The sequence below is a fragment of the Pongo pygmaeus genome, chromosome 2 (assembly GCF_028885625.2).
Source record: "Pongo pygmaeus isolate AG05252 chromosome 2, NHGRI_mPonPyg2-v2.0_pri, whole genome shotgun sequence".
Classification (NCBI taxonomy): Eukaryota; Metazoa; Chordata; class Mammalia; order Primates; family Hominidae; genus Pongo; species Pongo pygmaeus.
The window spans coordinates 155,311,887-155,383,975 of record NC_085930.1 but is presented as its reverse complement, the minus strand read 5'-3'; the positions used below and the strand labels follow the sequence as shown (position 1 = coordinate 155,383,975).

Genomic DNA, 72,089 nt, shown 5'->3' with positions numbered 1-72,089 from the left:
ACCTTAGAGGTATCACTGGTTCAGTTCTAGACCGCTGCAATAAAGCAAGTCACACAAATAATTTTGGTTTCTCAATGCATATAAAAGTCATGTTTACACTATAGTCTATAAAGTGTGTAACAGCATTATGTCTAGAAAACAATGTACATAACTTAACTTAAAAATATTTTATTGCTAAATAATACCAACAATCATCTGAGCATTTGGCCGGTCAAAACCTTTTTGCTGGTGGAGGTTCTTGCCTTGACGTTGATGGCTGCTAACTGGTCAGGGTGCTATTTGCTGAAAGTTGGGGTGGCTGTAGTAATTTCTTAAAATAATGCAACAATAAATTTTGCCACATCAATTGACTCTTCCTTGTTCAAAAGTTATCTGTAGCATGCAATATTGTTTGATAGCATTTTACCCATGGTAGAATTTTCAAAAGTGAAGTCAATCTTCTCAATCCCAGCTGCTTTATCAACCAACTTTTATGTAACATTCTAAATGTTTATGTCTTTTCAACAATGTTCACAGCATCTTCACCAGGAGTAAATTGCATCTCAAGAAACCTCTTCCTTTGCTTATCCATAAAAAGCAACTCCTCATTCATCAGATTTTATTGTGAGATTGGAGCAATTCAGTCCCATCTTCAGGCTTCACTTCTAATTCTAGTTCTCTTATTATTTCCACCACAAGAGAATTGGTAATCACTTCCTCCACCAAAGTGTTGAACCCCTCAAAGTTATCCATGAGAGTTCTTTATTTCAACTGCTAATGTTGATATTTTGACCTTCTCCCATAAATCATGCTCTCAATGGCATCTATTATAGAATGGTGAACCTTTTCCAAAAGGCTTTCAATTTACTTTGCCCAGATCAGAAGCTAAGAATTGACTTCTCCTCTTTAGGTATGAAAGTTCTATCTAGTATCTTCTTCCAGTCAAAAGCTGTTTCATATACACTGAAAATCTACTTTTTGACGTAGCCACCTTCATCTATTATTTTAGCTACATCTTTGGGAAAACTTGCTGCAGCTTCTACAGCAGCACTTGTTGCTTCACCTTGCACTCTTATGTTATGGAGATGGCTATTTTCATTAAACTATGGAGATGGCTATTTTCATTAAACATCATCAACCAACTTCTGCTAGCTTCAAACTTTTTATTTACACCTTCCTTATCTCTCACCCTTCATAGGATTAAAGAGTTAGGACCTCGTACTGGATTAGGCTTGGATTTAAAGAAATAATGTGGCTGATTTGATCTATTCAGACCACTAAAACTTTCTCCATGTCAGCAATAATGCTGTTTCACTTAATTTTCTTCAAGAATTTTCCTTGGCATTCACAACTTGGCTAACCGGTGCTAGCGTTCGACCTATCATGGCTTTTGACATGCCTTGTTCAGTATACTTAATCATCTCTGACTTTGATTGAACGTGAGAGACATGTGACTCTTACTTTCACTTGAACACTCAGAGACCATTATAGAGTTATTAATTGGCCTGTTTTCAGCTTGTGTCCCCTAGAATAGGAAGGCCTGAGGATGAGGAGAGAGATGAGAGAACACTCAATCAATCGGTGGAGCAGTCAGAATACACACATTTATTGTTTGCCATTTTATAAGTTGATGGTTCGTGTGTTTCAACAAAAACAATTACAATAGTCGCACCAAAGATCACTGATCACATATTGTCAAAAAAGATACCATAGTAATGAAGATGTTTGCAATGCTGCAATGTTGCCAAAATTTCCAAAAAGGGATACGAAGTGAACACATGCTATTAGAAAAATGGCACTGATGAGCTTGCTCCAGATGCAGGGTTACAAACCTTTAATTTATGAAAAACAAAAAACAAAAACAAACAAACAAACAAAAACCACTGTATCTACAAACAACAGTAAAACAAGGTATTCTTGTGTTGCAAATGGTGACAGAAAGCCAGGATCTAAAATCATTAAGAAGTAAAAAGCAATGTCAGATACCAGCAACAGAATGAACTTTGTTGTATTCTTACTTTTTTACTAAACACTTTTGTCAATATCTACTTGGTAATTGTATGCACATCTACTTCATTATTTCTAATATTTGTGTGCTATTCTACAGTGGGCCTCCATCACATTTTACTTTTATCAATTTTTTTTTTTGTTATGAACACCTGAGTTGCCTACAACTTCTCATTATCTCTAGCTGTCATGAGTGTCCTCTATGAGCCCATGGAAGAATTTCACTGAGGTATGTACCCTCTGTATACACACAAATACTGCCAGATTACACTCCAAAGTGGCAACACCAATCTACAAACCACACCAGTTAAGAATTGGAATATTCCAGGAACTAAGAATCTAATTATAGGTCCCTACCGTGTTCATATATCATTCTCTCCCCACTAAGGTAACTAAATATCAGTCTGATATTTGTATTAGTCATATGCTTGTTTTACTTTTTAAAGTATAGTTTTAGTATACAGGCATGCCATTGGTTTAGGTCATTTCAAATTATATAAAAATTTAATCATACTTATAAGCAGTTTTCTGTGAATTGCTTTTTACATTTGACACCATGACTATAATATCCATGTTATATGCACGTAGCCACAGGTCGTTTATTTTCACTGATGAATAGCATTTCATTATATAGGTATGCAACTATCTCATGTTTGGTAAATGGACATTTTGGTTGTTTTCTATTTGAGGTAATGATGACCAATACTTCTACAAATAATTTTATGTAGTGTTCATGGTAAAACTATGCAAGTTTTTAAGCCTATACACCTAGAAGTGGAATTGCTATGACATAGAGTATGTATCTCTTCAAATATACTAAATATTGCCAAACTATTGTAGAAATACACTCAGTTGCCAGGAGTATATAAGAGCTGATATTGCTTTATGTTCTTCTAACACTTTGTATTGTCAGTCCTCTTAATTTTTGCCTCTCCAGTAAGTATTTAATGGTATCTTATTTAATTTATCTCTACTACTGAATTGGTCAGTGTACAGACAAATTTGTATAGTATTTCATATGCATAGAAATTATAATATATATATTCCATATATAATTATGAGCACATTTTTGACCCAAAATAGATATACAATAATTAAAGTAATTATTTTGGGGAAAAAGAACTGGTGGCAGGGGCAGAGATAATATTTTTAATTTTTATTTCTCATTTTACAGTATACTTAAAGTTAGTTTTTATATCAATGTGTTACTTTTATTTTTAAAATATAAATTAAAAATTGAAGTTAAAAATTATTTTCAAACACTTATATTTAAACAAACTCATAAGGTTACTAAACAACATGTAATCTGTCACGAGCCAAGTCTTTTGCTGCTGGATCAATACCCCAGGATTTTCATGTTCAATACAGTAGCCAATAGTCACATGTGGCTACTGAACACTTCAAATGTGCCGATGGCCACATGATGAAATAAAAGTATTTTTTAAATAGTTGGTTAAATAAAATATATCATTTAAATTAATTTAACCTATTTCTTTTTATTTTCAATGTGATTTCTAGAAAATATTAAATTGCCTACATTGCTCACAGTATATTTCTACTGACAGCAATGCACTGGAATCTATTTAGTAAATTGAGAAAGGCATGACGAAGGCTGTTAAAAAAAAAAACTGTACAAAAATGTACTTCACTTGAAACAAAACAGAATTTGAACAGTGTTCACAGAAAGTGAAATAGGAATTTATGAATTATTTTATAAATAAGATAGGCAACAGTAGTTTAGTTGAGTATTTAATATATTTTAAATTGATTTACATGCATCTTTTTACATGCATCTTTTTAAGAATTTGCTTAATTTGTACAATAAACTCACTGTAGTTTCATGTCTACATTTATTATTGATGCCATTCATTCAGCCTGGAGTGCTAGTGTTTTATTACTCTACTTGGCACAATACCCATACTATTCAGAATCGAGGTAAGATATCTCGTCCCGTAAGAAGTCTCGAAAGCCCTAACACCAGAGAGAGTGTTATCCTCTTCTTTATATTATACATACTTTAATTATAGGACTTTTTACATGTTCTGCTTTGCATCATAATTTGTTTGTATAGCTGCTTCTCACTGGACTACTCATTGCATTTTTTATTTGATCTTCTTAGCCTCAAAACATGGTACAGTACATGGTACTTCCAAAAGACTCAATAAATATTTTTGAATTGACATTTGATGGATACCTCTTAAGAGCTATGGGTCAAAGTGCCTGGTCAAAAATTTCATATAAATCGTGTGTATAAGTAAGGTAAGTAGGAATATGAATCTGAGGTAAACTAAAAATCTCAAAGCCTAAATTTTTGCCATGTCCATTTGCTCATTATTTAATTCTGTGAAGAATATCTTAATAACATGTTTTCCAAAATTTCTAGCAGTCTATATTTCTAGTCATACCAAAAATGCAGTAGTGCATACATATAAAATATATATATATAAAATCATGATTGTAATTTGAAGTTAGGAGCAAGACCATAGTTTTTATCTATTTTTCAAAGTTCAAGGTCAGGGCATGGTGACTCATGCTGTAATCCCAGCACATTGGGAGGCTAAGGCTGGAGGATTACTTGAGCCCAAGAGTTTGAGACCAGCCTGAGAAATATAGTGAAACCCCATCTCAAAAAAAAAAAAATTAGCTGGGAGTGGTGGTGTGCACTCACAGTTCCAGCTACTCAGAAGGCTGAGGTGGGAGAGTCACTCGAGAAAGTTGAGGTTGCAGTGAGTTTTGATCATACCACTGCACTCAAGCCTAGGTGACAGAGTGAGACCCTGTATATCTAGAAAATCCCATCGTCTCAGCCCAAAATCCCCTTAAGCTGATAAGCAACTTCAGCAAAGTCTTAGGATACAAAATCAATGTACAAAAATCACAAACATTCTTATACACCAATAACAGACAAACAGAGAGCCAAATCATGAGTGAACTCCCATTCACAATTGCTTCAAAGAGAATAAAATACTTAGGAATACAACTTACAAGGGACGTGAAGGACCTCTTCAAAGAGAACTACAAACCACTACTCAAGGAAATAAAAGAGGATACAAACAAATGGAAGAACATTCCATGCTCATGGGTAGGAAGAATCAATATTGTGAAAATGGCCATACTGCCCAAGGTAATTTATAGATTCAGTGCCATCCTCATCAAGCTACCAATGACTTTCTTCACAGAATTGGAAAAAACTACTTTAAAGTTCATATGGAACCAAAAAAGAGCCCACATCGCCAAGTCAATCCTAAGCCAAAAGAACAAAGCTGGAGGCATCATGCTACCTGACTTCAAACTATACTACAAGGCTACAGTAACCAAAACAGCATGGTACTGGTACCAAAACAGAGATATAGATCAATGGAACAGAACAGAGCCCCCAGAAATAACACTGCATATCTACAACTATCTGATCTTTGACAAACCTGAGAAAAACAAGCAATGGGGAAAGGATTCCCTATTTAATAAATGGTGCTGGGAAAACTGGCTAGCCATATGTAGAAAGCTGAAACTGGATCCCTTCCTTACACCTTATACAAAAATTAATTCAAGATGGATTAAAGACTTAAATGTTAGACCTAAAACCATAAATACCCTAGAAAAAAACCTAGGCATTACCATTCAGGACATAGGCATGGGCAAGGACTTCATGTCTAAAACACCAAAAGCAATGGCAACAAAAGCCAAAATAGACAAATGGGATCTAATTAAACTACAGAGTTCTGCACAGCAAAAGAAACTACCATCAGAGTGAACAGGCAACCTACAAAATGGGAGAAAATTTTCGCAACCTACTCATCTGACAAAGGGCTAATATCCAGAATCTACAATGAACTCAAACAAATTTACAAGAAAAAAACAACCCCATCAAAAAGTGGGTGAAGGACATGAACAGACACTTCTCAAAAGAAGACATTTATGCAGCCAAAAAACACATGAAAAAATGCTCACCATCACTGGCCATCAGAGAAATGCAAATCAAAACCACAATGAGATATCATCTCACACCAGTTAGAATGGCAATCATTAAAAAGTCAGGAAACAACAGGTGCTGGAGAGGATGTGGAGAAATAGGAACACTTTTACACTGTTGGTGGGACTGTAAACTAGTTCAACCCTTGTGGAAGTCAGTGTGGCGATTCCTCAGGGATCTAGAACTAGAAATACCATTTGACCCAGCCATCCCATTACTGGGTATACACCCAAAGGACTATAAATCATGCTGCTATAAAGACACATGCACACGTATGTTTATTGCGGCACTATTCACAACAGCAAAGACTTGGAACCAACCCAAATGTCCAACAATGATAGACTGGATTAAGAAAATGTGGCATATATACACTATGGAATACTATGCAGCCATAAAAAATGATGAGTTCATGTCCTTTGTAGGGACATGGATGAAATTGGAAATCATCATTCTCAGTAAACTATTGTAAGAACAAAAAACCAAACACCACATCTTCTCACTCATAGGTGGGAATTGAACAATGAGAACTCATGGACACAGGAAGGGGAACATCACATTCTGGGGACTGTTGTGGGATGCGGGGAGGGGGGAGAGACAGCTTTAGGAGATATACCTAATGCTAAATGACGAGTTAATGGGTGCAGCGCACCAGCATGGCACATGTATACATATGTAACTAACCTGCACATTGTGCACATGTACCCTAAAACTTAAAGTATAATAATAATAAAATTTTTTAAAAAGTGAAATATTCACCTAAAAAAAAAGAGACCCTGTCTCAAAAAATATATATAAATATATGTATATAAAAAATATATATACACACACATATATACACACACACACACACACACATATATATACATATAGTTGTATCAGAATTGTTAAGGAGGAAGACTCAAGCCAGATGCTTAGAGTGACATCTGTTCCATCATTCTTTCAATGAGCATTTCAGGAAAGCAGATAATGGGCCAGGACCTGCATTAGCAGCTTCTCTCCATTAGGCAATAACAAGGAAAAAAAAAATTCACAAATAGCACAAACAGACCTTTTTCCACCAAACTTTAACCTTTCATTCAGGGAGGCAAGGTTCTACATGGCATATAGGACATATCCCACACTTCTAGCCACTGCTTAGCAAAGCATGCTTTCAAATGCAGGAACATTTTCTCAGTGATTTAGCCTATAAATAGCACCAGAAGTAAACACTAAACATACACTATTAAGCATAAATTAACTCTAATGTGTTTTGCCTATATATTTAATGTATATTTAACATAATAATTATCTCAATTTCTTGAAAACTTTGCTCTTGGGGGATCCAACCTCAGAGAAGCTTATTTTCATTGCTGGAAATGCAAAGAAAATGTGCTGCAGAAACAATTTACACACCCTTGCTGGCACTGAATTGCAGCTGCACTGGCTGTGCATGATATGGCTGCTGTCAATGAAGGCAGTTGTATGCAGAGCACTGCTGGGCTGTCGGCTGCAACTACCATAGGGCACGTTGCAGTATTTTGGTGATATCTGAAGATGCAGACAGATGTTGGGAAGACAAAGTGACCACATTGAGCAAAGCACAAGAACGAAGGCCAAGGTAAATATCATTTAAATAGTGGTAGAAATAAAGAGATTTTAAAAATAGTAAAGCAATTCTTGGTGGAAAGAATTGGGGTCTCTGAAAATTGTTAATGTCTTCTTAATTCTTCCCTCCATCTACTTAGTATAGCTCCAAATTCTTCTTTTCTCCCCTTCCTCCCTCCCTTCATCTCTCTCTCTCAGACACATACATAAACATATACTCTGAACAATATCTAGATAAATAGTCTTTGCTATTTCATAGCTCTGTAGAGAGCCATTTTCTGCTTGCAACTTCCATCTCGTTTTCTTGTAATATAGCCTAGAATGTTTACATGCAAGAACCTCTCAGAATATTTGCTGTTGTTTTTAGACTCTTTAGAGGAAAGTACCATTATGAACTATTAAAAGTTCATATTGTGCATAACAAATCATGCAAATGCCAGAAGATGAAGACACTAGTCTTGCTCAAAGAAAATGTATAAGGCTGAACATTTAAAAAGAACTTCTATAGATGAAACTTTTGCTTCTGCCTTGGGCTTTACAATCTACTGATAATGAAATACCATTTGTCCCATGTTGTGTCTGTGCACAGGACTCCAAATTAGTTTTTTTCCATGTCATCTTGGTACATGGAGACCTAGATATATCTGCTCCAGAATTATCTTTTTCTTAGTTTCGGACAGATTCTACCATGTATCCAGGATTCTTTTTCTTTCATTCTAAAGAATGGATATTGGATCAATATAATTTTAGGTAGGCAGAAAAAGAGGGGATTAAAAAATTGTCTGTTATTAGAAGCTAAGAAGTGTGATCCAGTTTATTATCCTCATTATGTAAGAAAGAACACCTTAATAGTTATTACTTTCCTGTTTTAAAGTAACAGATTAAGAAAAAATCTGACACGTATGTGTGAAGTAATGAATTTCTCATTTGAATGATACATTACTCATTCTAATTTCATTTGCTTTTAAGAGAGGATGAGTTATATCATTTTATTTTCTGGAGGTAGTAATTAACTTAAAATTTTAAAAAATTGCAATATCGCATCCTTGTATTATGATACTCCACTAAACTACATATTCCCCAGAGTGGAGTTCACATCATTAAACATCGGTATGCTCCACAATGTCATGTACATAGTAAAAAGTTAGTAAATGTTTGCTGAATGAATAAATGAATGAGGCATTCCATAAAATGCAGGTTTAAATCAGATACTAAAAAATGCAAATTGATAGGAGGTTTACAAAAGGTGAATAGCTGGCTAATAGAAAAACACATTCCCAGAAAAGAAACATCCAATGTGCATTAAGAAACTGGGTGTTTCATATTTAAGATGGTAATTTTAAATCACATGACTCTGGAAAAACTATTTATAATATTTATTCGCATATTTGTTTTATTTCTATTATTTTTTATTTACACATACACTGTCTTTCTCCACAATGAATTTTTTACTATGGAAAATTATAAATCCATGGACAATAAGACTTAAGCATAGAAATGCATGTCTTAGGTGCTGCATGGTTGAATTCTTATGTGGATTCATATTTTAGCAGATCATACCAGTAGCATCACTGAATGAAAGGAGCTATTTATCACTAACGTATAAACCATTTACACACCATTCCCCACCTCTACAGTCACTTTTATAACAAATTATTCACAAAATGTGCTATTATTCTTATATGATGCAATATAAGAAAAGATGTTTTTTAAAGTGTTTATGTTACCCAGATTATAATGTAATCAAGACCTCTGAATGCTGCCTTCTCGTGAGTGAAAGACCCCTAGTTAATCCTCTACTACACTGACCAACCCAGTATTGGAAAGGATATGTGGCAGTAGGAACTCTTATCCACTAATGCTTGGAATGTATATTGGCACAAGTACTTTAAGATCAATTCAGTGCTAGCTGGTAAAAATGAAGATCTTCCTACCCCATAAACCAGAAATTTCATTTCTGAATATATACCTTCAAAAGACTGCTACAAATGTGCATAAGGAGAATTGCTTTACATAATGGAAACAATTTAAATGTCCATTAAAAGGGCAATGGCCAAAAATTATGTTCATTATATTTATAAGATGAAATAACATGCAGTGATTTAAAATATATGTAATTTTATGTATTATCATGAATTTTTAAAAAATATAATCTTAAGAGAATAAAATTTGTTTTAGAATTATACCTAAAATAATATTTATATAACTCAAAAAACAAATAATTATCTCTCACTCCATATATTTGCAATATATGTATGTATGTATATGTTTGTATATGTATATGTATGTATATAATTTTTAAGATACATACATTTTATAGTAAAGCCAGAGGAAGAATAACCATAAGTCCAGTAAAGTATTTCTAAAGCCAGTTCATCCCAGTCCTTGGTTTTGCCCCAGAACTGTAAGATTATGTCTTACTCCATTTTCCATTCTAGAGAATATTAGTCTTTGCTTTGATTTATAACAGGCAACATTTCTATTCTGTCACTATATAGGTTTAATTGACATTTCTCTCACCTTGTACTGACAGAAAGCATTTTGATGCATCTTTCAGACACTAAAATGTAAGTCAAATACTAGCCACTAAATAAAGAGTAAAGTTATGAACATCACTGTAATATTGAATGGACAGCTCTTTAGAAACAGCTGTGATATGTCCTGAAAATAGTCTATGGGCAGAAGGTAATTGTGCAGCGATTATGGTGCAGTTTGTTTCCATTTCCTTTTGGCTGGAACTGAAGCAAAGGGGGGATATATGAGGCTCCTCTTGTTTCAGGAGGGACAGGACCAGAAAGGCTGATCATCCTAAGTAAAGGAGCAAGCCCATGCAGCAGAGCAGCAGACCAGTGGCTCAGGAGAGAGCGATGACCAATAGGGAGTTTCCTGGGAAGAGGCAAAGCCCATTCACCCTATGGTTTCTGATATTCATGTTCAAGTTTCCTGTTTCTTACAGCAATGCCCTGGATGTGATCTCAAGCCTTGAGTACTGTCTGTTAGACATGCCCACGTTGGGTTGGAATCAAGTGAGGGGGCCAGAAAAACTGCAGGCTGGTGGCAAAATGAAACTGATGCTTCTTGAAAAGGTCAAGGGCTTCATGGCATAGAGCGGAGAGGACGGTGTGACCATCTTGAGTAATAAATGGTTGTCCTGGTTCTTCTGGGAAGGCAGCAGGTGTTAGGAGAAGAGCACTGAGTACTATGAAGGTGAAGTGGAATGGCAGCAGCAATAACAACAGGAGAGAGGCCAGCTTGTGGAGCAGCATCTCCCCGTTGCGTGAACACACAGTGTTAGGACACTTGAAACATGTGAGAGTCCTATTAAACAGAGTTTGTGAGCCTGTCCTTGAGAAAAGCTGAGAAAAAGAAAAGAATGAAGGAAAGGGAGATCTCAGGTTGGCAAACACTGAGCCTTTAAAGAGAAAAAAACAATATTGGTATTGTCTTTGGCAAGACAGGGAGAGTGCATAGGGGAAGAAAGAGGCATTCACTATACCTCACCAGTAGCATTACCAGGTTCGATGATCTGAAAAGCCTTCACTGCAGATTAAATATTAAAAGATCCCATCAGCCAGTCATATGCCCATGTCATCATATGCCCAAGTCATATATGGTTGTCCTTGGAGAGTTCACAAATATGTTTAATTCACTAAGATTTTTATTTTTATTCCAAAATTTGTGCTGTGTAGGGCAGTCAAAATTAACTGGTGAATTATTACCACATTTCAAAACATCTTGTTTGACAGCAGCATGATTTATATTCCTTTGGGTATATACCCAGTAATGGGATGGCTGGGTCAAATGGTATTTCTAGTTCTAGATCCCAAGGAATCGCCACACAATTGTCTTCCACAATGGTTGAACTAGTTTACAGTCCCACCAACAGTGTAAAAGTGTTTCTATTTCTCCACATCCTCTCCAGCACCTGTTGTTTCCTGACTTTTTTAATGATTGCCATTCTAACTGGTGTGAGATGATATCTCATTGTGGTTTTGATTTGCATTTCTCTGATGACCAGTGATGATGAGCATTTTTTCATGTGTCTGTTGCCTGCATAAATGTCTTCTTTTGAGAAGTGTCTGTTCATATCCTTCACCCACTTGTTGATGGGGTTGTTTTTTTCTTGTAAATTTGTTTGAGTTCTTTGTAGATTCTGGATATTAGCCCTTTGTCAGATGAGTAGATTGCAAAAATTTTCTCCCATTCTGTAGGTTGTCTGTTCACTCTGATGGTAGTTCCTTTTGCTGAGCAAAGACACGTGCACACGTATGTTTATTGCAGCACTACTCACAATAGCAAAGAGTTGGAACCAAGCCAAATGTCCAAAAATGGTAGACTGGATTAAGAAAATGTGGCACATATACACCATGGAATACTATGCAGCCATAAAAAATGATGAGTTCATGTCCTTTGTAGGGACATGGATGAAGTTGGAAACCATCATTCTCAGCAAAGTATTGCAAGGACAAAAAACCAAACACCGCATGTTCTCACTCATAGGTGGGAATTGAACAATGAGAACACTTGGACACAGGCAGGGGAACATCACACACCGGAGCCTGTTGTGGGGTGAGGGGAGGGGGGAGGGATAGCATTAGGAGATATACCTAATGTAAATGGCGAGTTAATGGGTGCAGCGCACCAACATGGCACGTGTATGCATATGTAACAAACCTGCATGTTGTGCACATGTACCCTAGAACTTAGAGTATAATAAAAAATATATATATATATAAATCTTTGATAGTGTTAATAACTTAATTTTTTGCATTAAAATTTTTCTAAATGTTCATGACAAACATGAGAAAAAACTTAGGAAACATACAGTTTAATTTAAAAATACTAATCATATTCACACATCTTTTCTGCAAAACGACAACTTAAATAATGGTAGCTTTTTTCAACTCCAAACACTAAGAAAACTACAACAACAAAACCACTCCTCTTTGTCAAATAAGGAAAACTCAAACTTTTGGCAGTCTGCAAACTGTGAGGTTGACTTTATAATTTTTCATCACCAGGTATACCTCCTGAAGCCTCTTAACTATTTTTAGAAATAGACAGTGTTGCTGATAATGCAATATATCCTGCATGTTCAACCTTTGTGAATCATACCATCTAAGGCAATTGACTTGGTGAGAAAAATCTCCATGGTCACCTGGGCAGCTGCACTTAGAAATACAAGCTGTCCAGTCAAGGTTACAGCACTTGTTTTCTTTCCTTAGAATTCAATGCAGTTAAATATCATCTGTAAATTTGGATTAGCTTTGCAAGGCTATTGAAGGTTTGTGTATTCCAATGCCTCTGATTAATCAAATTCAATTAAAAATGAAAATAAAGATTTATTTATATAATAGTAGGGAATATATCCTCTTCTTATTTGTTTTAAGTTGAAGAGATGGAGATAAATCCAATAGAAAAATAAGAATAATAATGTTCAAACATTTTCAACATGTAAAGAATTGTACTTAGAACTGTCAAAAATTTATACGATAGGATGTTTTATCACAGAATCTGGAAACGAGACTTCTAGAAATTAAGAAATACAGGATATTTTTGATATAAGACTGAATGCAAATGTGTATATTCTAAGAAATACAAAAACAACTTGGTTAAAAAAAAAAAGACACTTAAAATGAGTGTTGTGTGCTTTCCTTTCTGGTTTTTATTATTTTTAAATTGTTCTTTCAGCCACCAAAGGTATATGATGGTTTCTGAACAGTGTTTACTTTTGTGACAGTTTCATCTCACTCTGTTGTCCAAACTGATAAAGTCCAGAAGTCTAGAAACAGCAAGGGACTCCCTTCCTCTGTTATATGTAAGCTGACAAGAGGTAGACAAACACGTTCTGAAGTTTTGTGCATGCTGCGTTTTCTCTCCTTGCTGCAACAAGAAAAGCCTTTGTTTTCCAACCTGGCAACATTTGAAGAAGTGACTCAGACATCTTCATGGCCTCTAAAGGTAAGAGTAAATATAACCAACTAATAATTTTTTCTTACATTAAGACTTAAAATATACAATTGTGGATGTGTTACAACTAGTTAGATTGGTACTTTAAAAGCTGTCATTTGTCACTTTTGAACATTGAGATTTTAAAAATATTAACTCCCAGGAGCATGTTGAGTTAAATGTAAAAACACTTTATCTGACAGACTGTAAAAGTTCAGATGTAAACGATGTATTAGTTATCATGAATACAAATATAGTGAATTAATAAGAAAAGCTGCATAGCAAAGTTTAGAATGGGAATCTTCAATGTTAAACACAAGGATAGGGTGATATTTTAAGTTTAAAAGGAGTTGAAGGAAACTTTTCACACATAAGTTAGAAAGTGTTAAAGTGCAATTTAATAATTTTTTTAAATTAAAATTTTAAAAATTTATGTGGGTATATGGTAGATATATATACTTATGGGATACATGAGATGGCTTCATACGAGCAGGAAATGTGAATTAAGGACATAAAAGGGAATAGGATATCCATCCCATCAAGCATTAGGCTTTGAGTTACAGACAATCCAGTTACACTCTCTAAGTTTTAATTTCCCATTTGTTATTCAAATTATGTGATATAGCCATTTATTATAAAGAATCTGACATACGTTATTATTGATTCTTAAATGTGATGGGCTAGAAATAAGTATTTCTGAATTATAAAGCAAAAATATCTTGAAATTTCCTTATAGTAAATGAAAGAAAACAAACAGAAAATATCTACTTTAAGCACACAGATCACTTAGCAGACTTTTGGGGAGCAGGACTGATGAGTTTTTTCTCAAATTCCTAAAATTGCAAAAATATCATTACGTTATCTTACTTTAAAGAAGTTCTAAAAAGGCAAGAGATGTAGTTGTTTTTAAAGTAAGTTGCAATCTCACTAAAAACACTTGTGAAACTGTATAAGAAATAAAATTATAATATGCTTTCATTTCATTGTCAGAATGAACCATTAAAGCCTAGGCTATAATGAAAAGTTTTAGCATGAAGAATTATGATTAGTATAATTGGTGAAAACCTTTTAAATTAATTACAAATAGGATAATAGGGCCCATCAATTTGTAATATCCTAAATTAGTGATCCATTCAAACAAATGTGTATGCTTACTTGCTTCCTTTATCAAAACACACTTTTGGACACTATTTAATATGAAACAAATGAGATAATCTTTCCATTTTTTATCAATCTTTAATGTAGACCAGTCCCTCAGTCCCTCAGAATCACTGAGAAAGCTCACACAAATTGTAAAATATAGATGTGAAATAGCAAAATCATGAATTTAATATATGTGTCCTTTTTTTCTATCTGAAGACAAATAAACAAAAAACCTTCACAAATATTTCCTTTCTTTTAAGACTGACACTACCATTTAGTCCAAAATACTTCATCACTTTATAAAATAAGAGTTACAGCAATACTGTAGCCTGTAAGGTAAAGAGTTGCAGAGTGTATAAAATATTTATAAGCTAGTTATACATTTTTAAAAGAGTAGATAGAAATTCAAAGCCAGTACGAAATTCAAAGGAGTTCCTTCTTCATCTGGTTGTCTGAGTCTTTGATGAAACTTGTGACTGGAAAGTAATATTATGTCAAAATATGATTAATCTACCAGGAAGCAGTGATGTTCCATAATGATAAAGACCCAAGTCTAAACTTAGAAGCAAAACTTGAGGTGGAAAACTGACCCTCCTTCTGCAACTGGCTCAAAATATTAAACACATGGAAGGATAAAACACCTATTAGACACTTCATACTACCTAGGAGAATATAAGTGATAACAAAGCTTTCTTGTGAATTACATATCTTGTTTAAGAGGGCAAGTCAAATTATCACCATTATCTAAGTAAAACATTTTTGTGGATAGTTTTCTTCAACCGTATATAAAGACATTATTTATAACATCATGTTTTCTTGCCCAGTAACTATATTGGCAATTAGCATTTTCCCAGGGAATGCAGACTAATTGTACATTTCACACGTTTCATAGGCAGATCAACCAGCACTACTAAACCAAAAGACAGTCTAAATACTGGGTGCCATTAGAACTGAAGAGACATTTGTGTGATCTGGAGCACACTGGCTTAGTAGAAATTAACACAATTTAAGAGCAAGTTGCTCTCAAACAGGGAGATCTGTACTGAGCAAGAGCTGTCTCCAAAGGTTGCTTCAATGTGAACTAAAATCCCAGAAGAAGCAGCAAGTGATCTCAGAATAGTGATGTCTCTCAACAGTCTCAGGCAGACTCACTCATACTCTACTCCTAAATAAAGACTTTGGACATAATATCCTCTGAGCCCAAAGTGCATTAATGCCTCTGGAATGGCTGTGAAGTCTAAGGCCCTCCAGGCCTGGGTGGGAATGTACAGCTACTTGCCAAATGCTCCATAACCTACTGCATTTTGTTAGGGCAAACATAATTTACAAGATAAAATTGGGGTAATCTGTGAATCCCTTTAACAATTAAGTTTACAATGAGAGAGAATCTAAAAATCTAATACCAGCTATTGTTAGAAATTAATCCCTACACATGGTTTTTAATTGAGAGATAATACGTGCAGTGAAGTACATAAAGAGCACAAAACCTAGGCTCCATGATTTTTAAAATAAGGACACACTCATGACCACCACCAAGATCAAGATATAGACATTTCTTGATTCTATAAAGTTCTCTTTCTAGCCAATAGCCATGCATCCTCCCTTTCCCAAGATGGACCACTATTCTGGATTTTATCATGTGAACTAGTTTTTCCTAGATCATAATTTTGCCTCTATGTTTTTCTGAAAGTGATAATGGTACATTTTGCACTAATGCTCAAGGGCAGGGGAGGTCTAAAGCCTATATCCTTTGTATCTGCCCCAGATGTATGAGAAGTTCAGGATGGGGGTCCTAGTGGAAACCAAATTGCTATAGTATTATCAGTAGGAAGCTGTATTTTAGTGGGCCCATTTGACAAGTTATTCCATTTGGTCCTAACCATAAAGCATGTCTACATTCTAAATATCACAGACCAGTACAAATTTAATGGCCCTACACTAATAATAATAAACTCAGTTTATTCTCACAACCTTAAGGTTAAATAAATGAATGAATTTACTTCATGAATAAATAAATGAATGAATGAATGCAGAATATGCTTGAGTTTTCTTAATGATGAGAAATTTACTATCACCAAAGGAAACCCAATTCATTTCTAGAATTTATTTTTCACAGATTTAAAAGATAAAGATATTTCTTCCCCCCCCCGCCCCACACACAAACATTCATGAATTTGAGAGTCATTGCTGAAGTGAGACCATTGTAATTTGCTGCTAATTATATGGATTCTGATTCAATTTTGATATATGAGTAATGAGAATACTTATTCAAATCTTTGTGTAGCTGTTATAAATTTCCTACTTGTTGTCAATGCAGAAGCAATTTCCTTGTCCTTCTCTTTTATATGTCTTTAGGACAATCTGATTTACTTGTCTTCATAATGGCCCTTCTCATATTTGAAAATATCTGTCACAAACCTTGCTTCACATCTATACCCAATCTGAAACAGCATAATGTGGAAAAACTAACTGAATGCACTTGTGAAAGCTCTAACACTTCGTTGATTACTAAACATGAGAAGTAAAAATACTGATATTCTTTGAAAAAAAAATGATATCTAATGAGGGAGCTATCCAAATGGTAGTTACGTGAGAAGAAAAAAATAGTAGAAAGGCTATCATTTATATTTTTAAACAAAAAGACTTTTGCATATACCACCTTATTAGGGGTTATACATAAAATTACACAGAGCAATGCAAAGTAAATAACAAACCCCCAAATTTCAAAATAAAAGATGATTAAAATTGTAACATATTTACCTGGCAATAATGTAGGAAACAGGTGTCTTCTCTAAAAATGTTAGTCAAACTTTATAGAATTATTTGATTATGAAATCTTTTACATTTTGTAATATTGGGTGAGCTACAAAAGGATGCATAGCTTCAAACTATTATTGGTTATATAAATATAGACATATAAATATAAATATATAAAAATAAGTATATATATAAATATATAGACATATATTACTGCATATATATTCAAGTAACATCAATTTATATGTATATACCTATATATTTATATAATGTATAATTTATATATGTTTAAAGTAATCAATAATCACTCTCCACATTTTGCTACGTATATGTATATAATATATAATTTACGTATGCATATAATATATATGCAGTAAGTATATGTATTCAAGTAATTATATACATACACATACATATACACATATGCATATTTTTTTCTAAAGTCATTTATTTTGGCTAAATTCAACCTTTTCTCACAACTACTACCAGCAGTCTTCTGCATTTCTTTTTTTCTAACTTAAGGGACAAGTAATAATGGCAGTGAGTAGTGAAAAGAAGGAAAAGGGCATTAAAATGAGAGGCAAGAGATAAATTATCCATCAATCAAGAAGTAACAAATATTTTAAGAAGGACTAGATAAAATGGCCTAAATTTAAATATGGGTTGGGATTTCCATTCTCTTGCAGATGCCCAGAACCAAAGAAGAGGTCTGCCTGGTTTTCTTCCTGGAGCTCCAGACCCAGACCAAGGCCTTCCTGCCTCTTCCAATCCAGGGAACCAAGCATGGCAGCCGAGTCTCCCTCTGCCAAGCAGTTTCCTGCCAACAGTCAGTCTCCCTCCTGGTCTAGAATATTTAAGTCAGGTATTTTTATCTTTCTATTACCACAGATATGTTCTACCCTTAAAATTAATACAAACTTTATTTCTGGCTTTTCAATCAAAGTTGAAAGACTTTAACCAATAATTTACTGAAGTGAAAAAAGCATTATAAATCATAAAATTATAAAATATCAGTTTTATTTATTTCTACTATTTTTAAAAGTGTATCTTATTACTACTTTTATCTTCCTTATTTATTTGACAGAATGATGAGACTAAATATTTTTGATGGAGCTGTTTAGCATATTTATCCACTTGTTCATTGTTCAAGGTGTCAGTAAATTTTTCCTCAAGAAATTGTCTAATATGCCAGGCACGGTGGCTCATGCCTGTAATCCCAGCATTTTGGGAGCCCATGGCATGTGGATAAGCCAGGAGTTCCAGACCAGGCTGCCCAACATGATAAAACCCTATCTCTATAAAAATTATCAGGGCATGGTGACATTTGCCTGTGGTCCCAGCTACTTGGGATGCTGAGGTGGGAGGATCACCTGAGCCCAGGAAGGTCAAGGCTACAGTGAGCTGTGATCTCACCATTGCACTCCAGACTGGGTGACACAGTGAGACTTGCCTTGGAAAAAAAAACAAACAAACAAAAGAAAAGAAAAGAAAAATTTTCTAACGTATCTAGTCATCTACAGCTATTTAATTAAAGAATATTTGTCGAGTGCTTGCTATACTCGAGACATATAAAAAGCATGAAACCTAGCCCCTCTTACCCAAAAGTTCTGCAACCTAATTGGCAAGACAAAAAAAAAAAAAAGTTAATGCAAAGTGCAAGCCTGTGTACAAATGACTGATAAACACACTATTGTAATTTGTGCAGGTGTATAGAGGAGAGAGAGGTTGTTAAGGATCAAAGTACTAGAGAGACTTCAACAATGAGCTGAGAGTTCAATGTCTTCAACTGAATCTCAAAAGGAGGACACAAATCCAAGAGAAAGCAGTTATAAAGTGAACATTGTCTGCTGATACCACTGCATCTCCAGGCCAATTTGCTTAAAAGAGCATATTGCTATTGGGTATAGTCACTGTTCTAGTCATTGTAGAGTAGGCAGGATTCAAGCCTTATAATAAATCAATCAAAATATCACTATCTGAATTTTGTGGCATATAAAGAGCTATTGCTATTCATGTATGTATATTATTGTTGCTTTTGTATTTTATCCTAAAAAAGATTAGAAGTACAATTACACTAATATTGAGATGTCAGCACATCTGCTGCAATTTTCAGCTTGTTTGGCATTCTTTCAAACCATAAAGTCTATCTCCTTTATCAAAATCAAATCTCTTTGTTAATTCCCTTAAGGTACAAGAGATTTCTGTTATGCCTGATAGGGTTTAAGCTGCACGCAGCATATGTTCCTGGGAAAATGTTTATAATTGCAGATGCCTTCTCCAGAAACCCACTGGCAGACAAATGTACTTTAGAGACTGGAGAGCTCAGGGAGATATGTAAAAGAGCTGGAAACGCAAACCTACCATCTTCCATCTGCAGAAAGGATCAGCTGTAATAGCTGACTAGAGTTGATTAACTGCTGCAAGCTGTTTGGGAATGTTGTCAGACAAGGTTTTGCCAAGTATAAAAGTGATATACCAGTGCCAGAGGGCTGAGGTTTGATGATCACATATGGTCATCACATATTCTTCTTCCATTCATGAATGATGACACACCCGGAGCCAGATGCTTGACATGAATACATTTTTGTTATGTTCAATAAGTAGAGATATGAGCCCATTGGCTTTGGTTCTAAAATTGAATAAATTTTCCAAAAATATACCTTTGTTAATCGTTCCAAGAAAAGAAAAATATGCCACCAATTGTTGAATATTCTATTCTAAAGGGAAGGATAATTTCCTCACTTTATACTAAAAGAACATTTATTTTCTTTACTTCAAAGCTGTGCACATATAAAAGGATGAATGAGCACTTCAAAAGTGTTATGCCATGAGACTGGAAGAGACACAATATAAAACGAATATTTAGACGCTAACTTTTCTCTAAAAGCCACAAAAATCAAACAAAATAATGAACATTTGGAAATGGTACCTTAATCAATGAATAAACAGGAAATATACAATAAATATCGTTCTAAATTAAAAAATTTAAATAAAATATTTTAACTTCATCTATTCTCTTTTAATCAAGTCCATCCAATTACTATTGAGAATCTTGTTTCCATGAACAATTTCAAAATATACATATATGAGTGTTTAGCTATATAATGTACATTAAATCTAAGAATAAAATCAATAGATTCTTTCCAGATTAGATTTACATGTTCATACAGTCAATAACATTTTACAGTATAGTGTCAAAGAATAATTATTATAATTTAGTCCTCTATACATAAGAGTAATGAGTTAAAGTCTACAAAACATGTAAATATCCAATTTATTTTGAAATACATATCAAATGGAATTATTGATACCTGTCAATTTGATTTTTTTAAAAATTAATTATTAAGCCATACATCTAATCCTCTCATTGCATTTTCATTTCTACAGCTTTCATACTTAAGGAGTTAAGTTTTACTTGCCGTGACAACTAAATGTATAATTCAATCTGTTTAAAGTTTCCAAAATTCCTAGTCTATCAATCAATAGAAAAAGAATGGAAAATGCCCCTTTGGGCCATGGTTTATAAGTGGCTATGTGCTATTTAAAGAAAACTGCAAGAACAACCTAAAACAAACAACTCCCTCAAATCCAGGAGATTTTTTCACAGAAAGAGCAAATCAAATGTTATTACAGACGATGGGGAGGGTATAAGAGTAAAGAAAATAGGAAAGGTACTCAGGTTTCATATCATCACTTAAAATTTATTTCCCTTAAATTTAGCGTAGTGATGTCAGTAAAGAAACAATAGAATGCATGTCAGAATTGATGTCCATTTACAAGTTCTGTGATGGTGGGCAAATTACTTAATCTCTGTGGGCTTGTTTCCTCACATTTAAAATTAATGATATTTATCTCTCTGAGTTTTTGTGAGGATTAAATCAGACACTGTCTAAACATCTAGCACAGTGACTACCTTATGGTAGTTATTCAATTTAAAAAAACTATTATTGTTGGATATTACAGAGGTACTACTTTTTCATTGTCAGGTGGATTTCAATTAATAGTTTCTAAATTTCAACACTAGAACTTGATTCATGACAACAGTATTCAAAGTACCTAAACTCCCACTTTATTCTTGACCACACAGATCTCCATTTCTAAGTTACTTTTGCATAGATCAACTACTAAATAATAATGTATATTCTTGTTGAGGCTTACCACTCCATTTTCCTCAGAAGATAACAGAACTAATGCAGTACACTACTGAAGACTCGGTCTAGTATTTTTTTCTAATAAAAGCTTTCTCATTATTGTTAATTTAGGTTTTAGAATATCTTAGATCATAGATTATTTTTGGAAAAATATTTTTTTGAATCTTAAAAAAGAGGCCACACATATTATTTCATCAATAATAAGATTTAAATAGAGAAAATGATATTAGTTTACCTTCACCTTAGAACATACAAGGAGAATGAGGGAAATCATGTGGCTTCAAATGTTCTGAGATTGTGATGTCCACTCAATACCAAATTTTAGTAATGACGGGTTAGTTTAATAGTTACTGGTGAGTTTATTAATGCGAAGGGAGAATATGGTGAAGAAAATTTTAAGGTGAAAGGAAAAATGAAGCATTAGAAAATACAATGATCAGCAGCATATTCAGTGTTTATGCTTTTGCATTACTGAATCTTCAAGTACTGAATATCAGATTGAAAATAAACACAAATAGGCCAGGCACAGTGGCTCGTACCTGTAATGCCAGCACTTTGGGAGGCTGAGATGGGTGGATCACTTGAGGCCAGGAATTTGAGACCAGCCTGGCCAACACTGCAAAACCCTGTGTCTCTACTAAAAACATGAAAATTAGCCAAGGATGGTGGCGTGCACCTGTAATCCCAACTGCTCAGGTGGCTAAGGCACGAGAATTGCTTGAACCTAGGAGGTGGAGGTTGCAGTGAGCCAAGATGGTGCCACTGCACTCCAGCCTGGGCCACAAGGCTGAACTCTGCCTTAAAAAATAAAAATAAAATAAACACAAATAAATTTCTTTATAAGAACATAACTTTCCTATTTCGTTTAAAAAGCAATTTGCATTGCAGATTTTTTAGTTTAATCATTTCTCAATTATCTGTGGATACTTTATCTCTGTAAATTAACTTTATTTTTAATTACATAAGTCAAATTTTCTAATGTATTTAGTGCCATAACATTTATTTGACTTAAATTGGTGTTTTGTTGGCATCCACAGGAACTCATTTTTATTCTTAGTCCAAAGGAAAGTGTGAATGAGAGAAAAATGTATACAATAACCTTTCAGGTTTAACAAATATATTCCATCACTGAAAGATATGAGTTGCAGTTTGACAGAGTGATAGCAGACGTAGGCAAGGGTTAAGAGGAGAGGCCAGGCATTCAAATCATTATTGTGTTGTTTCATGTCTTCTAAAAAAATTGAGTTATAAAACATCTTAAACATTATAATTCAGAGATTGTTTAAAAATCTTCACAAACTCTTGTTTTCAAGATCTACTCTAATTTTCTCATTATTGCGGAGTTAACACAGAGTTAGCTCTGTCTCAGCCTCCTTTTTCTTTCTTTTTCTTTTTTTTAATTGAGACAGAGTCTCCCTCTGGTGACTAGGCTGGAGTGTACTGTGCAACGCAACCTCGACCTCCCATGATCAAGCGATCCTCCCACCTCCGCCTCTCTCCCACGTAGCTGGGACTAGAGGTGCACGCCACCACAGCCAGCTAATTTTTGTATTTTTTGTAAAGACGGGGGTTTGCCATTTTGCCCAGACTGGTCTTGAACTCCTGGGCTCAAGTAATCTGCCTACCTTGACCTCCAGAAGTACTGGATTTATAGGCATGAGCCACTGCGCCCAGCCCCGTTGCTATTCTTATTCTTGCTCAGTGCTGCCTTGGAATTTTCAGGGTTCTTCTAATTTTTTACTTAAATAAAAAAAAAAAAATTACTTTCTTTTGCATTATAAAATGTGAGATATTTTCAACTGTTTTCCTAATAGAAAGCATGAAAATCACTAATTTTATGTAATATAGTAAATAGGGTAATAATAGTATCTCCAAAGGTTTTCGATGTGATGTTAATACTTTTTATTTCCTTTATGTCATCCTTTACAGTTAGACCTGATAATTATACACCAGCAGGTGGAGCTGCTTGGAAGTAAGTGCATTATATATATTATGTATTTATTAAAACTATTGAAAATATTTTAGTTTTCGGAAGTTTCTTTGCATCTAAATATGTTATAAATTAGAAAGTTAAATGTGTAGAATAGAATTAGATCAAAAAGAGTAGTAGGTCTTTTTTCAATTAAAAGCTGAAAGTAAAATTATTAGTCTTATTTAGAGAAAATAGAAGCATAAAACTCTGAATCTTTGGTGATACTGCCGTTCAAATTCTGACATTACATATACTTTAAAATAGTAAAAAGTATTTGATCATTTCCATGGATGCTAATCATTTAAGTTTCTTAATAATTTCAAAAATGGAAGTCAAGGTTTTGACTAAATAACAAAAAGTTATCAAAACAAAATGTTACTGCTTTATCGTCTTATCAGTGATTTACCAAATAGGCAAATTATTTAAGAATCTACAAATTTACAAGCATGACTAACTGGATTCAAATTACTTGAGTATTTTCTGGGTTTAGTGCTCTATATTATGCCTAAATATATATAAAAATTGAAATAGCAGGATAGCATACACCTTTAGGTATATTACCAGACAAATATTTTAGACAAAATCACTATTATCACCATGAGTTGTCCCAATAGTTCTATAACAATAATATAATTATTTTTTGAGTTATAAATTATTCTTTAAAGCATTTGTCCTTTAGTGAAAGGTACACTATATGTTCTCAAGCAGGTCATGTATCTGGAATAAACATTAATTAATTATATAGCTTTATTCTCACCATTTACTTTTATTTCCATGGCTAAGTCCTAAAAATTTAGAGCATAGAAATAAATTTGTGTGAAGAAGATACCCCATATTTAATAATTGATCAGACACTGTATTCTTTTAATAACATCTCCCCTTTATTTAAAGTTATCAATGCTAAGGAAAAAAATGTTTTTTTAATTCTTTTTTTTTTGCTCCATTAGTGATACTTGGTACTGAGACCTCCAACAAATATGAGATTAAAAACAGCTTGGGACAAAGAATTTACTTTGCAGTGGAGGAAAGCATCTGCTTCAATCGCACTTTCTGTTCCACTCTGCGATCTTGCACCCTGAGGATCACAGATTACTCAGGTCAAGAGGTCATTACAGTGAACAGGCCCTTGAGATGTAACAGCTGCTGGTGCCCTTGCTACCTACAAGAGGTTAGTTACTGGCTCTGGTTGTCTTTTTGGATTTTTAAGATTAGCATTTGTTTCTTTAAAAGGAATTCATCTGGAGCAATGAGGCAATTAATCTGTCAGTTGTTTTAATTATTAATAGTATGTTGCTCCTTTAGGATCAGATCAGCTTGAGGATTTGGTAATTCACTAAACTTTTTTCCTTCCCAACCAAAAACTATGGTGGCTTTCATGATGTAAACTGTTGAGGACAGCTCATGCATCATGTAAATGAGATAGACCTCCGGAATCTCTATAGTAGTCATGTAATTGTAATGTCTACAGGTTCCACCATTGGGCGTATACACCCTTTGTCTTCTCCAACTGGATCAAAGTCCAGGAAGTGCTAAGTGATATTAAACTCCTCTAAGGTGTCCTCTTGGATAGGTATTATTATTTAGTATGGAATCTCACAATGCATTTACCCATTTATGACAAAGCCCAAGTTTTGGCAAGACAATGTTATTGTTCTACAGGGAATAATTCAATTATTTTATTTTAATATATAATAGATTTACGTTATTATTTAGTACACCTATAATAATAACTTTCATTGACTTATGCAGTAAAATTGACACAGAACTTTTTCTTACTTTACTGGCTTTGATACCATGATATTCTACTCATGAGCAAGAATAGAATCATGAAATCTCTAGGAGCTAGAAATAATTACTCTACATTTGGCAGTCAAGGAAGGAGAGTGGAGGTGGCTACCTATGACTATACATTCAAGAAATCAGGAAATATTATAGATGGGACTTGAGCCAGGTGTCCTAATTTAAGCCCCACCTTCTCTGTTAGAAACTGTGGATAAGTACTGGCCTTAAGATGATGGGAAAATATTAATATGAAAGATGGTTATTTAGGGAAGTTTCTAATAACATATATCAAAGCTAATTCTCCAACTATTTTTAGGTAAGCATCTGGCTAAGTGATAAGATGATTGAAGTGCTCGTGCATGGAGCCCAAGGATTTCCATCCGTCTACTGAGGATATTTAATATTAATATGCTCCAAGAGAGTGTAGTCATTATGATCACAGAAATATACTCATTTAAAAATTTTTGTTAATTAACTTTTTCTTTAATGGTAGTGCAGGGTCATAAATTAAACATAATATATATCTTGATACCTATTAGTAACTTTTTAAAAAATTTGATCAATAGCAAATTAATAACTTTAAAAGTGATTCCAGAGCAAATCTATATTAATTCTAAGCAGTCTAGTTGAAATCACTTTTATCTATCCAAGAACGTTATAGACATATGCATAAGACTATGAACTTAATAAGAAAAGTCAAAATGAGATCAGATGATGGAGAGATGTCTTGGTTTAAAAACAAACATTTAAAAAATTTGTACCCACCCCCAATTTATTTTACAAAATATTTGACTGGGTTACATAAATATGTAAAGGTAATGGAGTCAAATGCTAAAGTAATGCCGGATAATGCAAAAATCCAACTACTAGTCTTGAACACTTTGGAAGCCACGAACCAGCAATCAAACTGGTGTTTAATGACTATAACTCTGCAAGAAGCATTTGTTTTTAATTAAATATAGATAATCTGGGAGCTTATAATCTGAGAGAAAAAATATGAATACTCAATAATTGTTAAAGGAGACTTAAAATAGATGTGTGTTGTGGCTACAATTAGAAGGAGTATGTATGAGTAACTACATAGGAACAGCTTCAGTGGTTGACCAACGGTTGTACTGGGATAAAATGGCAAAGAAGCCACTGTCCTAGAGTCAGAAGATAGTCGTGGGGTAGATTCTCTTTAGGGAAATAAGACATAGACTTTTAGTGCACAGTGCTAAACATATGTTTATACAGTGAATTTCTTTGTTTTCTGTAAAATATTTTATAAAATCTGTATCCTTAGAAGCAGGTATTTAGAATGATTTGTAGAATACCAAAATAATTTTATAACAGTATATTGTTTACAGGTAAATTGACATTATAGTAAAATTAAAATATGATAACCTAAGAAAATCTTATTTTGTCATTATCTCTTCTTACAGTTAGAAATCCAAGCCCCTCCTGGTACTATAGTTGGTTACATTACACAGAAGTGGGACCCCTTTCTGCCTAAATTCGCAATCCAAAATGCAAACAAAGAAGATATTTTGAAAATTGTTGGTCCTTATGTGACATGTGGCTGTTTTGGCGATGTGGATTTTGAGGTACAATTGACAAAATGAAAGAAGTTTTCATTTAGGTCCTGATTTTTTTTTGCAACATAATTCAATTTTTTATATGTTCAAATTAATTTCATCTAAAATAAGTTCAGAAAATAACATATTTGTAATATAATGTAATCAGCCCATATTGTACATGCTAAGAATAGGAATATGTAAATCCAGAGATATCAAGTCCGAGGATTTTTTAAAAATAATATTACAAAATTTATCACCTTGGCCATCATATCTGTCATAGACCAGTGTAAGTATTATCCAAAGTAATTTTAATAAATTTTACTATAATAAAAGCATATTTAGCTAAATATAATTCTATGTGTTTTATGGACAAAGCTACTATACCTCTTTGATTAGAATAGTAAATGTGTTGCTATTTTAATGTGTCCAAGACTTTGAATATCAAAAATTTTTGGACACATAGCTTTGCCTTTTTAAGATAACCAATATTTCCTGATTTTGAAAATTAGCACTTCATTCTCTATTCAGTATGTTTTATTTATGTAGAATCACAGGACACACGGCATAAAGCCAATATATATAGTTTAGAATCACCTAAATTATGTGTTTTCTTTCCTATGGCCCTTGAGATCACATATCCCAGTTTACATCTCATTTCAGCAGCATGTTACATTAAAACAGCATTAACTCAAAAGGTGTGTTTCTAAGACTTGCTAAGTTAGTTTTGTAAAAAAAAAAAAAAAAAACCTTCTTCTTGTATTTGTATACATTGAATATTTAAAAAATAGAAAGTTGCAAATTTGATCTGTAGCAATATAAACTATCTTAACAGGTTGTTCTGGACACACATCTTAGGTAGAGGAGACAACCTAATTGAAAGTGTATATTTATTTTTCATCCATTCATGCATAAATATCTCAGAAAGGGCATTTAGTTCTCAGGACTTCAGGAAACACTATGCACATAGAATACAATGCAAATTTTGCAAACTGAGCTGTTCTAACTTCACCCTATCCACAAAGGATTTGGCATGACTTTCCTAAGAGTAATATGATTGAGGAGGACTTTAAACATAATAGTTTTAGCATTCATGCTATAGAAATGTCCTAAGTAACCCTCTCTATTCTCTATCTTTTACTACCCTGAAAAAAGTGATAGTTTCTCTTCAGCTACTTTCAGCATCAGGATGGGAAGCAGAATAAACAAATGAATAGCTGATAAAGTTGATTTGTGAACTCCTAGCTGAGAAGGACTGATTGATGTCTAGTTGGTCTTAACTTCCTATGTGGTACATTAACCAGGAGGATTTTTTTAATGTAAAAATAGGATTTAGGATTTGTTAGAAAGTATTGACCTAATAAATATCTGAGTATAATATAAAAATGTGATTTAACAATGGCCAATAATATTTAAATGTTTTAATAATTATAAAATTTTAGCAACTGAAATTTGAAAGTTTACAAATTATGCCTAGAAATTAATTTAATTCTTTCTGAAATATTTTTTCAAACATATCTTCTTTTATGTTTTTAAGATGGAGAATTCAGGTTTAAAATCTGGACCTCAGGTAAAGAAATCGCCTTCATGCTTAGATCATACAATTGAACTATGTACCTGCTGCCATCTTGTGGTGGCTGAGCCTTAATTATTTATCCTGATATTCTCCATCTGCATACAAAAAAGAAAAAGAATTATGATGGACTAGGAAACTGTCAAAAAAGCAAAGTTTCTAAAAAGTAAACTGAAAAGCTAAATTTACAAACCTATGCTTATATGATGGAATGAGTAACATGGAATTGTCATTTGAAGATGACAAATAAAATAATTCAAATCTCTCATGAAGTAAACACCCTCAGAAGTATAAAACCAACTTTTTTCACTTTCAAATTTAATACTCCTTATTTTCTTTCTAAAGGTGAAAACCATTAATGAAAAGCTTACAATTGGGAAGATTTCAAAGTACTGGTCAGGATTTGTAAATGATGTCTTCACAAATGCTGACAATTTCGGAATTCATGTTCCTGCAGATCTAGATGTAACAGTCAAAGCAGCAATGATCGGTGCCTGTTTTCTCTTTGTAAGTATGGGCTTTGAAAGCATGAGTGATTTGTTATTCTCCTTCTTGCTTGTTAATTACAATACAGCCTATCCCATTTACACAGTTTTTACCCCCAAAGAGTATATTTTATTCATAGAAGGATAGCTTAGGACCAATGTTCTTCAAAAATTAGAATTTAGAACCCTGCATTTCTGTTAGGCAGCCACCCTCCAGTGATCTCATATCCCCTTTCTCAAAGATTGAAGTGCAATCACATCCTATTCATCATTTTCTTAAAAACCGAGTTTCTTTTCCCTTGCTTTTAAGTTCAATTTAGATTTTTGGCTTATTTTCTCTTTAACTAAAAAATATGCAAACATAACTATCACACAATTTATCCTGGGTAAAGTTCCAGACTGGTTCATTGCATGATAGTGAGCTAGATGATATTAAGAATGTTGCCTTCTCAATATGAACATAAATACATGAAATGATTTGATGAGTTAATAGGTACCAGTTGCCATTATTTCTAAGATATTATGTTCTTGTTATTATTTTCCAACTTACAATTATATTGAAAACCTTTTCTTCTTTCGTGTATGGAGATTGGTGATAGAAGAACAGAAGTCAAATAATACCTGTGTCAAAATGCTTGACTTATATCCTGTTCTTAGTTTTCCCTCTAATATTTACCTAATTTCCTACCATTTTCAATGCAGCTATAAAAACTTACGGAGTTTGTACTTTTTGATATATAAACACATGTATTTTCTATAAATACATGAAAAAGATGTGTATACACAGGCACACACATAAGTGATTAAAACAAATAGCATAAGAGTTGAGAGTAGGTCGCAGACATGATGCCTTTTCCCCTAATTATGTGAGTGTGCATTTCCTAAAAACAAGGAATTTTTTTACACATCACAGTACTATTGTCAAAGTCACGCACTAAACACTGATTCAATGCTATTATCTAATCTACAGACTTTATTTGGGTTGCACTGATTTGCATAATGATGTCCTTTCTAACAATAGAAAATCCAAGATCATGAAGTATGTCCATTTTGTCACATCTCATTAGTTTCCTTTCACCTGGAACAGTTCCTAAGGAGTGTGTGCGTGTGTGTGTATATGTGTGTGCATGAACATGTGCACATGCATGTGCATTTTCCTGAGTCTCATGACATTGGCATTTTTGTTTTTGTTTTATTTTTTGTTTTATTTTTTGAGATAGAGTCTCGCTCTGTCACCCAGGCTGGAGTGCAGTGGCGAAATCTCGGCTCACCACAACCTCTGCCTCCCAGATTCAAGCGATTCTCCTGCCTCAGCCTCCCGAGTAGCTGGGATTACAGGCATATGCCACCACACTCAGCTAATTTTTTTGTATTTTTAGTAGAGATGGGGTTTCACCGTGTTAGTGAGGATGGTCTCGATCTTCTGACCTCATGATCCACCCTCCTTGGCCTCCCAAAGTGCTGGGATTACAGGTGTGAGCCACCTTGCCCAGCCAACATTGGCATTTTTTAAGTGCATAAGCCAATTATTTTGTAAACTGTGGCCTAATTTCAGTTTGCGTCATGGTTAGATTCAGGTTATGCACTTTTGGTAATCATGAAATTTTTATGAAGCTTAAATTCCTTCTCATGTTTTATTGTTTTCTGGGGTTTCAGAATGCTAAATCTGATGGTTTACATTAATGCCCTATTTACTGAGTCTCTTCTAATGATATTTGGAAAATATATGAACTAAAAATTATTCCCTGATGACTTCACTGAAACTCAGAATTTAATACATAGATATATATATATGCATATATACATATACATATACATATACATGTATGTATATTAGGATTATTTCTCCAGGATTTCAGAGGAATTATTTTAACTTACCAGTCTCCTATTATTGCTAGAAGGTGGAAGTAATATCTATAGAGTGGTAGGTTTTTAAACTTACTAAGTTGTCACTTACTCTCAACTCCCATTTTCATCTGCAAATCTAACCAGTTTAGCCCACCTTGCCTGTTGCCTAATGCCATCTCTTCCCTATTCTCCTCTATCCACTGGACAGTGCTTTTGACTTGTCACCCTTCCTTTGCTTACTGTTCCCATCTTTGATCATTCTGACTTCAACACCAACCCCCCACACACACACACCCTTTCCCCAAGATCTTCATTAGGCCTTTCTGATTAAACCCCACACTTAACGTTAATATTTAGAAATAGATCCTTTTTAATCTGCCCTACTCACCTATTTTACATAATAAGCTGATAGTTAAAATGTACTGCCAAAATTGGAACTACAATTCTCTGTATTTTAAACCTTACCAGTTTTTCTTATTGTTTCAGAAACCCTCTAAACATACGTTCTTCTTGAAAAAGCATGCATTTCTTAGTCCATATGCTTTGAGAGATTGATAAGATGTAGGTTCCATAGAGGTTGATCTAGGTCATACTCAAAGTGTGGTGCAAAGTGCAAGCATCTGCACCACCTAGAAGCTTGCTCAAAGCAAAGAATCTCAGATCCCACCCCAGATGCATCAGGACCTGCACTTGAACAAGATGCCCAGGTGCTTCCTCTATGCACTATAAATTTAAGAAGCACTGATCTAGATAATACCCTAATCATCTAAAAGGATAAATTTTAAACTCCAGCATTTAAGGGAGAAATGTTCACTGAGAATAGTTAATGACTCCCATTCATTTCTTTTTTTTTCTTTTTACCATCATATTGTAAAACACTTGCCTTTTTTTGCCAGCCAATATAGCTTTTAAAACTATTTCTTACATCTATTACCAAGATAAATTACTTTCTTCTATACATAATTTTATAGAAAGAATTATGTTTTTAATTTTTAATTGCTGTTTCTATTTTGTTCAGGTGAAAGCTTTAGAAAGCTGCTGGTATAAGGTTATTTCCTGATTTAAATACAAATCTAAATTCACAAATGAAATCTAATTTTTGGTCTCTTCTGGTTCCAAGATACTGCTTCACAACCCACCACTCCTCCAACTCACCACTCACTCTTTGAGTTCTCTCTGGTATAGTTTTCAGTACTCCCTCAAATAACCACCTAATTGCTGACCACATTGTCTGTGGTAATATATCTAATTTTTGTTCAAATATTGGTATCCATTATAACTTCCTACACTGACCCAGAATGCATACAGTCTAATTCTGCAAAGGGTTTATCACCCAAAACTTTGACAATACTATGCAGATTTAGATAAAGTTTCCAAGTTACTTATACTCTGAAAATTCAACATGAAAATAAAAAGTCACGAAGCTTAAAATTTTAAAATTTTTCTTCTCCGGATAAATCATATAATACTGGAACATTTTGACAATACTATGCAGATTCAGATAAGGTTTCTAAGTTACTTATACTCTGAAAATTCAACATGAAAATAAAATGTTGTAAAGCTTAAAACCTTCAAATTTTTCTTCTTCTGATAAATCATAATACTGGAACACCACTGGAAATATAATTGCTTTACATAATCAAAGCTTGCATGTCAAACTTTTGATCTTAATTGTTGTCTTTTTGTAAATTCACTTATATTCAGTTTATTTATTTGTAGGATTTTATGTTCTTTGAACATTCACTGGCTGGATTATAATAACCAAGATAATGAAAACAATAAAATATGCAGAACATATTTCAGTAAGTAAAAAGGAAGTTTAAATGATCTCTTTCCCTTTGAAGATGTCTATATTTGACGCTATCTAATTCTTTTTCATTTTCTTCTAGAAATCCCTTGGGGCTCTGGATTTCATTTCTGAATGGTTTGAATGTTTGCTTTTTTGTTAAAAAAAAGTTAATTATTATATTTATTAAAACAGTTTAATGAGGCAATTATCTAGTTGTGAATGCATGATAGCTAAATACGTGATTACTGGCCTGAGCACAAGGTTGCTTTGAGAGATTACCCTTCTTTCTTTTTATCCTTTTGAAGTTATTGCAATGGTAAGCATGAAAGACGAGAACTAAGGCTTGCAGCATCACTGATGAAAATTCAATGTTTAGAGAACACTTTGAAGTTTTTCTGGTACTAAGGCTGGTTACTAATCAAAAGGACTGAGTTTCTAAAACATTTTTTCAAAAGTAGTCCCTTTATACTTTGTTTATTAATTTTCTTATTGTAGTGAGATATTATTACTTTACACTGGAAAAGTTAAAAGTTGGGTAAATAATATATCTAAAGATGAAGAGGAAGATAGATGGTATCAATTCATTCTAGTGGTAAGAGGCACAGTTACATTCCATAAAGAAACTAGCATTTACAAAACAAAGCATGCTTTAAATACCTACTCATGCCAGAGATTTAAATAAGCATATAAATAGACCTCTAAGATCTGCAGTGTTGTCTAGCAGGAATTTTATCTACTGTGCAGTGAAAATTCAATCAATTAAGTGATCTAAGTCTCTGAAAAATAGACAACTCAAGGACTTAAAAACAAGCAAAGGAAACCAAATAAATAAAATCTTAATCCATGAGTCAAATGCAGAAGTAAAAGAGTCCAGTACATTCAATTAAATTAATATCTTTCACTTCAACATTTATGGAGTTTTCCTGATTACTATCCACTAGTTATCAACATATCTCCAAAACCTACACAAAAGGAAAATTTGTTATGAATGACAATAATTATTCTCTCCTTTTTCCAAATGGAACAGATTTCTTTTAAGCAAGGCACCATGTAGCCATGTAGGCTCTATTTTAGACTTATACAAATACCACCTACAGTTTTATGCACATATAAGGGTGTTTCAAGAAACTCCAGGCGGTTCTTCACTTAGAAAAAGAGAAGGTATGCTACAAAATCTGTTACTAAGTTAGTCAAGTTAGAGTCATTTGAAATTAGGAGATGATCATTTCCTAAAAATAATATTATGGGTGGTAGGTAAGTTCCCCAGAGAACACACAAATGTCAATTTAGTTCTGGACTCTGGAGTAAGGGCTTTATGCTGTATAACACAAAAATGAAAAGCTTCTCTCCCCCATACTCTGGTTCAGTATTCTTCAGTTTCTTTGTCCTTATTTACACCTTAACCTTTTCTGACAACCCCCTCCTTTGGCATACAAAGAATATACATTGCCTCAATCGACCATAACATGTCTTTTACCTGAGGCAGAGTAGTTTAGGTATTAACTACCAAAAAATAACTATATTTTAAAATCACATGCAACCTTTCTCCCAGTCATACTATTTATTCTTTCAGTGTAACTGGTATCACCTTCATGCTGGAAGCAATGCAGTCATAGAAGGGAACAAAAGCCTTGTATACAATAGACATAACCTGGAATCTAACTTTGCTGTTTGCCAGTGCTGCAACCTTAAACTGTGATCTTTGGGGATCTCCTTGAGATTCTCATATTACCTTGAAGAACTCTGGTGATGATGAAGGAGAGCTCAGCATTCCTTCCCTTTCCTCTCAGTCTATTGCCTGTCAAGTATATGGGATTTATGGTTTTCTTATAATCAGCTAAAGTAAATTACACTTTTAAAGCTGATGCTTATTAACTAATAAAATGGAGGACAAATAACATGCCAGGCACATGCTTTATATAAATTTCTGGTAGGGTAACGAAATGAAAACAAAAGAAAATCAGGCAGTATGAGGATAACTGCCTGGAAAATTGTCTTCCCGCCTTCCCACCCATCACCCCTGCTTCATGTCCCAAATTTTCTTCCTAAAGATAATCTTGCTTTCCTATCTTCTCTTGTCCTTTACTTTTGATTTCTAAAATATAAGATTTTTATAACTGATGTCACAGCAGCAACAGCTGAAATTTTCACCATGGGGCAAAAATGGGAAAAAGAAATTATCATTTGTAAGTGCTGCATTTTACCATGATAAACTGCCTTGGAGACTTTTTTTAATATTAAATGAACCTTAAAACTATTGGACAGAGCTATTCAACACTTACAGCTAAGGGAGACTCACCAAAGATTAAAATCCTTCTTAGAATATATCACTCATTTTAAAATTGGCTGCATTTAAATAAAAACCTAATGTAGTACTTTGCTTCCAAGTTGGCATAGTACAATAAACTGAGACCCATTCTGTCTCTCCTTTCTTATTAAAGGTAAAATTGATCTTCTTATCTCTTTTATGCTCTACTTTTCCCTTTTCCACCAAACGTAAGTCCATGAGAGACTAGCAAGACCTTATGATTTTTAGTGAAAAGCATGCAGCTCTAGACCAGGACTGATACTTGTACAACAGTGTTTCCTAGTGCACTACTGCTTCTTGTCCCCAGGACAACCCCACAACACAGGCTCCAACTCTGTTTACTCCAACTATGTTTACTGTGTTTACTGGGAAAAACTTGACCAGATTCACACACCTCTCATTCATTCATTCACTTAAATAAATATTTATTTACTTGCTCTTACATGCCAAATACGTAGACCGTTCTCTTATAGCGGTAACAGTTTAGTTGAAGAGATAGCCTTTAATCCAATAATGACAAGAACACAGATTACGTTTCAGATATGAGAAGTGTTTAATGGAGATGGACAAGATGCTAAGGTATGGCAATTTGACTTGGTCAGAGAAGGAGGGAATGATGCTGGATTTAATTACCACTCAAATCAGCCTCCCTGAAAATTTGAAGTCTAGGGTTTTTCAAGAATCATTTGGTAAGCAGGGGGCTAGGGAATGGGTGCTGCTGATTGGTTGGGGATACAAACATAGGGGTGTGGAAAATGGTCTTCATGCACTGAGTCCATGTCTGGGTGGAAGCCACAGGGGAGTTGCTGGTCTAGGCAGGACCATTCGGTTATTTGAAATGCAAAAGCCTGAAAAGACATCTCAAAAAGCCAATCTTAGTTTCTACAATAGCAATGGTATTTACAGGAGTAATTGGGAAAGTTGTAAATCTTGTGACCTGCAGTATAATGGCTGGTAATCATTTAATTACGCCTACATCTTAGCAGAATTCAGGCCCCTCTCATCCTTTTAACCTGGCGGCCTTTCATTAGATTTATAGAGGCAGTTTTGTTCTGGTAAGGGCTATTCTCTTTTAAACTACAAACTAAATTTTTCCAAAGTTCTTTGTCTCACAGCTGAGAAAATCAAGAATGCGACATGCCAAGGGTGAGGCTAGAGCAGCAGTTTAATAAGCAAAAGAAAGAGAGAAAGCTCTCTGCCACAGAGAGGGGTCCCAGAAAAGGGTTGCCATTTTACAGTTGAATACACAGGCTTTTTTAAGAAACCAATGAGGGCTGGGCATCTAATTTGCATAAAGTACAAATTTCTGGTAGCTCCACTCTGTCCTCCTAGTGTGCATGCAGGCCCTTACCTTGAGTTACTCCATATTGCTTTGTTCCCCTTACTGCACACGTGTCAGGGGATGGAATTTTCCATTGCAGACATGTCTGGGAAAGTCAGCTGTGTGGCCTGTCTTATCTATGCAGTGTGGCCATGTCTTAGGCAAGCCCTCCTATGCAAGTTCCCTTATTTATGCCTGCAGGCTGTTCTTTTGTTTGAAAGAACTCAACCCAGGACCCACCCTAACTGACTACCTGACCGGTTTCTTCCTACCTACTCTCTGTGAGGGAGAAAGGATTTGTGGCCTATGCCATTTACTGACAGAGGAAATATTAAAAGAGGATCTGGTTTAGGGGGAAGAGCATAGGTTCAGTTTTAGTCATTGAAATTGCAATGCCTTTAAGTCTTTCAAAAAGAGATGTCAGAAACAAAAGTGGGTATCTTTTCAACTAGAATATTTCTAAAAAGAGAAGTGAGTTTAAGAGAACTATATGGACCCATTAAGATCTGAATAATTTCTGGTTTACTTCAAGGATGTTCCTAAAAGTGTTTTAAATAATACATGGACAATTAATCATTTTTTCATTTTTATTTATTGTATAATTGACCAATAAAAGTGTAATATTTATCATGTACAACATGATGTATTGAAATATATCTATACATTGTAGAATGGCTAACTTGAGCTAATTAACATAGGCATTATCTCACTTTTTTTTGTGCTGAGAACACTTAAAATCTACTCCTAGCAATTTTCAAGAATACAAACCATTGTTATTAACTACAGTCACTCTTAAACTTTTTCTTATTCATTCACTTATTTAGCTAATATTTTTGAAACCACTTCTATGTACTAAGCTCCATATTAGGCACTGAGGATATTGTACTCAATGGTACATTGTCCCTGCTCTAAACTCTCTTCAACAAATATTTCTGGAATGCATACACTGCACTAGGCATCAATGTCAGCATTAAGTTATAGCAGTAAACAAAAGCAACAAGGTTCCTGCCTTTGTGGAGCTTACATAGAATAGAGTTGATAATAAACCAACAGATAATAACATGATAAGGTTACCATAGATAATCACAAATATTGACAAGGAATCTACCACTCAATATCTAAAACAATAAGCTGAACTTATTACTTGTTCAGGCAAGGGAGAACTGGTTTTGCAAGACACAGTTTATAAGCAAAGAAGGTAAATTATATAGGGTTTTGGGAAAGTGTGGAGTTTAAATGCTGGAGTATTGACTTTAGCTATGTAAATATGTTCACTGGCTGGTTGACTGGCTGACCCTTAGGAATCTATTCACTGGACTAAAGCTATTGCTGATTATTTGATTTTCAGAAATTACGTAAAGAAGATGTTTCCAATTGTCTTTCAGAAGTGTGTGTACTTTTGTAATCAATCATTGATTGATTAAACAGGTTTAATACTAGTTTTGATTGTTACTCATTTGATTGTTAATGCAAGGAGTGAACAATCAATTCTTTCCTAGAAGGATGAGAATTGTACACCCTCAAACCCATGAAAAAGTATTTCAGGGTAACAAAATAGAAATAGAACTGCTGTTACATTTTAGCATAGACCAGAAAGAAGAAAGCAAGACTTAAGAATATTTAGGAAAAGAGTGTACCAGGGAGATATAAAAGTAAATGCAGGGCAGGTGCGGTGGCTCACACCTGTAATCCCAGCACTTTGAGAGGCCAAGGCGGGTGGCTTGCCTGAGCTCAGGAGTTCTCGACCAGCGGGGCAACATGGAGAAACTCCATCTCTACTAAAATACAAAAAATTAACCGAGCATGGCAACGTGCGCCTGTAGTCCCAGCTACTCAGGAGGCTGAGGCAGAAGAATTGCTTGAACCCGGGAGGCCGAGATTGCAGTGAGCCGAGATCGCGCCACTGCACTCCAGCCTGGGCGACAGAGCAAGACTCCGTCTCAAAAAAAAAGAAGCAAATTCAAAGGCTCTGAGTCAAGAGCAACTGGGCAAGTTTGAGAAGCACAGGAAGCCAGTATGGAGTACAGTAAACACGAGAGAGAGAGATAAATGAACTGCTGTAGGAAAAGTAGCCAGGGGCTAAATCACATACAGTCCTGCGAGGCAAGGTTAAGAAGAGGAATTGACAAAACTTGGCATTTCATTAGATATGGAATGTAAAGGATTTTAAGAATTCTAGTATAAAAATCAGTTCATTCCAATTTTTGTCATTAGAAACTGAAGGTATGGCCATAACACTCATGAGAACAGGTTCAAGTCAGTGTTACAGGTGCTACAATAGAAAGAATGTACCACAAAGGCACAAAAAAAGGAAGCATTCAATACTATTTAAGGGGGAAGGTTAGTACCCCTAGAGAGTAGCTAACAAATAACCCATGAGTTGAATATGTGTCTTCCATAGGTGGGGTCAAAGCTAGGAAGTGTTTGGCTGGGAGAACATTCCAAGTCAAGAGCACAGCACAAACAAAGGCACGGAAGAGATAGAAATATAGTAGTCAAAATGAAGAATGAAGAGGCTGCATAAGATCAGAATGTGCTTAATGAGATCAGACTCTCTTAGGCTAGACCACATCGTCCTACTCAGCCGTGCCCCAGGTATCCTCCAAGTAATGGTGCTAGATCATGATTCAACTAATATTTTCTTCTGAATTTATGTACTTCGTCTGTATTTGGCCAAAGCATCTTCTAAGGGCTTTGGAAATTGTTTAGAAACTGTATTGAAACTCGGAAGCTGAATCTGAGTGAATCGACAAGTATTAAGGAGGAACAAAACAATATCTTTCCGAAGCCATAATATCTGGAAGGAAGGAAGCTAAAACTTGTTAGATAAATCAGACTTCCCTACAAAAGAGAGGTTTGGATGGATGATCTGAAGAATTCAGGTTATAGCCCAGACAGCTTGCACACTGAAATTCTAATTCATTTGAGCCTTAATTAGAGGTTTATGGACATATTATTTTTAGATTTGTTGTATTTTATTTTCAAAATGAAAACAAACTGAGGAAATAACATAAATGTTTACTACTTCATAATTTACTTTTACTCCTGTTTTGTAAGTTTTATATTATTGTTTCTTTAATTGCTAAAATAAGGGGAAATGAAATTATTGTTTATCATATTTTGACTTTTCAAATTAAGCATTTTTTCCTTTCTATACACTTTGATTTTTATCATTTCTCCTTACATTGTGTTTCGCTCATCTTAGAAGAAAAAATTCTTTTTAATAAAATTTCTCTACATAAGTGTAAATGGATTTTGTCTATTTCTTATGCTGTGAAATTTTTGCCATTAAAAATAGGTGGGAATTGTACTTAGTGACATGTATTGTGGTTCATTCTAACTGTCTAGGTGTTAAATTTAGGCATCACATATTTAAATAATTTGAATTGAATAATTTAAGGAATCTATAATATATTTTAAAAAGAAAAAAATTTTCATTAAAAATCTTGTTAAAGAAATGGAAAAAACCATAGTAGCTTTTGCTGACTGAGCCTCTATTTTATGACTGTCTGCCAAGTATTATTATCAGCATTATTGAAAATGCATTTCAAGGCATTTTTGATTTAATTATAAATATATTGTTTTTAAAAAACAATTACAATGGAACTATAAGAGATTTCAAATATTAAAATTTGATATTTTGCCTGAAACAAAATTAAAACACGATAAGACTATTTGTTTCACAAATATATAAAGCCTAGCATTAATGAGCATTATGAGACACTGGGCTAGACTTCTTACATACATTTCTCATCTGATTCCAGTGCCACACATTATAAGCCCAAAGGTACAGATGAAAAAAATCAATGCTCAGGAAGGTTAAGTAACTTTACAGATTTTACAAAACTGTTAGCTTTCTGTCAGCCTTCCAGAATGAAGAATATGAGTGGGCAGGAAATGGCACAATGAAATAACTTTTAAAATAAAATAAAACGGGAATCCAAAAAACTAGGGGAGAGATGCTTTTATTCCTTTAAGACCTGAATTAATAATATTCTCATCAATATTATGTGCTCTTTCTATTTAGAAAGGTAACATATAAACAACTTTAAATCTTTCATCCACTGATAGTATATCTGCGGTATTATTCTGTGGATATCTTTGTGGTTATTATTCCACATAATAGATGAAGTAGCCAATGTGTAAGCCTGAAAAAATACCTTTGAGAAAAGGTTTACATTATATTGGAGTAATTAATAAAAAAACTTTATTAAACATAAAAGATTTGGAAAATATTTTCCAATATCAATAAATCATAAAAGTGGTTTTGGTCTACCATTTCATTGCCTCTTCAATATTAATTTTAGCTTAACCAAATAATAAAACAAAATAAAATGTCAGTATTCATTTTGGCACCTGTATTATATTAAGTACATTGAATGTTTTAAACTATACCATATTTCTAATTACATTGAAAGCTAGCTGTAGAAAATACATAGAAAGACTAATAGAGAATTAAACAGTTCTTACTTTTTAAAATCCAGTTACATATGCCTAGGTAATATATACGTTTAATAAGTCTTTCATGCTGCAGATGGCAGCAACACTTCACATTATGATGGCATTGCTTAGCTACACCAGCAGAATCTTGAAAATACAAATTTCTGTTGAGTATTCATTTTGTTCTTTCTGTAATCTGGGAAATAAAACACATCAATTTTGTATGTAGAAGGGTAAAATTTGATGTTATGTTTTTAATAAACTGAGAAACACTATATTTGTTGATGTATTATGCACATGATGAAAGTTTAGTAATTATTATTTTTAATGAGCAGACTGAATTGATGGACAATTTCCATCAGTTTAGTGAATGCATGTATTCCTATTTCTCTAAGAAAACCGAGTAACATTGGTTTATCAAATAGTTAAATAAAAGCACCATAAAATCAAGCATATAACTGAAAGTAGAGTCCCAACTCTGATTTTCTATTCGTCATTTAAGAGCTAAACCATCAGTACACAAAATCTAAAATTATTTAAAGTTATACAGAAAATCCACTCATTTTTGGTCATTTGTATGTTGCATCTCGATCACCTTCAGAGGAAATTTATAGGCCAAGCCAAGACACATCCATGGAGTCAAGTCCCAGTTTTGTGACTCAAGGTCATTGAGCAAGTGTGAGTAGGTCTAACAATGGATACAAATGCCCCACCATTTTAAATAGGCTTTTAAGATAACAAGGTGGTAAGAACATAAAACCATAATAAATAGTCTATCTAGAGTTAGGGTCAGGGGTCAGAAGCAGGAAAAAGCAATGTAAATGTAGAAAAATCAACTTATCCTATGTTGACTTTTAACCCAGGCTAAATGTTTAAATAACATAGCTATTTTTTAAAAAATATCCATACCCAGACCTCATTCTGTACCAATTAAGTCAAAATCCCTAAGAGTATCTTTTAAGTCACTTAATTCTTTTTTTTTAAAAAATGACTAGTAATTCTAATGTATAACCAGTGTCATAAACAACTTCTTTTCTAGTGCTGACAAAATAGTATAACTTTCATTTTTAAGTCTGGATCTAAAATTTGGCTTTCAAAAGCTTTAGTAATCAGTGTCTGGCTTACTTATATAGACTTTATTTTAACCTGAGCCTTTATATTATAGTACTGTAATGTCCCTCTGGAATCCCATTATAGATCTCTAGCCTATTATCTTTAAGCAATAATAATAATGATATCATCTTATTTTTTAGAATTCTTTAGAGTATTTCAAAGCACTTCCACACATATGAATGGCCTGCACTGGATCTCACAAGAAAACAGAGGGTTTCAACTGTACATAACATCAGAGATGACCAGGTGCAACCTCCGTATATTGAAGACTTAGAAAATGAGAAATATAAAAATTAAATTACTTTGTTTTACTTTGTGCCCACAAGTCTTTTTACTATACAAGAGTATATGCAAAAAGACTATACATAAATATATAAAATGCTCAACATGGTAAATTGTTTAATAAATTATGGTTCACATATAGAATGGAGTTCTGTTTTCTTAGAATGAGATTTTTAGATGATAAAATACATAGAGAGATAGACAGGATGGAAATTATTATATAGTTGGTAAAGGAAAAGCATTTACTTTGCATGTGTGCAGAACTATGATTCAATTCTTGTAAAATTAAAAAATAATTACATATGATGTGTGTGTGTGTGTGAGATAGAGAGAGAGAAAGAGAGAGAGAGAGAGAAGTGGAAAAGGTTAAATTTCCTAATTGCTACAGCAGAAGCGCAGGTATGCAAATCACCTAAAAGCCATATTGATTTTTTTAAGATATACATTTAAAAGAATGCCAGCCAGGATATAGATCTACTCTAAGGTATTTCAAATTAGTAGCTCACCTTTCAAAACCATGAGATAACTTTTTTGATCAACAGAAATATTGTAAAGATTTGAGAGAAGTATTAAGCTCCTAGATCTAACTCTGGGGAACCCGTATGATTGTGATCAAATTCAGAACAACACATATTTTTTGTGGAAAATAAGTTCTTCCCAAGGGCTGTTTATAAATTTAACTTAGTCAGCAACCTTAATGAGCGAGGTTATTCTGGCCTACAAAACACAGCTGGGAGAAATAGACATGCAATCATAAATAGGAATATGTGTCTTCCTGATTTTTGGCAGCCAAGCCCCAGAAACATAGTTACTGGCTCTCACAGCCTCTCAGTACAAATAAGAAGAACTACAGGAACTAGGACAGTTTGGTTCTTAGTAGAAATTAAAAAAAAAGAAAGGTGTACATAGTCCAGAAATATAATGATGCTTACTCTATATGGAAAGTTAATTTATGATAAAAGGATGTTTTCAAAGGAATAAGTCAATAAATAAATCACTATTTATTCATTGAATAATCATTCAATAAACTCTGGTAAAGAAAACCTTAGCCAATATGGAGCCACTTTTGTTTAGCTAGTGCATTTCCAAACTCCCTTTTGTCCATATCAATCTCAGAGGCTAAATGTGCAGTCTGTGTGTGTGATAGAGAAAGAAAGAGAGAAAGGAATATGAAAATGTTACGTTCCTCATTTGCTACAGCAGAAGCATAGGTACACAATCATCTAAAAGCCATGTAAGATGTTTTTGATATGTGTTTAAAAGCATGATAGCCAGATTATAGGTCTAATCTACAGCCCTACTTCTATTACTTTCTCAGCTTCGTTGTGTCTAGGGGCCCCATGTAGTCAGGCATTGTCAATGAAACGTAACCGTAACTCTATTAGGACTTTTAGTAAAGCATTTACTTTTCTGTAAAAAGAGGAAGATGTTGCTGGCTCTATTTTTCTGATTACTTCCACGGAGCACAATGTGATACCTGAATATAGAGCACTGATCTTGTGTGAATAAGTCAATAAGCCAATACTCTAAAAGTGTAAACTAAAAAACATAGAAGGAACACAGGTCTTCGATGATATGATGAAATTGTTTTCCCTGTCCTGGACTACCTACCTCCAAAATTCTTAGCTGAGACCATTAGAGATGTTATTGCTTAAGTCACAAGTGTTCAGGTACACTGTAACATGAAGCTGAAAATATTGTTATCTAATATGACCATTTAGAAAAATTAAAATATGATTTTAGGCCACACACAAATATAAATCTAGATATAAAAATAGAGAAATAAAATTCAACATTTTATTCTTATGCAATAAATTTAAAAACAACTAAGGCAAATGAAAACTAGGACAACTGAAAAAAAGCTTAACAATATAAAAGAAGACACAGTGCTTATCCATAACGAGGAAAGAGCTTCTGCAAATATATGCGACAAATATACTGAAAGAAAATAGGGAAAGCACAGGAACATAAAAAATCACTAAAAGAAAGTATTAACGGCCAGTAAAAATAAAATTATGTTCAAATTCTCTATTAAAGAAATGAATCAGAATAGAAGATTCAAAAATCTGAATTAGCCATTGTTATCAAAGATTCAAGAAAGTATATACTCTTAGCAGTAAGGTAAATTGATATAACTAATCAGGAGAGAAAATTTGCTTCAAGTGCATTTATTTTAAATGTATATTTTAGTCAAGTAAGCAACTTTGCCTATAGATTTGCTAAGTAATCACAAAAGCTTCCAAAGATGTGTCAGGGTGCTTGCTGCAACATTGTTTTAACATTCTCAGTAAAATAAATGAAGACATACTAATGTTCACCAATGGTGACTTAGCTAATAAATTATTGTTCAAACATAGAATGGAATTGTCTCCTCTTAAAAATGAGATAGATTGGTAGCCAAGTAGATGGGGACGGAAGGGAAGGAAGCAGGGATGAAAAGTATCTGTAATATTGTTGGTAAAGGAAAAACAAACCCTTTTCAGAGCACGTGAACTCTGAAATGAAATTGAATGAAATGAAATAATTCATTTAAAATGTTAATAAACAAAAATAATTACATGTACACTAAATAGGGCATTCTAAAATTTAAAAATCTAGAATACATACCAAAATATTGACAGTAATTATTTCAATGTAGGGTCAGGCATAACGGGGGGAATTAAATACTACTTTAAATAATTCTGTGTTTTTAATTTTTTGAACAATAAACCCATTTAATATATAGCTATAAAAATACATATAAGCACACACACGGCTCATACACACACAATTGTTAAAGTACAACTATTCTTAGAAACAATTATCCAGATTTGCCTCATAAGGAATAACTTGTGACGTTTGAATTCATAGGAAAAAAAGTTAAGAATAAAATTTTTTAAAATAATGTCTTTCTTTTCTACATGACTACTGTCAACCTTTCTTTTCGCTTGTTTCTAAATGAACCCATCTTTGACACATATCTATTTCATTTTTTCATTGATGTATTTGTCAGAATGTCTAACTCATAAAGATGTATAACTTTTCCTGGGATTTATCACACTACCCAACATATTTGAATCTCAGCTGTTAGTATTTTATTTCACAAAATTCAGTGGTGATTTGATTTGATATGGCATCAATCCAACATGAGTACTTAAGGTGGGAAAGATATATTCATCCTTTTTTAAAAGTTTTTTAAATTGTTATTTTTTATGGGTACGTTGTAGGTGTATAATTTATGAGGATGTATGTGTCCTTTCATCAAAATATATACTCTGAAATTACTTGGTACCTAATTTACCATCAATGCATACTATAATACTTTCATTACTGTTTCATTTTACAGCACATAAGTGCAGTAAGAAAAGAAGTTGAGAAGGTGGAATTCATTTCTTAATGTATTGGTCTTGAGGTGCTTATGGAACACCAAAGTCCAGAAAATTTGCAAGTACCTGCCAGGAGAATGCTCTAGCTTAAAGTTTTGAACATAGAAACTTAAACCATGAGTGCATGACATAAAACCTTGAAGCTATATAGCAGGAAAATATAAGTGTCAAAAGTGGAAGAAAGCCTTGGGACACTATACTTCAAAGAATAGAAGAGTCCACAAGGGACAGAACAAAACTGCCTGGAGAACAGCAGGAAAAACAAAAGTCTGATGCTTTAGAAATTAAGAGAGGAGAGACTTCTATAAAGTGGGCAGTGATTAACCAGGCTAAATGCTACAGCGAGTTAACAAAAAGATAGGATTTAATTATTTTCTTTGGATTTAGATCTTAGAATATTAGGCCTTGGAGAAGGCAGTTTAAATTTATTTTGTTGAGGGTCCCAATTTAATGCATCTGGGCAAAATGAAAAGCAAGAAAGCAGATAAAATGGGTGACTTTTAAAAATGTAACAAAAATAACTTGGAATTAACATAAAAAGGTAATAACAACCACGATGATCTGGGAGAGGGTAGCACTGCCAGGTCCTAATGAAGCAGGGACTATTTTATTTTGCTGCAGAGGAGTTACTGGAAATATAAGCAAAGCCCAGAGAATAATAATATAAAAACAGCTTAATAAACCTGTTATTCTGGTAAGAGTGAGGTACTTATTCCAGAATCAAAAGCCTGAACATTATGTTAATCATGAGTTAAAAGATTAAGCTCAGATATAATTTTTCTGGAGTTACAGAAAAAACATAAAGAAAAATAAAGAATTAGATAAAGAATTAAAGCTTCTAACTTTCAATAAATTCTTCTATATGGGTTGCATGCAAAGCCAGATGTCATGGTTCCATATTAGATTTTAGAAAATATAATGTATCAATTAAAGTTAGCAGTTAAAATTTTAATTATGTAGAACCTAATTATAGAATTAGAAAATAATTTAGAACAGAATGTAGTCTGCATATTGACATATTGTATTCACATTAAAATTGTATCTGTCATTCTAAGGGAAGAAATTATTTCTTCTTGTGTGTTCACAACTGTCACTATCTTATTCCTAAACCTGCTTATTCTCCCTGACACTAGCCTCTCCATCCTACAGTCCATTCTCCATATAATTGCTAGATTAATCTTTTTTTTTCTCTTTTTTTTTTTTTTTTTGAGATGGAGTCTCCTGAGTCGCCAGGCTGGAGTGCAGTGGTGTGATTTCAGCTCACTGCAACCTCCACCTCCCGGGTTCAAGTGATTCTCCTGCCTCAGCCTCCCAAGTTGCTGAGACTACAGTTTTGTTTTGTTGTTGTTGTTGTTGTTGTTGTTTTGTATTTTAGTAGAGATGGGGTTTCACAATGTTGGCCAGGATGGTCTCCATCTCCTGACCTGATGACCCACCCTCCTAGGCCTCCCAAAGTGCTGGGATTACAGGCGTAAGCCACCGCGCCCGGCCTGGATTGATCTTTTAAAACCAAGTGTCTGAAAGTGCCTTTTAAAGTTCAAAATGGCGCACTGAAAATAACTTGTCTCTCCTCTCTCCTAAGTCCACAATACAATTATAGCAAATGCAAATGCTGATAGACAAAGCAGCCTCTCAAATTTACCTCACAAATTTGCGTGTGATCCTTGTGCAGGGGCCGTGCTAATCTTCTCTGTATCGTTCCAATTTTGGTATATGTGCTGCCAAAGCAAGCACAGGATATTTTTTAAAAGATATTCATAAATTCTAGGCTGAAGTTCCAAGTCATATTGGAACACTGATGGATCAAGGAATATGTGAGCCTATCATTCAGATTAAATGTGTACATGTGAACAGTCTATGATGGAGAAAAGTCCTTATCCCAGGGAGCTACCTGGCTCAAAGACAGCAATACCACGCAAGGTGGGAGTACAAAGAACAACTAAAAACAGAGTTAATTGAAAGTCTGTCTAATGAAATATGCTAGTCAGATGTCCCACACCAACCTCACTGCTAGCCTCTTGCTTATCTCATTGAACACTAAGCCTAAGCAGCCCAGCATTATACTTTCAGGAATCCAAATTAGTACTCTTATTGAACTTAATTAATTGCACAGGGAGAACTAAGGTTTTGTAGTTTCTGGAATGGCTTCCCATGCCAAAGGACGGCGCTCTCCTCATTTTAGCACTCAAAGAGTGATCTCCTCATCTGCTCACCCTAACTGTGATAAGCACTGTCTCTACATTGGTTCCCAATCCTAGTCCTACTCGTGGGAGAGACCTAGTAGAAAAATGGACGTATACAACAGAGAAAAATGACAAGTCACCAGTCTTCCATTCTTAAATATAAGTGAACTAAGAACCACTACATATGTGAAGCATAGAAAACCAAGACAACCAAAAAATAGCTGACCAATGAAGAAACAAATGTAAAGCAAAAAGTATTAAAAAACTTTAAAAACAAAATTCTACTGTATTTTGAGGAATTTGAAAAATTGATACATCCATTAAAGAAGAACAAGAGGGTCTGAAAAATAAATAAAAGGAAATGTAAATTACACATACAATATAAACATATTACTACGTTCCTGGAACGGCTATGATTTAGTATAATAATCCAAAGAAAATTTTCATTTTCTATTTGAATTAAGAGTTTTCACTCCCTTTCCAGTAAATATTTTAACATAAGTTCTAATAAGAAGCATAATCCACACATTTTAAATATTATGTCTTTTAATTCTTAAAAGAAGGTAAATATCAGCAATAAAGACATCACTAACCAAAACAAGAAAAAGTAGCCAAAACATATAGATTTCACATAAACAAATGTATAATCAGTTGCTGACTGTTTTGCTTACATATGCTTAATAAATGCACCAGTCACTGTGCACTTTGGCACAAGAATTAGGAGCCAGATTTGTGTATTAGTAAAACAAAATAAAACAGAAGCTTAATTTTTTGTTTGATTTCATAACACTATAAAAGAAAGAAAAGAAAAATTGTAAATGTATAATCCACATGAATGATTCACAAACTGTCACAAGTAATTGACAAACTGCTAGTTGTTTTCTTATATATTAGCATTACTTTTCTGAAACAAATAAAATTTCTATCAAATACATGTATATTATGAAACATTTCCAGCTATAGGAAATTAATGTTATCTCCTTCTTACCCACAGTCTTTAATAACCACTATGAAAGAACTATTCAACTTTTCCATGAGATGAATATACTAAAACATTATTGTATTGCTTTGTGTTGTAAATAACATAGATTTTGCAAAAATAAATACCATAAGTAAAGTAGAATGGATTTTTAAAAACATGCATTCAATAATTATAAAAAGATTTACAGTGACTCACTCATAAAGTAAACTCTTTGCTATGACTTATGATTCTTTTTCATTGTGGGAGGTAAAACATATTTCAACTCTTGATATTCAACTTTTAATTCTATCCCTTTGTTCTCATAAAGTAGGGTCCACCATGTGCATTTATGAATGCAACAGACATTTATATAGGCACATCACTCACTGTATTTATGCCTGGTCGTGGCTTCCAGAGAATACCAAAATGTAAATATCTTTGCAAGATGGAATGTTTCAGTTATTCAAACCGCAAATTGAACAGCTGTGAGGGCTGAGGAATTATTAAAAATCACCACACAGGATGCAGATTTTAATTCCTGCCCTTCGCACATTTATGCACAATTACAAAAGCAAGAAAACAAAAACAAACTTGCACATGTATTAGCCTACAAGAGAGGGAGGCAGTGAAACCTCAATGTTAAAAAGTTGAAATATGAGTATAACACCTTTCAAATTCAATTCTGAAGCAAAAAGAATGACATCTTAATTTTAAATCTCAGCCTAACTAACTTTATTGAAATTTAACTATGCTTGAGGCCCTCTGATTTTCCTGCATTCATTTATGCTTTTCCCTCTCCCTTAGTACATTTTTTTTTTCTATTTTTCTACCTGTGCAAATGCTCTTCATATTTAGTTTTTGTTTTTATTTTTGAGGCAGGTTCTCACTGTCACCCATGCTGGAGGGCAGTTGTGTGATTACAGCTTATTGCAGCCCTGAATTCTGGGCTTAAGAAATCTTCCCACCTCATCCTCCTTGAATAGCTGAGACCATAGACACATGCCAGTATGCCCCGCTAATTTTTTTTTTTTTTTTTTTTTTTTTTTTTTGTAGAAATGGGATCTCAGTATCTTGCTCAGGCTGGTCTCAAACTCCTGTCCTCAACTGAGTCTAGTAAGCCTTGCAAAGTGCTGAACAGGCATGAGCCACCATGTCTGATTTACTTTATCTTTTAATGTCAACATAGTTTCTGCCTCAAAATTGTTCTCTAACTTTTGTCCAGTGTGTGTTACTTTCTCCATTCACTTCATGCAAAAAAACAATGTAATGGTAAGTTTATTATGAAATTACCATATTCTACTGTGTATTACAGCTATTTATTTTCTTTCTCTGATGCACTTTCTTTATTAGACTGTGAGCTCATTCTGGGCAGGATTTGACTCAGAACCATTTTTGTGTCTGTTCCCCATGGTGTCAAGAACACTGTGCTTTGGATATAATTAATTTCCATAAACATCAATTGTCTTATTGTATACCAGATGAAAAATTTAAGCAGATACTTGTAATATCTAAGACTTGACTAATATTCATCATTGAAATTTCAAAATGGAGAGTATGTCAATCTTCCATTACAACCTTCCATGTAAAATGAACAAACAAACAAACAGGAGTTTTATGTAACTACAAGCTCAGGTAACTGCCTAGAAAGCCAAACATTTACTGAGATGAATTGACAGAAATGTATGTCCATAACATAGGGGTAGCTATGGCACTGCATGTGTCAATAATTGATATGGTTTGGCTGTGTCCTCACCCAAATTTTACCTTGAATTGTAATAATTTTCATGTGTGAAGGGTGGGGCCAGGTGGAGATAATTGAAAAATGGGGTCAGTTTCCCTCATACTGTTCTTCTGGTAGTGAATAAGTCTCATGAAATTTGATAGTTTTATAAATAGAAGTACCCCTGCACAAGCTCTCTTTCTTGCCACCATGTAAGACGTCCCTTTGCTCTTTAATCTTCTGCCATGATTGTGAGGCCTCCCCAGTCATGTGGAACAGTGAGTCCATTAAACCTCTTTCCTTTATAAATTTCCTTTATACCGGTCTCAGGTATGTCTTTATTAGCAGCATCAGAATAGACTGATAAGTAAATTGGTACAGGGTAGAGGGGTGCTGCTGTAAAGATACCCAAAAATGTGGAAGTGACTTTGGAACTGGGTAACAGGCAAGGATTGGAAGAGTTTGGAGGACTCCAAAGAAGACACGAAAATGTGGGAAAGTTTGGAAACTCCTAGAGACTTGTCGAATGGCTTTGACCAAAATGATGATAGTGATATGGACAATAAGGTCCAGGCTGATGTGGTCTCAGATGGAGATGAGAAACTTGTTGGAACTGGAGCAAAGGTGACTCTCGCTATGTTTTAGCAAAGAGACTGGTGGCATCTTGCCCCTGCCCTAGAGATCTGTGCAACTTTGAACTTGAGAGAAATGATTTAGGCCATCTGGTAGAAGAAATTTCTAAGCAGCAAAGTGTTAAAGAGGTGACTTGAGTACTGTTAAAAGCATTTGGTTTTATGCACTCACAAAGATACGGTTTGGTATTGAAACTTATGTTTAAAAAAGAAGCAGAGCATAAAAGTTCAGAACATTTGCAGCTGACAATGTGATAGAAAACAAATACCCATTTTCTGAGGAGAAATTCAAGCCAGCTGCAGAAATTCTCATACATAACAAGCAGCCAAATGTTAATCACCAAGACAATGGGAAAAATGTCTACAGGGCAGTACAAAGGCCTTCACGGCAGCCCTTCCTATTACAAACTGGGAGACCTAGGATGAAGAAATGGTTTCCATAGGCCGGGCCAGGGCCTTGCTGCTTATGCAGTCTCAGGACTTGGTTCCCTGCATCCCAGCTGTGGCTAAAAGGGGCCAACGTACAGCTCAGGCCGTTGCTACAGAGGGTGCAAGCCCCAAGTCTTGGTGGCTTACATGCAGTGTTGGGCCTGCAGGTACATGGAGGTCAAGAATTGAGGTTTGGGAACCTCCATTTAGATTTCAGAGGATGTATATAAATGCCTGGATGTTGAGGTGGAAGTTAGCTGCGAGAGTGGAGCCCTCACTGCTAGGGCAATGTGGAAGGGAAATGTGGGGTGGGAGCCCCCACACAGCGTCCCCACTGGGGCACTACATAGTGGAGCTGTGAGAAGAGGGCCACTGTCCTCCAGACCCCAGAATGGTAGATCCACTGACAGCTTGCACCATGCACCTGGAAAAGCTGCAGTCAGTCAAAGCCAGCCCAGGAAATCAGCCGGGAGGCAGGCTTTACCCTGCAAAACCACAAGGGCAGAGTTCCCAAGACCATGGGAACCCAACTCTTGCATCAGTATAACCTGGATGTGAGACATGGAGTCAAAGGGGATTATTTTGGAGCTTTCAGATTTTACTGACTCACTGGATTTCAGACTTGTGTGGGGCCTGTAACCTCTTCGTTTTGGCCAATTTCTGCCATTTGAAATGCATGTATTTACCCAACGCCTGTACCCCCATTGTATCTAGGAAGTAGCTAACTTGCTTTTGATTTTACAGGCTCATAGGCAGAGGACTTGCCTTGTCTCAGATGAGACTCTGGACTGTGGACTTTTGAGTTAATGCTGAAATAAGTCAAGACGTTGGGTGACTGTTGGGAAGCATTATTGATTTTGAAATGTGAGAACATGAGATGTTGGAGGGGCAGGAGTGGAATGATATGGTTTGGCTGTGTTCCCACCCAAATCTCATCTTGAATTGTACTAATCTCCAGGTGTCAAGGGCGGGGCCAGGTGGAGATAATTGAATCACAGAGGTAGTTTGCCCCATATTGTTCTCATAGTAGTGAATAAGTCTCATAAGATCTGATGGTTTTATAAATAAAAGTTCCCCTGCACAAGATATCTTGCCCACCACCACGTAAGATGTGTCTTTGCTCTTCCTTTGTCTTCTACCATAATTGTGAGGCCTCCCCAGCCATGTGGAACTTTGAGTCCATCAAACCTCTTTCCTTTATAAATTACCTAGTCTCAGTTAGGCCTTTATTTACAGTGTGAGAACAGATGAATACAATGATATTACATCTTGGATGTTACAAACACTATTATTATTTTTACTTCAGTAGTAAAATATCTAAACTGTAGTTTTAGAATTTGGGACACATAAATATAACATATAAAACATAAAATGGGTTTTGGCAATATCAAAATATGAGTGTTACTCAGTAACTTAAAAACAAAATCTTAAGTTGTATTAACTTCCAAATTTTATGTCTACTCAATAGATAAACAGGTTATTCATTGGTTGACACATGGGAGGACTAAATAATACATATTCACTATTCTGATGGTATTTCTAGGAGACAAAAAAACCTGGTAATAGAACATAAAAAATGTTCTGTGGAGAAATTAAATAGTTAAAGAACAAAAAGAAACCTCTACAAATTTTGGAAATACCTCAAAAAATCATATTTTAAACAAATCACCATATAGTGTGGAAAATTGATGGACAAGCCCTGCTGCTGAGATCTGCTATTTTACTTTCTCTGGCATAAATATAAATATACTATCTGAAAATCCCCAGACATTTAAGAAAGACCTCAGAAAAACAAAAATCAAAACATAAAATAAACAGAGACATTGCGAGTAGCCAGAAAAAAATTGGGGAAAAATCCCAATTAATAAAATAATTAATCTCTTGTGGAATATAAAAAACATCTACCTAACAAGGGTAAGAAACTTTTTTCTGTTTTTTTGGGACAGAGTCTCACTCTGTTGCCAGGCTGGAGTGCAGTGTCACAATCTTGGCTCACTGCAACCTCCAACTCCTGGGTTCAAGCCATTCTCCTGCCTCAGCCTCCCAAGTAGCTAGGACTACAGGTGCATGCCACCATGCCCAGCTAATTTTTGTATTTTTATTAGAGAACAGGGTTTCACCATGTTGGCCAGGATGATCTGGATCTCTTGACCTCATGATCTGCCCACCTCGGCCTCCCAAAGTGCTGGGATTACAGGCGTGAGCCACTGCTCCTGGCCAAAACTATTTTTTAAAAGGATATTTGAGGGAGGCAGGGGGAGTTGAAAATAGGATACTAAAATTTAAAATTAATTTAGGGTCAGAAAGATAAATTGAGAAAACCTGCCAGAAATTTAATCAAAAAAAAAAAAACACGAGAAAAATAAGGAAGAAAATAAATGAAAGGGGGAGGGAGGAAGAGAGAAAGAAAGAGAATAAAAGAGAAAATTAAATTTAAATATCCTATTGTGAGATGGCCATGGGTTTACCTTGGCCAGTAAAAAGAGAAATAACCATTGCAAGCAAAGCTACTCTGTCTTTTTTGTTTTTTATTTTTTGTTTTTTTTGAGGCAGAGTCTGGCTCAGTTGCCCAGGCTGGAGTGCAGTGGCGTGATCTCGGCTCACTGCAAGCTCCGCCTCCTGGGTTCACGCCATTCTCTTGCCTCAGCCTACTGACAAGTTGGGACTACAGGCACCCGCTACCACACCCGGGTAATTTTTTGTATTTTTTAGTAGAGACAGGGTTTCACCATGTTAGCCAGGATGGTCTCCATCTCCTGACCTCGTGATCCACCTGCCTCGGCCTCCCAAAGTGCTGGGATTACAGGCATGAGTCGACCATGCTACTCTGGTTCAGAAGAAGCTAATCTCAGTAGCTTTTATGCTCTGTTTCATATTTCATAAAGACAATTTTCCCTCTGGATTCCTGGGTTTTGCAACTGTGGATTCAACCAAGTGCAGATCAAAAATATTCAGAAAAAAATAATGTAATAGAACTTCAAAAACCAAAACTTGAATTTGCTTTGCCGAGTACTATGTTGAATCCACACAAATGAAGTAAAATGTATGGATTTTAATAGATATTGTAAATAATCTAGAGACTATTTAAAGTGTAGAGGAAAAAGTTTGTAGATCACATGGAAATACAAGACCATTTCATAGTAAGGGACTTAAGCATCCACAAACTGGGATATCTGAGGGAGGTTCTGCAACCACTCCCCCAAGGATTCCAAGAGAAAATTGTACTCTTTTTCAAAATAAAATATTTCATTTCTTCTATGAAAAAGAATTATACACTGGGTGTGGTGGACACACTCCTGTAATCCCAGTGCTTTGAGAAGCCAAGGTGAGCAGAACTCTTGAGCCCTGCAGATCAAGACCAGCCTGGGCAACATGATGAAAACCCATCTCTACCAAAAATATAAAAATTAGATGGGCATGATGGACCACATCTTTAGTCCCAGGGATTGGTAGCCTCAGCTGGAAGGATCAGTTAGCCTGGGAAGTTGAGTCTGTAGTGAGCCATGATCATGCCACTGCACTCTAGCCTGGGCAACAGAGTGAGATTTTGTCAAAAAAAACAACAACAACAACAAAAAAAACACTATATATAATTTGTAAAAGAGTTCCATATGGTTTGGCTGTGTCCCCACCCAAAATCTCATCTTGAATTGTAATCCCCATAATTCCCACATGTCAAGGGAGAGACCAGGTGGAGGTAATTAAATCATGAAGGCATTTTTCCTTATGCTGTTTCTCTCATAGAGTAAGTTTCCCTTATGCTGTTTTCCTGATCTCATGAGATCTGATGGTTTTATAAGTGTTTAGTAGTTCCTCCTGGGTTCTTTCTCCTTTCTGCTGCCTTGTGATAAAGGTGTCTTGCTTCTCCTTCACCCTTCTGCCATGACTGTAAGTTTCTTGAGGGCTCCCAAGCTATACAGAACTGTAAGTCCATTAAACCTCTTTCTTTTATAAATTACTCATGGACAGTTCTTTATGTGTGAAAGATGTGCTAATACAGTGAATTGGTACCCACAGAAAGTGGGGTACTGCTTAAAAGATACCCGAAAATGTGGAAGCGATTTTGGAACTTGGTAACAGGCAGAGGTTGAAACAGTTTGGAGGGCTCAGAAGACAGAAAGATGTGGAAAACTTTGGAACTTCCTAGAGAATTGTGGAATGGCTTTGACCAAAATGCTGATAGTGCTATGGAAAATGAAGTCCAGACTGATGTGCTCTCAGATAGAGATGAGGAACTTGTTGGGAACTGGAATAAAGGTGATTCTTGCTATGCTTTAGCAAAGAGATTGGTGGCATTTTTCTTCTGCCCTAGAGATCTGTGGTACTTTGAATTTGAAAGAGATGATATAGGGTAACTGGCAGAAGAAACTTCTAAGCAGCAAAGGTTTGAGATGTGACATGGGTGCTGTTAAAACCATTCAGTTTCAAGCATTCACAAAAAGATGGTTTGGAATTGAACTTATGTTTAAAAAAGAAGCAGAGCATAAAAGTCTGGAAAATTTGCAGACCAATCATACAATAGAAAAGAAAAACCCAAATTCTGGGAAGAAATTTAAGCAGACTGCAGTAGTTTGCATGAATAACAAGAAGCCAAATGTTAATTGCCAAGACAATGGGGAAAATGTCTCCAGGGCATGTTAGGGGTCTTCATGGCAGTCCCTCCCTTCATAGGTCTGGAGGCATAGGAGGAAAAAGTTGTTTCACGGGCTGGGCCCAGAACCTTACTGCTTTGTGGAGTCTCAAAAGCTGGTTACATGTGTCCCAGCTGTGGCTAAAAGGGGCCAACATACAATTGAGACCATTGCTTCAGAGGGTACAAGCCCCAAGCCTTGGAGGCTTGCATTTTGTGTTGGCCCTGCAGGTACACAGAAGTCAAGAATTGAGGTTTGAGAACCTCCACCTAGATTTCTGATGATGTATGGACACACCTGGATATCCAGGCAAAAGTTTGCTGCAGGGGTGGAGCCCTCATGGAGAACCTCTGCTAGGGCAGTGTGAAAAAAAAAATTGGGGGTTGGAACCCCTGCACAGAGCCACCACTGGGGCACTGCCTAGTGGAGCTGTGAAAAGAGGGCCACTGTCCTCCAGAACCCAGAATGGTAGGTCTACTGACAGCTTGCACTGTCCACCTGGAAAAGCCACAGGCAGTCAATGCCAGCCTGTGAAAGTAGCTATGAGGGGGGCTGTACCTGGCAAAGCCACAAGGGTGTAGCTGCCCAAGGCTGTGAATGTCTCCTTCTTGCATCAGCATGACCTGAATGTGAGATTTTGGAGCTATAAGATTTGACTGCCCCTCTGGATTTGGGACTTGAATGAGGTCTGTAGCCCCTTTATTTTGGCCAATTGTTCCCATTTGAAAAGGGTGTATTTACCCAATGTCTGTATCCCCATTGTATCTAGGAAGTAACTAACTTGCTTTTGATTTTACAGGCTCATAGGTAGAAGGAATTTGCCTTGTCTCAGATGAAACTTTGGACTTGGATCTTTTGGTTAATGCTGGAATGAGTTAAGACTTTGGGGGACTGTTGGAAAGGCATGATTGTGTTTTGAAATGTGAGGACATGAGATTTGAGAGGGGCCAGGGGTAGAATCAGGGGTAGAATTATATGGTTTAGCTGTGTCCTCAGCCAAAATCTCATCTTGAATTGTAATCTTCTTAAATCACATAATCCCCACATGACAAGGGAAAGACCAGGTGGAGGTAATTGTATCATGGGGGCAGTTTCCCCCATACTGTTCTCATGATAATGAGTGAGTTCTCACAAAATCTGATGGTGTTATAAGTATTTGGTAGTTCCTCCTGCATTCATTTTCCTTCCTGACACCTTGTGAGGAACATGTCTTATTTCCCCTTTACCTTCCACTATGGTTGTAAGCTTCCTGAGGCCTCCCCCACCATGCAGAACTGTGAGTCAATTAAACCTCTTTTCTTTATAAATTACTCTGTCTTGGGAAGTTCTTTATAGCATTTTGAGAATGGGCTAATACAGAGTTCTCAAAGTACTTTGCAAAGGTGACTCAGCTCTATCATAATGGGAGATAATGCACTTCTTTTGAGAGGTCCCTCTGTAACTCATATTCTATGGTTATTCCAGGTGTCAAGGATTTTTTTTTGTGGGTACATAGTAGGTATATTTATGGGGTAGAGATTTTTTAAGGTCTCAAGTCATCTCCGAAAAAAGGATTCTGAATTTTCACAAACTCTAATCCAAAATAAGTATTTCCACAGCATACAACACTGACAGCTTTTGGGGTCATTTGGAGTTACTGCGGACCTGTACCAAATTATTACCTGTGAGAACTAGGTTAAGCACCAAAAAAGCACCATTTTTCAAAATCTCAGGACTTCAAACAAGCATTTTTATAGGCAAGACATATGGTAAAGTTTATCTTGATTGATTCTCAAGGACCTGGTCTCCCAGATAAGGAGTTAGCTTGCAGAACTTCTGATAGAATGCTGAGGGTGACTCAGAACCATCCATATGATAAAACAGCTGCAATTGCAATGGAGTTCAATACCTAGTCATACCAGGATTATAACTGGTTCTCCCTCAAGCATGAATGCTGAGTAGAGGAATAGTGCTGACAACCAAGGTTCTAACATATCTTACTGCTATCAGGATTAGATTATTTTCAGGAATGATAACCAAAAGTATAACTGGGATGGCATGGGAGCCAAGCAATTAGAATAGATGCTGTGATTGATGGAATTCTAAAGATTTCTTTCCAAGTTTTCCTTACCCTGGTTATTTGATCAAACACTAGTCTAGATTTAACTAAGGCTACCAATCAGTTGACCTTAAGATGGGAATAGCATTCTGGATTATCCAGGGGGGATTCAATGTGATCACATGAGGCCTAAATAGCAGATGAGGCAGTCAAAAAGTTGCATCAGAGATGGAGGTCAGACACATCGCTGGCCCTGAGATGCAGGGGTCCCTATGGCGCTAAGGATGGTTCCCCAGCTGACAACCAGCAAGGAAGCCAGGACCTCAATTCTACATATTCAAGGTAATGGATTCTGCCAACAACCTAAAGGAGTTTGGAAGTGGATTCTTTCCAGGGCTTCCCACTAGTAAGAGCCCAATTGACCACAACCTGCTTTCAATCTCATGTGACGCAGATCAGAGAACCCACTTGTGATGGTTAATATTGATTGTCAACTTCATTGTATTGAAGGATTCAAAGTATTGTTCCTGAGTGTGTCTGTGAGCGTGTTGCCAAAGGAGATTAACTTTTGAGTCAGTGGACTGGGAGAGGCAGATCCACCCTCAATCTGGGTGAGCACCATCTAATCAGCTGCCAGCACAGCCAGAATAAAGCAGGAAGGAGAAGATGGAAGAGAGACTTGCTGAGTCTTCCAGCTTTCATCTTTCTCCTGTGCTGGATGCATCAGACTGCCTCAAGCATCAGGCTCCAAGTTCTTCAGCTTTTGGACTCTTGGGCTTACACCAATAGTTTTCCAGGAGCTCTCGGGTCATTGGCCAAGGACTGAAGGGTGCACTATCAGCTTCCTTATGTTTGAGATTTTGGGACTTGGACTGATCCACCAATGGCTTCCTTACTCCTTAACTTGCAGACGGCCTATCATGGGACTTTACTTTGTTATCGTGTGAGTCAATTCACCTCAATAAAGTCCCTCTCATATATGTACATATATCCTATTAGGTCTGTCCCTCTAGAGAACCCTGACTAATACACCACTCAAGCCTACCCAGATTTCTGAAATACAGAAGTGTGAGGCAACAAATTTGCGTTGTTACATGCTGCTGAATCTGTGGTAATTTGTTAGAACAGCAATAACAATGACAAAAAAAAACCCACTAATATAAGTGTCAACAAGTTTGTGTAACTTGCATGCAGGCACATAACTGCTAAATATCAGCCCAGACTATGCCATAAAATGTTTTACCTAAAACTAGTAGCGCTGCTGTCAACATAAATAGCAAAGAGAGAGGCTCTCTAAAAGACAAGATGTTTATTTGAGAATACAGCATTGCAATTAGAGTATGCCTGCTATAGTAAACCATGCTCATATTCAGGAAGGTAAAGAAAAACAAAGGTTTTTAACAGAAAAAATGAGGATTACAATTTTTAACAGAAAAAAATGAGGATGACATAAGTATTTTTAAATAATTATCCTTGGCTACAAAGATCAATAAGAAAGGTAATACCATTCTGAGCTTGGACAGGCAGTTGCTGGGCAGACTTTCTTGCAGAAGTACTTTTTGTGTAAGGTTGTGGTGGCCTTTGTGCAAGGCTGTGGTTTTGTAAAGTCTTTTTTTGCTATCAGGCATGTAAGCAGGAGAACCTTCTCTTCATGGCCTTTCCAGGCTTTATTTGTCAGGATTTTCCTAATGGAGTCATTAGTGATTCCATTTTGATTCTGACAACTTTCATACCACCAAGCTAACTGCTGAAATATAGAAAGCTTGTTTGTTGCATATTTATTTCTGCATTCTATCTGCAAGCCTATATGGATAAAATAGATACCACTCTTCATTCTCCATGTACACTAGTTCCATTTTGTATCACTACAGGACTGATTACCTAATAATTTTATTCCTAGGATTCTAACTCACACAAATAATTCTAGATGCTCATATATTTGATGTATAAGGTTGCTCACCATGTTATATATCATAATAATGTTTAAATATATTATAATTATTAGAAGAAATAATATGCAAACCTTGAAATACATTTGTAGGGATCCAATTGTCCTGTATAATTGGAAAGTAGGAAAGTAAATTGTATCAACAGTCTGAAGCAATTTTATTAAAAATAGAAATAGAACTGCACACACAGAGAAGACTGGAAAGAAGCACATTATGATTGAGAGGTTATTAATATGTGGTAAGGTGTTAGGAATTCTTATTATTTGCATATTTTACAAAAGTTCTATATATTATTACTTTGTAATATATAGAACTTTTATAAAATAAAAAAGGAAATTAAGAAAACAACAATAATCTGTAGAATTAGCCTTCTATTTATATATATGTCACTAACTCTGCATACTTCCTTGCCAAATTAACAATTTTGCACTTTAAAAATAAAATTGACCTAAAGGGCCTAGCATTGGTTTGAACACAAACATTTTAGAAATATCTGAATTTAGAAATTACTTAGTCCACTGCGTTGCTATGAAAGAATACTTGAGACTGAATAATTTATATATTTTAAAAAATGTTTATTTGGCTCACTGTTCTGCAGGTTGCAAAAGAAGCATGGTGCCAGCATCTGTTTCTGGTGAGGGCTACAGGCTGCTGCCACTTGTGGCAGAAGGGGAAGGGGAGCCAGTGTTTCTAGAGATCACATGATGAGAGAAGAAGCAAGAAAGAGAGGAGGGAAGTGCAGAGTGAGTATTCACTCATTATTGCAAGGATGGCACAAAGCCCATTCACGTAGAATCAACCCCCATGACCCAAGCACCTCCTTTTGGCCCCACCTCCAATATCAGAGATTAAATTTCAACATGAGGTTTGGGAGAAAAACATCCAAACTATAGCAAGCAGCTTCAAGAAAAGCTTAGGTATATGATACATTGCCCTAGAATCATCACCTCGATTTGGCAGTTTGCCGTTTCCATTCTTCATGTCACTATTGCACTAGTCCCTTATGAGCATTAACATATTCTGAACACTGAACATGAGTCTTCTACTAAGTCACAATAAATAAAGTTTTTTTATTTTTCATCCTACTACTTCATAATTTTTGAACATGTTAAGACAGTACAAACTAGAAGGCAAATCATTGGAAAATTGCTATCTTAATTTCTCACTTTAAGTGACATCTTATGTAAATGACATCTATATAGAATAGTTTATTTGTGATTTTCCTTTTCAAATTCTTCATGCTATTATTATTTCCTTGTATTAATATTATACGTGTGAAAATAATATTCGTATGCTGAGACCAGCTCGGTTGTGGAGACCCTAACCCAGCAGCGCTAGAGGAATTAAAGACACACACACAGAAATATAGAGTGTGGAGTGGGAAATCAGGAGTGTCACAGCCTTCAGAGCTGAGAGCCTCAAACAGAGATTTACCTATATATTTATTGACAGCAAGCCAGTCATAAGATTTGCTACAAGTATTCCTTACGGGAAATAAAGAGATGGGCTCTGGCTAGTTATCTGCAGCAGGAGCATGTCCTTAAGGCACAGATCGCTCACGCTATTGTTTGTGGCTTAAGAATGCCTTAAGCGGTTTTCTGCCCTGGGTGGGCCAGGTGTACCTTGCCCTCATGTTTGTAAGGAAGAGTTTTAAATTAAGTTCATTATTTTAAAAATTATATAGATGTGCTTACAAATACATAGAGACTATATTTATCAAAACTATTTTACTTGTTCAAAATCATTTTAGCCATCTAATTTAAAGCTTAATAATCTAAGTACATATCAGCTTTCATGAATAAAAACATCATATTTTTCATGTATTTTATCCTAGAAGTAGATACATAAATCAATGTTCATGTAAAAGCAAATTTGGTAAAATTCTTTTGGAAAGCATTTTGATAAAATAGATAAAGAGTATCAAAATGTTCAAGCACTATGACCCAGAAACCCACCTGGAAATTTATCTTCATGAAATGATTCAGAAGAAAAAAAAAAAGAAAAGGGATGGATATTTATCTCCATTTTTAAAATTTTATTACAAGTATGAGCATTACAAAATCTATAACCATCTATCCTGAATTGTTTGAATTTCTCAATTACCATAGCCCAGACTAAATTTAACCTGGTAATACTCCAGTTTGCAAAGGAATGAATTAGACATTCAGTACTCAGTGAAAGAAAGGTTTTAATCTGCTTGCCATACTAACAACAAGTGAAAGTTACTTTCTTTGAGGTAATATTATATTTATCAAGCTAGCTATGAAAAATTTTTTCTTATGGTTATCTCTTTGCAGATAAATAAATGACTCAATCTATGAATGAAATTCCTGCTCTGGTATAATTTTGTATTATATTAGTTTGCAGATGAATTCATTTCACCATCTGAATTTTCAAACCTGCAATAAACATTAGTAATTACTTTCTTATACCACAAAAGAAATAACTAGCAACTTATCGTTACTAGAAAATTCAAGATTAAAATATTTCTCTTTCTGAAATATAGATAAAATGTTGGACAACCACCAGTACTGAACTTGTGAAAGTAGAGCTAACATCTAACAAACCATATATGGTTGCCATATGTTACTGTTTGTTTTCAATTTTGATTCCACTGGTGACCTGGGTGTAGATGTTACAAATAAAGAGTAAAGTGATCAGAGGACACAGCAAAGCAAAAGGCAAACGAGATAGAGTGTAAGTAATTGGGATGTTTATCTATAGACCTTATGTAATATGTTACCTATATTGAACTCAGGTTAGATTTATATATGACAGATTCATAATGATTTCAAAGAACTAAGGGCATTATTGACACTTTTTGGGTTTTTGTGATATTTTACTTTGCTTTGTTTAAATTTAGCATTCATAAAAGAGTATGAATTTCACATCCAACCTCAGCCTCTAACTGAGTAAGCAAATGTTTGTACTTCAGAAGTATGAACGCTTTTGTGATGGTTAATTATATGTGTCAGACTGACTGGGCAAAGAAATGCCCAATAGCTTGTTGAACATTATTTCTGGGTGTGATTTGTGATATCGTGAGGTAATAAGAAGTACATATTTGATTTCCGTCCCTGGATCCCAACACAGAGCTCCTAAAACTCTCTTAATTTCTTGAACAATAGGAGTGTTAGGTGCATCTCTTGCTAGATTCTTGGTCTTTGACCCAGGTTCTTGATGCAGAGACCCTCATTAATCCCTTGGAATTTACTGTATGATAGGAACATTTCTTGTTCTAAAGAGATAACTGTTGGTGAGCTCCCAGATAGCCTCAGGAGGAGGCTGGTTATCAAGAGAGACAACCATGTGATTAGAAGGTTGGAACTTTAAAGTCCCAACTTCTAACCTCTGGGAACATAGGGAGAGAGGCTGAAAGTTGAGTAGATAAGCAATGGCCTATGATTTAGTGAATCATGCCTACATAATGAAGCCACCAAAAAAAGGACTGGGTTTGGGGAGCTTCAGGACTGCTGAATCCATGTAGGAACCTAGAGGGTAACACACTCAGAGAGGTTATGGGAACTCCATTCTCCCTACCCCAGACCTCACCCTGTGCATCTCTTCGTATGTTCGTCTGTATCCTTTATCATATCCTTCATTTATGTAATAAATCAGTAAATGCCAGTATTTCCCTGAGTTTTGTGAGCCATCCTAGCAAATTAGTCAAACCTAGGAGTGGGTCATGAGAACCTGATTTACAGCCTGTTGGTAAGAAGTATAAGTGACAACCTATTCCTCGTGATTAGCATCAGAAGTGGGGGCGGCATTTTTTGGGGACTGATCCCTTAACCTGTAGGATCTGACTCTAACTCCAGGTAGACAGTGTAAGAATTGAATTGAATTATAGGACACCCAGTTTGTGTCCTTTTGGCATGTGAAGAAAAACCCATAAACATCCACTGTCAGAAAGCGAGCGCGGAGTAGTGTGTGAGAATAGGAAAAACAAATTGTTTTTTTCTATCTCTTACAGACTGTGAGGGTATTCCCCAAAGAGATTATTGTTTGCATTTAGTAGACTGAGTAAAGGTCTCTGTCACCAAAGTGAGTGGGCAACATCCAATCCATTGAAGGATAGACTAAATCGAACAAAAAGGCAAAGGAAGAGATGATTTTGCCCTCTCTTCTTCTGCTAGGGCATCCATCTTCCCCTGCCCTCAGAGATCAGCATTTGTGGTTCTCAGGCATTTATACTCTGGGACCCACACCATTGGCTTCCTTGATTCTTAGGCCTTCAGGCTTGGATCGGAACTACACCACTGGCTTTTTTGTGTCTCCAGCTTGCAGATGGCAAATTATGGAGCTTCTCAGCTTCCATAATCCCAGTAGCCAATCTCTCACAATACATCCTTTGTATCATCTGTATGCTTCCTGTTGGTTCTGATTCTCTGAAGAACCCTGACAAATACACCTCATATCTGAATCTTAGGATCTTCAGTTAATAGGGTTTCAAAGTGGTCTCAGAACTTTATATTAAAATGCCTCTTCCCTTCTTTTTGCTTGTGATACCTCCAGGAAAATTTATGTTTCCAATTAATAAATGTTGAGTTCACTGGATTCATAGTGAAGTGATCCCCCTTTTAGGTTTTCATTACATATTATGGTTAGGGATCATGATATTTGCCTATAATGTCTTTTGAGTAAGCTTGGTTAACAGTAATTGAAGTAACCTTAAAAAAATTCTAAATTTATTGTTTATATTTCATTATCTTCCCTTTTATTCTGCAAACCACTGAAATATAGTTTCTATCCCCACCATTTAAATAAAATTGACCTTTCTGTAATTGGTAATGGCCTTTTAATTGTTAGAGCCCATAGAAACTTTTAAATATTGAAGTAAAAGTGAGAAGAAATCTATCAAAATTCTCTTTTTTTGTGCTTCGATTTCTAGCTTTTTTTCTTTTAAACCTAACAATATTTGTCTCTTAAGATGGTCATTCAACAATTGGCTAAATAAGTAGAAACCTTTAGGCCCTAAATCTAACCATTTTGTTTGGTTTGAGAGGTTTGGATTTGTGGTAAGTGATAATTGTTTGCAAAGTGAATAAATGAAGGAGTCAAGTTCATCAGGTGGTGCCTGATAAAACCATAGCTGCAACTGGCTAGCCTCATAGATAGATTCAGCCTGTGCCTCCTCCCAGAGAAACCTGATGCAACAGCATGCTCGCTCCCTTCCTTCAGGCTAAAAGAATGCTCTCTCTTTCTCTCCCCTGCCTGAAGAAAAAATGACAACTACTTTAGTAAAACCAGAAACTACACTGTGAGATCCTACTTTCTTTCCATCCAGATAGCATCTGCACAGTAGGCTTCAGATTGTGGCATAACATTGTGGGATATATCTTCCGATTATTGACTTTTTTTCCTTTATGGAACTGGGTGGATGGGGAGCATAGTCAATTAGACACTGTGTTTGACCACAAAGTATATGTAAGCACTCTTTCACTGTCATTAGGTGCAAACAAAAGGACATGATACTATGTGAACTGTGAGGCAGGACTTGACCACCACAGCTACAATTTCTTTTATTTCCTTGCAATTTGTGACACCATTCATCACTTCCTTATGTAAGTCTGTCACATCTTAGTTTCAGAAAAACCACACTGCTATCTTACACATCTTTCTTGGTCTTCCCTTTCAGTTTGCTTTAGGAAAGGTTAACAAACCCATGGTCTTTAAACACGGGTGTCCCAATTTCCCATACTTGAACCTCCTCTTCATGAAATAACATTTCAGCAGTGTTGCTCTGTCTAAACCATGGGTTCAATTACTGTGCATACAGCTGTTTCACTCCTAAGAGGTAGGCAAGATTATCTTAACAAGCTATCAGTTTTTCCCACTTTGATGTCCCATAAGCCTCTCAAACTAAATTAATGTAACCAGACTCTCCCCCCAAATCTTCTTCTGCATTCCCTCATATATATGTGTGTGTATGTGTGTGTGTGTGTGTGTGTGTGGGTGTGTGTATGTGTACTATCAATTGCCCAAGGTGGAAACATTCTTAAGACAATTCTCTTCCTTCCTCTCCCCTACATCGATTGAGTGGCCAAGCATTGTCTATTCTTTTTTTAAAATCCCTTACAGACCTCCTTCCTTTTTAATTTTACTTAACATCACCTCACTATTTTAGTTCAGGATTACATTATTTTGATTTTGAATTGTAACTGAAATGATCTAGCAGCTTGTTTCTCCTGTCATACAAACCGTTCTTCACAATGTCACTAATTTAGTCTTTCTAAAACAAGAGCTTAATAATGTCTTTATGATACTTAAAATTATATCATTTTTCAGTCTATCCTCCAAGATGAAAGCCAATGTCCTCTCCATGGTATATGGCCTTATACCAATGACTCCTTCCCAATCTTTCCAGGGATTATTACTTTGGATAGTGCTAGTTGCTATAACAAATTTTCCAACAGAATTTATTTCTCCCTTTTATGACTATCAAGGTGAGAGTTTTGACTAATGGACAGCTTTTATTCATGTGGAATTTCAGGTTGGAGGGATTCTTTGTTTTGTAGTTCAGCCATCCCTTAAGAGCTCATCATCTTCTGCATCAAACCAATGGATGGAAAACAGCAGTGAAGGCTCACCTATTAAAAATTCTTTCTTAGAACTTAAACATTTATTTCTTCTCACATTCTAATTGGCTAGAATTCAGTCATGTGACCACACCTCCACACAAGGAAATACAGTCCCAGGCTAGAGAGCCACTTCTCAGCAATAATTCTATTCCATGAAAGAGAGAACAATAATTTTGATCCACAGTTAATTGTCTCTTCCCCAAGATCCAGAGTCTCTGTAAATTCCATACTTTGCTCCATCTTGCACTATAGTTATACTTAACTGCTTGTATTCTTAAAATACACCATGGCCTTCCTTTGCTTGTGTTGCTGTCTTTTGCTTGTGAATATCTTCTACTCTTCTTTCAAAACCTAGTTGAGAAGGCTTTCCCTTCACAAAGTCAGCACAGAAACGTTATTTCTGGATTAAAACCCTCCTTATGTATTCTATATTTTTCTCTTGCTGTATGGTGCTTGGAAAATCTTGATAGGTTCAGTTCTAATTTCTATGCATTATTACTCTAAAATGTCCATTTTCTCTTTCTCAGTGGGATTAAAAAACTTGGGTATTGAAAATCTGGCTTACTAAAAATGATTGTTATTACAAACTTCTGGAAGTGTTTTGTTACAGCACTAGGATTTAAGATTTTATAAATACTTGTGATCATATATCCAGCTACAGTTTATTGAAGAGGGACTTTTATTTTGGCCTTAATCTTTAGTGAAAATCTTCAGAAGATGGTGTAAATATTTCTTAATTAATCACAAACATATTTCCTTGTATTTCTGGGCAGATACTAGACAGCATCCTCCAGCCTCCTTTTCCATTAAGTGTGGCTGCTATCCAACTGAGTTCAGACCAATACAATGGAACCAGAAGAAATATGTGTCAATTTAATGTGTGGCTCATAAAAATCTCCCATATACAATCCTTTTCTCCCATCTACAGACTCAATGTCAAAGCCCAGAACCACCTGGGAAGCCATATATTGAAGATGCCAGAGCTTCCATTAACCTGGGTTCCTAAATGATGCTGTGAAGCAGAGTCCTCCACTTACAAAGAGGAACATTTCCATGTAATTGTTTTATAGCCTAATTTTTAAATTTTATTTGTTATTAAAGTCTTGGAGTTGATGGTAATGTCCCCAGCATTACCCAATATAATTGGCCCAATGATGATTAATAAAAAATTGAGATGCCGAGACGGGTGGATCACGAGGTTAAGAGATGGAGACCATCCTGGCCAGCATGGTGAAACCCTATCGCTACTAAAAACACAAAAATTAGCTGGGCATGGTGGCTCATGCCTGTAATCCCAGCTACTCAGGAGGCTGAGGCAGGAGAATCACTTGAACCCAGGAGGTGGAGGTTGTTGTGAGCTGAGATAGCACCACTCCACTCCGGCCAGGCAACAGAGCAAGACTCTGTCAAAAAAAAAGGAAGATTTTGTGTAATTTAGGTGACATTCAGGCACCCTGTTGTCAGGACCAGTGATTTAAAGTGAAAATTTCTTTCTTCTGCTGTTTCCCATAAAGCTTTGTTATATCAATTCTTCCTTGGAGCTGTGGGAGTCTTAGAGGTATTGATTCTAAGCCAGAAAACAAGAGTTAAGTTCAATAAAGATTTTAGAAGGAATACAAATAAAACCTCAGTAGTACAATGATTTTTGACTACAAATAAACTTTGATAGCTCAAATAAAAAGCCATTATCATAAAGAACTACAACCATAGTATAAAATTAAAAAGAAACCCCACCATGCAGAAGAGAAGAGCAATAAAGAAGCTTGCTTGAATATGAAATCAGGTCAAGAGCAAAGAGAAATATCTATAGAGTTTATAACCACAAGCCAGCTTTCATGTAATGAGTCATCTGAAGCTATGTGAGTTCTGCATGAGTGTAGCAGGTCATCAGTGCCTCACATGCCCTTGGAAAGATATGTAGAACATTTTGGATCCACCATCCTTAAGACTTGTTCTCCCATATTCTGTGATCTGAAGATAACTGTCATAATTCCACATATCACTGCCTTATACAAGAGAGAAAGAGGTATATATATACTTGTATGTGTATTTATGTGTGTATGCGTGCATATATATATACACACACACACATACACAAAAGCCGTCTTCTTGAGGGCTTCTAGGAAAGGGTTTACTGCTTACATTTGTGTATGCCTTCAATTATACAAGTCAGTCAAAGGAGAATAGAATCACTATGATTGTCTACTACTCAAAATTCATCCTTTGTGCTATGACCCTCCTCTTATGATGCATTGTTACACAATACCTGAAAAAAAATAGAGTTCTTTCAGCAAATGCTTCTTAAAATGTGGTCCGTTGAAAATAATCATCAGTATCCTATGGAAAATTGTTAGAAAAGCAAATTCTCAAAGCACATCCCGGACTTACTGAATCAGAAACTCTAAAGGCAGGACTCTGCAAATTTAGTTCTAATTAGATTTCCAAGTGATACTTATGCATGCTAAAATATGGGAAGCACTATTTTACTATGTCAAAGAAAATACTGAGTTTTATTTAGGCAAACAATAATTTATACGGTACCTGGATGTTTTCTAATTAAAGACGGTACCTTTCATCAGAGACTATAATAAAATGAAAATGTAGACAATTAAAACAAAATAAAGAACCCAAAAGCTGTAAACACCACACAGACTATGAAAAGATGAGAATTTACTGTAGCAAGTGAGATTTCAACAAATTTGAGAAAATGGAAGGAAGAGGCAAAAGTGAAACTGATTTTGCAAGACTCAGGAAGTCACCACCTAAAGTGTGTAAAAAGGAACATAAGATTCAGGAGATCCACCTTAACTCCACAGAAATCCAAAGAGGCTGAGGACTTAGTGGTGTCAAATAAAAAGACAAAGTTATAAATTAGCAAGTAAATCGAGGATGCTTGAAGGTCTATTCACAAGCCAGTTCACCCAGCCTAACTTACTACCTCCACAAAGAGAATGTGGTACCACCCTAAGCAAAGGATAGGAGATTTCTTCTGTGTAAAATTGACAGAAAAGTTTTGGGATTCAAAAATACACTATTCATCAGGGAAGGAGAGGTTGAAAAATATGGAAAATGAAGGCTACTGGATTTCTACAGCCTCCTGCCCTTTTGCAGCAGAAGTCCATTAGTCAGGAAGGTAAACCCAAAGCAAATGCTTACCCTGTGGCAGGCACCACCCTAAACCTTTTATGTATTTTAACTTTCTGAAGCTTCAAAAAATGTTATGAAGTAGATACTATTACTACCCTCATTTATAGATTTCATAAAGAAGCACAGAGGCTGTCAGGTAACTTTCACGAGGTCACAGAGATGGTAAGTTGAAGAGAAAGAGATCAAACCTAGGTGGTTCAGTTTTCCTTCTTCCTTTTTCCATCACGTTTTCTCAATTTCTTTTTCCATCTTCCTGTTCTCTCCTCTCACTTCTCTTAGTAAATCTTCAAACATGTGTTAACCTTGTTAATGGGAATTAATCTTGTTAACCAAGATAATGGGAATAGAACTAGGGAGTGAAAAGGACAAGATTTCACTTCTTTTCTGCATTTGCAGCTTTATTGTTTGAAAAAAATCACATTACTTTTGTAAATAACAAATTTTAAAGGAAAATAATTATTCCTTCAGTTCAATAAATATTTATTTATTACATGTCTCTATGCCAGCTGCAGGGCTGGAAAAATAAACATTCTAAACAAATCTGGTTGGTTTGATTCCTAAAACATATTTAAAATATCATTTGATATAGTTCCATTTATTTATTTTTGTTTGTGTAGCCTGAGCCTTTGGTGTGATAGTCAAGAAATCTTTGCCAAGGTAAATGTCAAGGAGCTTTTCTCTTATATTTTCTTCCAGGAGTTTAATGGTTTGAGGTCTTACATGTAGGTCTTTTATCCATTTTGTTTTGGATTTGTTTGTGTGGTGTAAGACAACAGTTCAATTTCATTCTTTTGTGTGTGAAAATCCAGTCTTCCCAGCACCATTTATTCAAGAGACCATCCTTTCCTCATTGTGTTCTCTTGGGGCCCTTGTGAAAAATTAGTTGACCATGTATTTTTGGATTTATTTCTGAGCTATTTTGTTCCATTGGTCTACATGTCTGTTTTTATGTCAGTGCCATTCTGTTTGATATAAATTTGTAATATAATTTTTAATTAGGAAGTGTTATTTCTCCAACTTCAATTTTTTTCTCAGAATTGCTTTGGCTATTTGAGGTCTTTTGTGGTTTCATACAAATCTGCATTGAATCTATATATTACTTTGGGAAGTATGAAAATTTTAACAATATTATTTCTACATCAAACCAAAAACTTCTTCACGGCAAAGGAAACAATCAACAAAATGAAACGGCAACCTATTGATTGGAAAAAAATATATCTGCATACCATGTTATCAGAAAAGGGTTGAGTTTCCAAGATTTATAAAGAACTTATACAACTCAATAGCAAGAAAACATATAACCCAATTTAAAAATGGGAAATGGACTTGAATAGACACTTCTTCAAAAATGACACAAAAATAGCCAACAGGTATATGAAAATGTACCCAACATCACTATTCATCAGAAAAATGCAAATCAAAATCACTATGAGATACTATGTCATACCTGTTAGGATCAGTATTACCAAAAAGACGAGATAACAAGTGTCGGCAAGGGTGTAGAGAAAAGAGAATCCTTGTACGCTGTTGGTGGGAATGTAGGCTGGTGCAGCCATTATGGAAAACAGTATGGAGGTTCCTACAGAAATTAAAAACAGAACTACCATATGACCCAGAAATCCCTCTTCTGGGTATATACCAAAAGCAAATGAAATCACCATCTCCTGAAGATAGCTGCACTCCCATGTTCATTGCAGCATTATTCAGAACAGCCAAGATAATAGAAATAATCTAGGTGTCCATCAATGGACAACTGTATAAATAAAGATACATATATTCCGTTTTGTGTGTATACACACACACAGATACACACAAAATAGAATATTACTCAGCCTTATAAAAGAAAGAAATTCTGCCAGGTGCTATCACATGGGTGGACCTGGAAGGCATTATGCTAAATGAAATAAACCAGACACAGAAAGAAAAATTTTGCACAATCTCACTTATATGAAATTAAGAAAAGGTCAAATATATACAATAGTGGTTTATAGCAGGGGTCCCCAAGCCCCAGGCCACGGACCTGCACATGTGAGGGATCTAGGTGCATATTCCTTAGGAGAATCTAATGCCTGATGATCTGAGGTGGAGCTCAGGCAGTGATGCTAGCGCCGGGCAGCAGCGGCAAACACAGATTAACATTAGCAGAGAGTTTTGACTGCACAGAAACCATAATAAACACATTGATTGCAGACTCATATCAAAACCCTATCAGTGAGGGGCAAGTGACAAGTGACAATTAAGCTGTGTCTGGAGGCAGGCTTTATAGTGGAAAATTGATGTACTTCGATTGTACAGCTGCATCTGGTGGCAGGCTTTAAGTCAGAATCTAACACTTATTTTAGTCTGTGCATGGCCCACCCATTATTTTACCACTTCCATCCGCACCTCTTTTCCACACTGTGCACTTGTAGTCACAGTTTTGCTAAACCCACAAGCTAACCCTA

The 72,089-nt window shown here is 35.2% G+C and overlaps 1 protein-coding gene and 1 pseudogene across 2 annotated transcripts; one reads left to right on the top strand and one right to left on the bottom strand.

Moving 5' to 3' along the window:
• Window positions 1-13,354: 13,354 nt before the first annotated feature.
• On the top strand, window positions 13,355-42,038 carry PLSCR5 (phospholipid scramblase family member 5). 2 transcript variants are annotated; one of them, XM_054482969.1, is made up of 8 exons: window positions 13,355-13,501; window positions 18,076-18,215; window positions 23,470-23,512; window positions 24,460-24,680; window positions 26,719-26,880; window positions 28,769-28,930; window positions 32,476-32,558; window positions 41,868-42,038. In XM_054482969.1, the coding sequence occupies exons 1-7, from the start codon at window positions 13,489-13,491 to the stop codon at window positions 32,512-32,514; spliced, it is 780 nt and encodes a 259-aa protein (XP_054338944.1). In that variant the 5' UTR covers window positions 13,355-13,488; the 3' UTR covers window positions 32,515-32,558; window positions 41,868-42,038. The 2 variants fall into 2 exon arrangements, with proteins under 2 accessions (XP_054338944.1, XP_054338942.1); XM_054482967.1 differs by lacking the exon at window positions 41,868-42,038 and adding an exon at window positions 32,646-32,750 and having other exon boundaries at window positions 18,076-18,251.
• Window positions 42,039-47,008: 4,970 nt separating this feature from the next.
• LOC129034310 (U6 spliceosomal RNA) lies at window positions 47,009-47,108 on the bottom strand (annotated as a pseudogene).
• Between the last annotated feature and the right edge of the window lie 24,981 nt (window positions 47,109-72,089).

Coding starts and splice junctions, on each gene's coding strand:
- PLSCR5 (XM_054482967.1), top strand. Junction 18,252..23,469: donor GTCTAGAATATTTAAGTCAG/GTATTTTTATCT, acceptor CATCCTTTACAG/TTAGACCTGATAATTATACA. Junction 28,931..32,475: donor TCGGTGCCTGTTTTCTCTTT/GTAAGTATGGGC, acceptor ATTTATTTGTAG/GATTTTATGTTCTTTGAACA.